The sequence below is a fragment of the Nicotiana tabacum genome, chromosome 9 (assembly GCF_000715075.1).
Source record: "Nicotiana tabacum cultivar K326 chromosome 9, ASM71507v2, whole genome shotgun sequence".
NCBI classification, from domain to species: domain Eukaryota; kingdom Viridiplantae; phylum Streptophyta; class Magnoliopsida; order Solanales; family Solanaceae; genus Nicotiana; species Nicotiana tabacum.
The window spans coordinates 23,811,661-23,883,749 of record NC_134088.1 but is presented as its reverse complement, the minus strand read 5'-3'; the positions used below and the strand labels follow the sequence as shown (position 1 = coordinate 23,883,749).

The window sequence follows — 72,089 nt, the reverse complement described above, 5'->3', positions numbered from 1 at the left end:
AAAAAAATGCCAATAACTATCCTTTAATTTTCATAACGGCAGCATGTTCATTAGATACCATGCCTATAGAATTATACTAGCTTATGCTCTACTGGTCCTCATCTAGATATCATGTCCATAGGTTCTTAATTGATTCATCAGCTACTGTTATATCTGTCGCTCGCCTAGAAAACATGCCTAGGACGAAGTGTTACATAATCATTTTTCAACTGCCAACTATTAGAACCTAGCTATAAAATACTGCTACTTGCTTAGAAAGCACGCCAATAGGATTAAACACGAGTAATTTTGAGTATTCCCAATGGTTTTCATTCCCCCAATTGCGTAAATCACTTAGAGACCATGTCTATAGGTTTTAATAACTTATAATATGTAATCTCAATAAACAACATAACAGTACCAGATACTCTTAAATTGAGTAGTTGTTTAGAAACCATGTCTTTAGAGCTTAATGACTTCAATTTGCCTCAATTCTGAAACTGTCTAGTACCTAACGTAGAAATATGTCTGTGTGCATTTGTTGTCTAAGTGTGGAGGCTAACTTGAGCCTTTAACTGTCCTTAAGTGAAGTCCTATTTGTTTTGAATGTCGCTTAGTTTTATCATTTTGAGCAGCCTAAGTAAAGTCTAGAACCACCCAAATAGATGTCCAACGCCTCTTGGACCATAGGCATGGGACGGGTAGTGCATGCATAAGACGCGACCTGGAATTGAATTAGAACGCTCTAAGTAAAAAATTTCAACATAGTAATCGGGTAGCAGGAGATGATAGTCTTTGTCCGCTGAATAAAATGAGCAACTCCTATCTAAAAGGAGTTGCGAAGTATTATTTATGTTGCACGGGGTGATCCTTTAGGCTAAAAAAATTTAGAACCCCCCTTTTTTCTCTTTATACACTTAGTCATCTAATATAGACCGTTATAGTTGTATCCTTGTAGTCCTTAAGATTTGTACCAATTCTCATTGTGTTATAACGAAACTCTTTGACCTTTTATTCTCTTTGTTTATTTAATCATCTTGCCTAATTATAATCCAAATAGTCTTAAGTTCGGCCGGGATCCACAGTTGTGGACCTCGAAGAGTGCCTAACACCTTCTCTTTAAGATAATTTGAGCCTTTACCCGATCTTTGGTGGCGTTGACTAGTCAAACAGAGTTATCTGCACAGTAGATGCCCTAACGCACCTTAAAAATCATTAGGTAGTGACTCTTCTTCTTTTAACACTCTATCTCCCATCCAAAAGAGTTGTTACACGTCGAAACCCGATTTCACGAGAAAAAGGAGGCGCGACAGTTATTTTCGGGTTCAGAATTTAGTCCTTTTAAGTTACTGAATTCTAAATAAATAATGTAAAATTTTAAAAACAAATACAATATTTGAACCAAAATTACTGGGCTCGACTGAACCCTAATCCATAGACTAGCTCTGCCCCTGGTTATTTTCCACACAAGATGGAAGCATAAGTAATTTTGTTCTTTGGTAGAGTATAAAAAGGGAGGAGGATATGGAAACTAAAATTTCTCATATGATATTCTGTACAAGACGGAAGCGTAAGTATCATAGACTCTTGCTGAGATTAATTGTTCCAAGAGCACTTTGCCACAAGAAAATAATAAGTAATTTGTTATGAAAATAATTATATTATGGATGTTCATTTATTACTCCGCTATAGATAATCTTTCTGAAGAAGATTATCCATTTAGTGCTCTGTTGAAGTTTATCTACAAGCAGCTGATGCAGGAAGGTTGCAAGCAGCTCAATGAAATGATTTGCAACAGCTTCTTATTAAACAGGCAGGTTGCAAGTAGCTCATGCAGACAGCTTACAAGCAGCTAAAGAAAAGCCTTGCAGCTGCTTCCTGAAAAGCCTCGCACTGCTTCCTTTCTTCTATAAATAGAGGAGTTTTCAGTTCATTTATGTACATAAGTTTGAAGTTTGAATAATATATCAGTTTCTCTCTATACTTATCTTTACTTTACAGTTCTTATTTTATAACACGTTATCAGCACGAGACTCTGCCATCTCGAGAAAATACTTTGAAAGTATCAGAGGTACGAACTTTCTTTTTCTAAATAATGTCAAATCTTTCTAAACTTGAGTTTGTAGCCCTTGATATATCGGGCAAAAGCTACATGTCTTGGGTGCTTGATGCCGAAATTCATCTTGATGCGATGGGTCTGGCAGCCACCATCAAAGATAAAAATCAGGCATCAAACCAAGACCGTTCCAAAGCAATGATATTCCTACGTCATCACCTTGATGAGGGCCTGAAAATGGAATATCTTACTGTTAAAGATCCAGTTATACTGTGGAATAATTTGAAAGATAGATATGACCACCTGAAGATGGTCGTTCTTCCACAAGCACGTTACGATTGGACTCATCTAAGGCTACAATATTTTAAATCTATCAGTGAGTATAATTCTGCTATGTTCAGAATTATTTCCCAATTGAAACTATGTGGTGATAATATTACTGATCATGATATGTTGGAGAAAACTTTCACCACTTTTCATGCCTCGAATATTCTCCTACAGCAGCAATATCGAGAGATGGGATTTAAAAAGTATTCTGAACTTATCTCACATCTTTTTGTTGCCGAGCAACATAATGGGCTATTAATGAAAAACCATGAAAGCCGACCTACTGGTTCTTGTCCATTCCTTGAAGTGAATGAAACGAACTTCCACCAAGCTAAGCGTGGAAGAGGACGTGGCCCCAGTCGTGGTCTTGGCCGTGGTCGGGGAGGAAACTCTAATCGTGGTAATAACAATGCACTAAAGAACCCTCATCACCACCAGCAGTGGAAAAGAAAGGAACAAAAGCATGAAGAGTGCAAGAAGCAAAGCCAGAAAATGCATGTTATAGATGTGGAGGAAAAGGGCACTGGTCACGTGCATGTCGCACGCCAAAGCACCTGGTTGAGCTGTATCAAGCCTCTCTGAAGAAGACAGAGAAAAATGCTAAAGCAAATTTTATTTCTGAAGATAATTTAGACTTCATGCATTTAGATGTAGCTGATTATTTTGCACTCCCAGAAGGAGAAACAAGTCATGTGATCGGTAGTGAATCTGTAGAAATGTAAATATTTTAATTTTTGTTGTTTGTAGTAGATAGTATGGTTATTTAATTGTTGTACATAAATAAATGTTATGCTTTAATAATAATGTTTACTATCATATTTATTTTGTTTATGTCATTTTGAAGAATATGGATAATCCTCAAATTATGTTTGGATCAAAGACCAATCATGAAGATATTTGTGTAATTGATAGTGGAACAACTCAAGCCATATTCAAAGATCAGAAATACTTTTCTTATTTGCATAAGGAAAAAGCAAATGTTTCTACAATTTCTGGTAATATAAGTTTGATTGAAGGCTCCGGAAGAGCTATTGTATTTCTGTCTAAGGGAACAAAACTTATTATAGACAATGCATTATTCTCCTCCAAGTCTCGAAGAAACTTGTTGAGTTTTATAGATATCCGCCGAAATGGGTATCATGTTGAGACAATAGATAAAATGAACGTGGAATATCTTTGTATTATAAAGAATATTTCTGGCCAGAAATGCATTGTAGAAAAGTTACCAACTTTATCTTCTGGCTTATACTATTTAAAGATTAGTACAGTTGAAGCACACTCTATCGTAAATCAGAAGTTTACTGATTCAAATACTTTTGTGCTTTGTCATGGCCGTTTGGGCCATCCTGGATCAATAATGATGAGACGAATTACTGAAAATTCGAGTGGGCATCCATTAAAGAACCTGAAGATTCTTACAAATGATGAATTTTCTTGTGATGCTTGTTATCAAGGCAAAATGATCACTAGACCATCACCAATGAAGGTTGGCATTGAGTCCCCTACCTTTTTAGAACGTATACATGGGGATATATGTGGATCTATTCACCCACCAAGTGGGTTGTTTAGATATTTTATGGTCCTAATAGATGCATCTTCAAGATGGTCTCATGTTTGCCTACTATCATCTCGCAACCTGGCATTTGCAAAGTTATTAACCCAAATAATTCGATTAAGGGCACAATTCCCAAATTATCCTATTAAGGCTATTTGCCTTGATAATGCTGGAGAATTCTCATCTCAAGCTTTTGATAATTACTGTCTATCAGTTGGAATAAAAGTTGAACATCCTGTAGCTTATGTTCATACTCAAAATGGCCTTGCAGAGTCATTTATTAAACAGCTGCAATTGATAGCAAGACCACTACTTATGAAAATAAAATTGCCCACTATTGTTTGGGGCCATGCTATCTTGCACGCAGCATCACTTATCCGTCTCAGACCAACACATTATAATAAATATTCTCCGTCACAATTAGTTTTTGGTCATGAACCAAATATTGCCCATCTACGAATTTTTGGATGTGCTGTATATGTGCCAGTAGCACCACCACAGCGCAGTAAGATAGGCCCCCAAAGAATGTTAGGAATATATATTGGGTTTGAATCACCCTCTATTATTCGCTATCTTGAACCATTGACAGGAGATTTATTTACTGCTCGATTTGCAGATTGTCGATTTGATGAAAAACAATTCCCACAATTAGGGGGAGAGAAAAAGGAAATCAAAAGAGAAATTATGTGGAAAGTTTCATCATTATCTCATTTTGATCCACATACCCCTATATGTAATCAGGAGGTCCGAAAGATCATCCATTTACAAAATATAGTAAATCAAATGCCAGACGCGTTTACTGATTTGAAAAGGATAACTAAGTCACATATCCCTGCAGAGAATGTGCCTATATGAATTGATGTCCCAGCACGACCATCTACTAGCATAAGAACTAGTGAACCTAAAGCACGCCTGAAGCGTGGTAGGCCTTTGGGTTCTAAGGATAGAAATCCTAGAAAACGAAAATCGACAAATGATCAAAATGATATTATGAAGGGATCTCCTGAAGAGACCCAAGATCTGATTAGTTCTGAGATTCCTGAAGAAATCAATGAACCCGAGACTCAAGTGAGTGAGGAACTTTTAATAAGTTCTACTGGTGATGGGATTAATTTAAATCGATCTGAAATAGTGGTGGATAATATTTTTGCATATAATGTTGCACTTAACATTATGCAAGATAGTGAGGATTGTGAACCGCGATTTGTCGAAGAATGTCAATAAAGATCTGATTGGCCAAAATGGCAAGGGGCAATTCAATCAGAATTGAACGCACTTGCTAAAAGAAAGGTCTTTGGACCAGTAGTTCAAACACCTGCTGGTGTAAAACCAATTGGTCATAAATGGGTTTTTGTGCGAAAAAGGAATGACCAAAATGAAGTTGAAAGATACAAGGCTCGCCTTGTCGCACAAGGATTCTCACAACGACCTCGAGTCGATTATGAAGAAACATATTCACCAGTTATGGATGCCATAACATTTCGATATCTTATCAGTTTTGCCTTACGTGAAAGACTTGAAATACATATGATGGATGTGGTTACAGCTTATCTGTACGGGTCACTTGATAATGAGATTTACATGAAAATCCCTGAAGGATTTAAAATGCCTGAAGCATATTCAAAATCTCAGAAAATGTATTCAATCAGATTACAAAGATCTTTGTACGGTTTAAAGCAATCTGGGCGCATGTGGTATAATCGCCTTCGTGAATATTTACTGAAAGAGGGTTACAAAAATGATGTTATTTGTCCATATATTTTTATGAGAAAATGACATCAGAATTTGTTATACTTGCTGTTTATGTTGATGACATAAATCTTGTTGGAATTCCATAAGAGCTCCAAAAGGCAATTGAATATCTTAAGAAAGAATTTGAGATGAAAGATCTTGGAAAAACAAAACTTTGTCTTGGATTGCAAATTGAACATTTAGCAAACGGGATCTTTATGCATCAATCTGCCTATAGAGAAAGGGTCTTAAAACGCTTTTACATGAACAAAGCGCACCCATTGAGTACACCAATGGTTGTTCGATCACTTGAAGTGAATAAGGACCCGTTCCGACCTCCAGAAGAGGATGAGGAACTCCTTGGTCCTGAAACACCCTATCTCAGTGCAATTGGTGTGCTTATGTATCTTGCTAATGCTACAAGGCCTGACATAGCATTTTCTGTTAATTTACTAGCAAGATATAGCTCTTCTTCTACTCGGAGACATTGGAATGGGATTAAGTATATTTTGCGATATTTAAAGGGAACTCTTGATATGGGTTTGTTTTATGCTAACAAAAGTAGTGCAGATCTTGTTGGTTATGCATATGCAGGTTATTTATCTGATCCCCATAAAGCTCGATCTCAAATCGGGTATGTGTTTACATGTGGAGGTACTGTCATATCATGGCGCTCCGCAAAGCAGTCAATTGTTGCTACTTCTCCAAATCATACTGAGATAATAGCTATTCATGAAGCAAGTAGGGAGTATGTATGGTTGAGATCAGTGATTCATTTTATTCAAGAAAAATGTGGTTTGGAGTGTGATAAAAGATCCACAATTTTATACGAAGACAATGTTGCATGCATAGCCCAATTGAAGGGAGGATTTATATAAGGAGATAGAACGAAGCACATTTTACCAAAATTATTCTACACACACGATCTTCAGAAAAATGGTGACATTGATGTGCAGCAAATTCGTTCAAGTGACAATCCGGCAGATTTATTCACTAAATCTTTGCCAACTTCAACTTTTGAGGAGATAGTATACAAGATTGGAATGCGAAGACTCAAATATTTGAAACAAGATTTTCATCAGGGGGGTAAAATATGCGATGTACTCTTTTTTTCCATACTAAGGTTTTTTTCCACAGGGTTTTTCTTATAAGGTTTTTAATGAGGCAACTAGAAATGCGTATTACTAAATATGTATACTCTTTTTCCTTCACTAGGATTTTTCACACTGGGTTTTTCCTCGTAAGGTTTTAACGAGGCACAATACCTTTTAATGAACATCCAAGGGGGAGTGTTATGAAAATAATTATATTGTGGATGTTCATTTATTACTCCGCTATAGATAATCTTCCTAAAGAAGATTATCCATTTAGTACTCTGTTGAAGTTTATCTACAAGCAGCTGATGCAGGCAGGTTGCAAGCAGCTCAATAAAATGATTTGCAGCAGCTTCTTATTAAACAGGCATGTTGCAAGCAGCTTCTTATTAAACAAGCATGTTGCAAGCAGCTCATGCAGACAGCTTACAAGCAGCTAAAGAAAAGCCTTGCAGCTACTTCGTGAAAAGTCTCGCAACTGCTTCCTTTCTTCTATAAATAGAGGAGTTTTCAGTTCATTATGTACATAAGTTTGAAGTTTGAATAATATATCAGTTTCTCTTTATAGTTGAAGTTTGAATAATATATCAGTTTCTCTTTATACTTTTCAGTTCATTATGTACATAAGTTTGAAGTTTGAATAATATATCAGTTTCTCTTTATACTTGTCTTTACTTTACAGTTCTTATTTTATAACATAATTGAAAATTTTCAATAATGGATAGCAATCTATATCAAATGTGAAAGACAAAGACTTCAAGTTCACCACCACCCACTAAGTTCATAATCCACTTATCCACACTAGAAAACAGTAAATTAAATAATAATTTCAATTATATTATAGATAGCAAAGTAGATCAAATGTGAAACCTGGTAACACCGCCCTTTAGTTCTCAAATACTAATCTCCACTAAAACAATTTGGATATATTTAATATAATAACCTTTGTGTTTTAATAGATTCAATCACCTTCAACGCATTATTTAATTGTTCGCTAACGCTAGGTTGCTCTAATGGTGAGCACCCTCCGCTTCCAACCAAGAGATGGTGAGTTCGAGTCACCCCAAGAGCAAGGTGGGAAGTTCTTGGAGGGAGGGAACCGAGGGTCTATCAGAAACAGCCTCTCTATCCCAGGGTAGGGGTAAGGTCTGCGTACACACTACCCTCCCCAGACCCCACTAATGAGATTATACTGGGTTGTTGTTGTTGTTGCTGCTAACGCTATTCATGAACATGTGCAGGGGTATATTACTTTTCTTGACCACAATCTATGATATATTCATGTCCAGATGGCGTGGTGATAACTTACTACTATGTTAAAACAAGATTTAGATTAAATGTAATGCTACAAGTTTGAGTTTAATAACTACAATTAATATGATTACAATATTCGGTGTCAGTTCAACAAAGTTGGTAGCCCAAAGCAAAATTTTAATAAGAAGCCTTAATTTCATATATTTTTTCATTTAAATTCTATTTATGTAGCTTATAATGAATTTTTTCTAATATCTTTTTCCAATTAACAATATAGCTAATCAACCATATGGCTAAATAGTTCTCTTTTATTTTTTTAAATAAAGATCTTGTAATTTTCACCTTAAAATATTGAATATTTTTTGAAAAAGATTTCCTTAGAACCTCAACGTACTATCAACAAAATATGGGGCTCCAAATTTTGAGGGCTTAAAGACTTTGCTTTAGTTGCTTTGGCCTTGAACCGGCACTGTCACTAGCGCTGACTCGATGTTATAAAAATATTTAATGTTATGAGTTTTCATGAGAAATAGAGCTTTGCTAAGAAGACAATATTTGGCTAAACATGTGAAGATGCAAAATCAGAAGAAGAAAAAATGTCACATTTATTAGCTGAAAAAACTTAATAGTCAAATATAATAACAATAAATGATTCCTTAGGCTATGGGTAAACCAAGTACTTATATATGGATTAGATTGATGAGCTTGAGTTAGAATTGAAAACCTAGAGATTAGAACCAAATGGATAGGAATTCATTGAGTTCTCCATGTTTAGATGAAATAATAGTTTGGTAACTTTGGAATTGATTTAATAATAGAAGAATATGGATACCCATGGACGACCTGAAATTGACGAATATAGAGGGGTAAGAAGTTTTAATTGGTTTTTATCCGATTTTCAGTAATCACATTAGAGCGATTAATCTGAATTTGCACTGAAAATTTGACTTTAGTTAAGAAAGAAACATATCTATCACTCCACCTCAACCTTTGTTCGCGGGAGAAAAATCTAACCTACAATAAACTTTACATTCGGAGTAATTCAACATAAGTACGTAAAATAACTTCTTCATAGATCTATTTTTAACTACAATATGTTTTGAAAATTATTTTTTTATTATACCAAATCCATTCCATTATATTTGATGTAGTTTGACTCGGTACAAAATTTAAATATGTCATAACATTTATGTAGCTATAAGAAATTATTAAGAAAAAAAAATATATAATTCATTTTAAAAGGGATTAATAAGAAAATGTATCAAATAAAATGGAACGTAGGGAGTACTATATGCTAAGAGGAAAGTTATTTCATATTTTACTGTATATACAATCACCTTCATGAATGCAAATTCTCCACATCAATATCATGTGTAAAAAACTAAGATAATTACATTAACAAAGTCATGAGATGATGTTTGTTCTGCTGTTGATCTTTGTTGTTTAAAAATAATGTACGGTAAGACCTCTCTATAACAGCATTCCTATATAACAACACTTCACTATAAAAGTCAAGTTTTTTCGGAACCAATTTTTATGTTATGTTATAAAATATGTTCTCTATAACAGCATTTTACTATAACATTCAAAATTATTCGAAATAAACGAGATTATTATAGAGATGTTTGACTGTATTAGTTTAGCTCAAGACTTTTTTATGTGTTGAAAAACTTATTTTGACCAAGATGTAATGTACTTATCCGCTTTTTGGGTATTTAATATAACTGTTATGTAGGCGCTTTTTGTGTATTTAATTCATTTGCTTGCAACACTCAGCATTTATACACCTTGGGGTTAGACTCCCTTCTTAGTTGCTTATAAATTAAGTGTTGCATATGTAAAATTCTATAGATATTTCAGAAGGTAATTATTTTTAACGGTTTAACAAAATATACGAGTTTACAAAATATATAAATTTATAAAATTTATATGTTTACAAAAGAAGAATCATTAAATAATAGTCGTCAATTTACCTCTAGTCACAATAAACTTCCTACGTGGTCTATATCCTAAATTTTGAACCTCAAAACCTCAACCCTGGATTAATAGACGTACTTCATAGTCGATTGTTAATTATCGATTGTGTACTCAACTTCTATACAAGCCAAGTAGAAACTATTGGTCGACTGTTGATATAATTAGTTATTAAACTTAATTTTTACCATGAAATTGATAAAATTATAACATTTACACATGTTATTAATCATGTTATGACATAAACATTTATGAGAAATGGACAAGTTCATACTACCACTAAGGATTTAGTCATTCTACAACATGCAATGACTTAGCAATGTATTATCATAGTAGATATTGCGAGTATAATAAAAGTATTGATTAATCATTTGAAAATGTAAGTTTATAAAATGGAACATATCAGAATACCTTTAAAGATTGATCAGAGATGGATAATTTCATATTACCCTAAGGATTTAGTCATTCTACATTACGCGATAACTTAACAATGTTTTATCAGAGTCAGATCACGCGGATTCAGGATTTAAATCCTATGGGTTTAGCTTTTGAAGCTTTTAGCATTGAATCTATTATATATTTAAAGTTATGGGTTCATATATATACTATTTTTACAATTTTAATGAATTTTTACTTATAAATTTTTACTTTGCGTCGAAAGTTAAGAGTTCATTTGAAACCGTCGATAATGTACTACATCCGCCCCTGATCAGAGTAGCATTAAAAGTATAATGAAGGGATTGACTAATCATTTGAAATAAAAATAAAATAATAAATTAGCTTATTTTAAATATTTTTCTCAATAATGAAGAAGCGGAAAACACATTTTATATCAAGCACGTGGAGACAAAAAGAAAAGGAAAAAGAAAAAGGAACACCGCGTCTATAGATCTGCTTCACAAGAGAAAAGTTGATACCAATTAAGTAAAAAAGAAGAAATCAGGAATAGTAAAAGGAAAAGAAAAGGCAAAACAAAGAATGAACTTACACAACTAAATTGACTATTCTTTTCACCTAATGAAAGTGAAAAACGTGTGATCTCGAAGAGTAATAAGACATATAAATCCTGCGTTGTAGCCAAGGTAGGATGAAGGGACAAGCGTATTCAGATTTAGTACATTAAACTCAATTCGAATTTTTGTCCTTTTTATAAGGCATAGTTGGGCGTGATCACAAGGATTAGTATATTGTAATTGCTTATGGTGATTAATAATGAAATTTTATGTGAGTAATAATATAGAAATTATTATATATGAATTATGTATACGGGTGAACTCGAGGTCAACACACGCCCCGAGTTCTAGGTGAGTCTGACGAAGTACGAATGTATGGGATAAAGACCGAGTCTTAGAACTCATCGGTTCGAGGGCGGAACGGGGTGCTCGCCACCGGGCCCGACAAGTCAACACCCCCCGAACCCAGAACGAGTACCAATACCTTGGAAGGCAGTACAAACGGTTGCACACGACTAACAGAGAGTCGTGATATCCGCATCCAATCGGATATCACGGCGCGGATCTCGCTCGATGCCGGTAGCGTATCAGTGATTGATGTACAAGGAGGATTTTTACCTTTTTTTAGAATTATACTAGGAATAAAGGGGGGTTCTTATTCAATGAACACATTATAGCACGCATATCAAGGTAATATAAACTTACTTCTTTGTTTTTAGTCATTGAAAGGTTCTTATTTTGTTCATAGTTCTCCATACACATTTGGCTTCCAATCGAAGACCCGGTCAAGGGTAAGACCACTGTTAAGCTAAAACCCGAGCCCGGACTCAACGTCACAACTGGTTTGATTATTGATTTCATCTTCAATTCGTTTATCTAACATTTTTAATTTCTTGTATTGAGTCTATCCACGTATCCTTAAAATCGCGTACAAGTGTAATTGTTATTCATTTTAAGGGTAAATAGTTTGGCGCCCACCGTGGGGCTAAGGATAATAGTGGTGGTTTGATACAAACCTCCATAACACACTCTATTTTATACTTGTTCTTTAAGGTCTCAATTTCATGTCAGCTTAAAAATGTCAAATTCTCAGTCCGCTCGCTTGAACGTTGAGAATGGGTCTGGCTATCTTGGCGAAAATAACAATCTGGTGCCTAGCAATGAGGTGCCCCCTGCTGATCCCAATGGGGTCATAGTCGTATACCCAGTCGATGCTAACTCACATGTGGCCATCAATGCCAACCTTCCTACCGCCCCGAGAATAGCATTCGCGGAGTAGCCCGACCAACGCCTCGAGGAGCGCTCGAAGGAGAAGGTGATGGGGTCAGTCTGCGATTGATCATCAAAATGTTGAAGGCTCAACAGGCGGCGATAGCGCAGCTACAAAATCAAAGACACGCCCCGAGCAGGGTGGAGCCCGAACCATCCCAGAAAAACACCCGAAGAAGTGAGCATATCACCGAAAGGCTGAGTGAAGCTGAGCCCGGTGTCAGCCCTGAAGTAATGAAAATGCTTGAAGCATTAACGAAACAAGTAAAATCAGGCGAAAAGAAAATTGAAGCAAACGACAAGTCTTCCAAAGTAGGCGTGTCCACGCCATCGAAGAAGGAGTGGAGAGGGTCGTCCACGTCGTGAACTCCTTCACTTGACTTTTCCTTTCCTGCTTGGGCCTCCTCAAGCATGGACTCGGTGTATGAGGGCGTCTCAATGATGTCTATTACACCGATTGCCTCCTTTGGAATAGAAGCAGCTTCTCGGGAGGTCTCAGCCCCCGTTTCAATCCCGGCCTCCCGAGTCGAGAAGAGATCGACCTCATGGATTTCTTCTTCGGCTATAACCTGCTCCCCGACAGGGGTCGATCTGTAAGAGACAAAGATGTCGTCTTCTTCAGACTCATCCCTAAGTCGGTGAAGTGAGTCAGAATCCGACACTTGGGAGTTGGTGCTCTTCTTGGGCTTGCGAACCCGAGTGGCCGCCCTCTTTTTTAACTTCACCTCGGGCCCCGGGCCCCTCCGAGCCCGAGGATTTCATTTTTCACTTCTTCTCCTCCGCAGCAACTAGGGGCGCCCCGTAACGGAGGGATCAACGGCTCGGGACGCATCTTCGTCCCCTTTCAACGGCCTAAGTTCGGTGGTCTTAGGCAAACCTGCGAAAGAAAGAGAAAGGGTCAGCGTTAAGTAAGTTTGGGGTGTAATAATAACTATTCTAAGAAGAGCCTTACCATGAGAACGGGCCTCACATCGGCCCTTCGATGCCGGTAGCGTATCAGTGATTGATGTACAAGGAGGATTTTTATCTTTTTTAGAAAAGTACTAGGGGTAATACTCCCTACTATATAAAGGGGAGGTTTCTTATTCAATGAACACATTGTAACACGTATATCAAGGCAATATAAACTTACTTCTCTACTTTCTAGTAATTGAAAGGTTTATTTTGTGCATAGCTCTCCATACACATTTGCTTCGAATCGAGGGCCCGGTCAAGGGTAAGACCAATGTTAAGCTAAAACCCGAGCCCGGACTCAACGTCACAACTAGTTTGATTATTGATTTCATCTTCAATTTGTTTATCTAACATTCTTGATTTCTTGTATTGAATCTATCCACATAGGGGTGGATCTACCTTATGAGGTAGGGGTGCCACGCCACCCGCTCGCTTCGCTAAAATTCTTACTATGTGCATAATATCTCTGTGAAAAAAGGTATATATCAACAGAGTGGCACCCAGAAGACACAAAGTGGACGTGGGTACCATTGGTTCAACGTCCCCTTTGAAGGCTTTCCTTGGCCTCATGAAAGCAAGTTTGATTCCCTGTTGGAGCATCTCCTTTGATTTTTCTCTTTTTCTACTTATTAAGATTTTCTTTATTTTCAGTTGGTCCCTAGGGCCTCACCTCTTTTCCTTCATTTTCGATTCTTTCCATCCTTTTCTTCCTTTTATTTGCTAATTCTCTCTTTTTTGTTTTTTTAACTTTAAGTCCTCATTTTATTTCTATCATTATACCTTACATTATGAGCAATTATTTTTGATAGGTAATTTCAATTGATTTTAATTAGCGTATAATTTCTTTCTTTTTAATGAAATGATATAAATTTATATATTAGAGTATAATTTGAACAATAATTTCTATTGAGTTTTGAAAAAAAATTAAATGGCTTGATTGATAGTCATTTTGAGTCGAATAGCATAGGTTAAATGTTGAAGGTTTTTCTTTGAAAATAATTGTCATAAAACTGAACAATTAAATGAAAAATAATTCAAAAGCAATACAAGTAAATAATCTAGTCAAACAAATAATATATAGTAGTTAAGCTATTCTTTAAACAAATTTTAATATTGGAGGTGCTCTTTCATGAAATATTATTTTTCTTTTGTATTTTTATTTTAGAATGTGTTTAAATTAAGTGTTAAAATTTGAACTAAAATCGAACTTATTTGCTTTGTGAATGAAAGGCCTATTCGAATTAACCAAAAACTAACCGAACCGACCCATTATTCCTAATCTGTCTTTGTAGCTAGTATATTGTATGCATAACATGTTGGCATTATTTACCCGTAAAACGGTACAGTTGAATTTATATATGATTTCTAAATAAGTGAACTAATTTGATCCTGAAATAATATAATAATCAAAGAAATATACAATATTTAGCCTTAGAATATAGATGAAATAGAAAAGATAGTGATTCTATGAACACGGTCTCTGAACACAGCAATGATGAAATTAAAAAGCAAGGAAGTGAAATTGTATAAAGCTTTGTATAGAATATAGTATATGGTCTTGCCAGAAAATTCGTGTCCTTTACAATGGTAACTGAGCTCACTATTTATAGTTATGCCTAGGGAAAAAAGGTCTTAGGATCATGCCCTCCTTTGATGCCAATTATGAGGGTCATTGATGAAGATGTAACATTAAGCATAAAAGCCAAATTCTCTGTAACGGACCGTCGCTCTTGATGTTGTAAAATATTCCTTAGTAAATGCTACCGGGCGCAGAGCATTTAATACACTTTTATGAACGTTATCCGTTTTGGTGACAAGCGCAGTGGCTGCGTTCGGTCCTCAGCCATCCCATCTTGGATTTCACATGTCCTCCTTTTAGTCAGTCACGTGTCATATCATATTTTACCCTATACAGATAGTCCATCTGCTTTACGGTGACATAACTTTGTGTTACCGGGAAGTTGGTAGAAATACCTTTTTGGCGGGAATTACTATAATCTCCTCTAAAGGTTTCTGACAGTTGATTAGACACACGTCTCTCCGCATTTAATGCCCCGAACACGCGTCATCCCATGATTCAGCACAACCTTTTGCCGATTATCGAGGTAATCATGGCTATGAATTTAGCCGCCAAAAGTTTAATTATAAGCAACTTTCTTTTCCTTTGTGTTTTACAACTACTTGAGCTTCTGATTTGCATCCTCGTTTTCCATCCTTTTTCTAATTTTCTTCAAACACAAACTCTTTACCTTCTTATTTTCTAATGGCTTCTTCCTACAAACGTGGTGGTTCTACAAAGAATAAGAATAAAACCAAGGATTTTGTTCCACCAATAGTGGATTCCATCATCCCAAGAAGGCTTAGTACTTCGAAGAATTTTGAAGAGAAATTTTCTACTGCTAACCCTCGTACATGGGTTGTTAGTAGGTACCATTCTTCCATTTGTCCTTACAATATTCCTATTGTAAAGGAGTACTGCCGCTGCAATGAGTTGGAAATTATCGTTCCTGATCTATCGGAGCGAGTGACCCTTCCCAAGGAAGGTTTTACATAATATTTCATGTACCTTTTTACTTTGGGTCTGTTTTCTTTGTGCGAAGAGCTAGATTCTGTGATTGCAGAGCTTTGCCTTCGCTACCAAGTATGTTTGGCACAGGTAAGTCCTTCAGTGTGGAGGACGATCGCCTGCCTCCGACGCTTGTGCCAAGAAACTGGAGAGGAGCTAACCTTAGCTCATGTGATAAATCTCTATTCCCCCAAAATCTTTCGCGGGGGAATGATAAACCTTTGCAAGCGTGGCCACCATGCTTTGTTGTCTAGCATGGATGATGACAACGATCATGATTGGATGGAATAGTTCGTTGCAGTTGCCACCAATGACATCATTCCGACAACGGCTTCATCCTTTCCAGTTGCTTGGAACCGCACTCGTAAGTTCTTTGTATAATATTCCTCTTACTAGATATTCTTCTACGGACGTATCATCTCTTCACCCTTCGTATATTTTAGCAACTCGATGGCCCCCACTTGTGGTTCAGAAGATCTTGGACGTCACAATGCCCGAAACTCATTCGTGAAAAGAACTGGCCCTTAAATACGGGTGGAAGGCCGAAAATCATGGTAACTCTAATTTACCTTGCTTCCATTTTTTTTATATGAAGAACTTGGTAGAACCCTTCTGACTTTATTCATGGAATTAGGTCTACCTGCGTACTCTGTTGCTTTCCCCGAGGAGGATGTTCTGGCTGATCATGCTGATGTAGCGAGGCTGCTTCAGGAAGCACTTACTCAAACATGTATCTCCGGGCCTGTTTCGGGTGCAAATATTTTTTTACGGAGTCCCCGATCGGAGGATAAACAAACAAAGAGAAGACGTTCCTCTGTGGCCGGAAAAAAGAATAAAAGGGCAAAGATTATTGCCCCCGAGTCATCTCTGGTGGCGATGATGACTGGTCCTTCTTCTGGGTCCTCTTTGTTGGAATGAGGTTGGTGAAAGAAAATTGGTGGGTCCTGATATTGTTCAACAAACTGAAGATAAGATAAAAATCATCAAGGATCGCTTAAAAATTTCCTCAGACAGACAAAAGTCTTATGCTGATCTTAAGAGGCGTGAAATTGAGTATAAAGCGGGTGATAAGGTATTTTTAAAGGTTTTTCCATGGAAGAAGATTATGAGATTTGGACAAAAAGGTAAACTTAGTCCACGATTTATTGGACCTTATGAAGTGCTTGAGAGAGTTGGAGCAGTTTCTTATAAACTAGCTCTTCCTCCAGAGTTAGACAAGATCCACAACGTCTTCCATGTTTCTATGCTTAGAAGATACCGCTCAGATCCATCTCATGTTCTTCCTATTGAATTTATAGAGGTCAATCCTGATTTGACATATGGAGAAGAACCAATCCAAATCTTAGCGCGCGAGTTAAAGGAGCTTAGAAACAAGAGCATCCCCTTAGTAAAAGTTCTTTGGAAAAATCATTCTGGCGAAGAAGCTACCTGGGAGCGAGAAGAGGATATGCGAATTCAATATCCAAATTTGTTTAGGGACTAGTACCAGGTAAATTTCGGGATGAAATTTATGTTGCTCCCATAAATGCTGTAACACCCCAAATTTTTACTAATATTTGCATTTTCGATTTAGCATCTTTATAATGAGGAAATATTTTTACTTCGCACTTCCTAAACGTAAAATTTACAATACATGAAAATTTCTTACTCTAGGTTGTGTTAATACGGACAAAGGAGTTCTATGGCAATTGCTATGCGTAACACTTATTATTATTTTGATGAATTATTATTAAATACATTAATTAAATTTTTGGACTGTCACTCTTTTGTATTTATCTAAGGATATTTAGTAGTTGGGCAGCCATTTATATTTCATATTTATCCAAAATTCTTAAAGACAACTTTGATTGACATAGTCTTCCATAAACTCCCCATTTTCATTCTTTCAAGAAAAATAAAAACACCCCTACCATCTCTCCTTATTATCACCTGAAAACTTCATGAAAACCACCATAAATTTCCACTAAACCAACCAACAAAATTCGTTCTTGGTGAAGCTCAAGTTGCTCCTCTCTTTTGTGGTAAGTTACTAAACCCGTTTTTACACTAGACAGCTATTAGTGTTTTCTTCATATCTTTTTGTATAGAGCTTTGTTTTAAGTGATCTAAAACTTTATGGAAAGCTATTTCATAGATCTATAACTCTTATGAAGGAACCAAAGCCTGATTTATCTTTTATTTACCCGAAAATAGGTAATGAAGTACAGGGCGGATGCTGCCCAGATTTTCTATTTTACAAACCCTCCCTGTACTATGGTTAGTAAGTTTAACATAACGTTTTGTACAAAATTAAAATGGGGGTAATTCAAAATGCTCTGAAACGCTAAGACACATATCTATAACTGTAAAGAAGACCGCACGGTCTATTTTGTCCTTTTTCATCTTCAAATCTGAGTCACAACACGAGGTAGTGATACTGTCCAGAATTTCTGTTTCAAACATTTTGGGTAATTTTCACCAATATCATATTTATTTTGACATGTTAAATCACTGAACTTATATAGATATTTTATTATGTATTTAAGGTTTATATATCATTGTAAAATCTAAGGGGAATTGTTTGAGGAAGTGGACGGATTTGGTTTGTCTAGAGCGTAGACGATTCGAACGTCCTCAAGTTGTGGTTGAACTATTTTGTGGTAAAACACCAAGGTTTGTGTATAAACTTTGTACTCTTTTTACTTGCTGGAATATTTTGAAATAACCTAATATTTTATTTTTTTGTCTTCAATTAATAGCATTGTATTCGTGTTATATCAAGTATTATAAGATATTTGCTAAATCGCCCACTCGTACGGATTATTTGATCATTTTGCATTCTTGTTGGGACTTTGTCCTTCTTGTGGCAGTGACTTTGTCACTCATCTTGGCATGCCTCTTGATTTGGATTTTTTGCCATCTTGACTTTGGATTTGTAGTTCGTCTTAAATTATGGAACTTGTCCGTGTTAAGTATGAACTGGGAAGCCATTTTTAATATGGTTCTTGATTCTCTTGACTATTGGGTTTTGACTCTACTTGATTTTGGGCTTCGGTCCATCTTGATATCTGATTTTGCTTAGTGTGATGGCATTACGTACATATTGGGCGAAAAATAGATATTTGACAAGCTTTCTTTGATTGATAGTATACGCTTTCTCAACTCTTGAATCTTGAACATAGTTATTGATAATTGGAAACACTTCAAGGGTTGATATTTGATACTTTTGATATATTTGTTCACTTGTTTTAAATTATATTTCATTTGAGCTACCTATGACTAAAAATGAGAATTGGAGAAGTTAATGGCTCCAAGCCCCCAAAGTTTATACGCCACTAAGCTTTATGCTTAGCGATAGTTGTTTTCTATCGTAGGTAATGTACAGGATGGAATTTGAAGACGGCCTTATGAAGTAGTCTTTTTGGGAGCACTTAAGGAGATCACATTTGCATATGCACCATGGTTTTGTATAGTTTTGGGACTTGTACATGATATATATGTCACACTTATGTATGTTATTTGGAGGCTTGGATATTAAGACCAAAATCTTGTAACTTGAATTTGGTAACTTATTTTGCTATTTTGAGGTGTGGTAATAACTCAAGTCTTGTAATATGTTAAATTTACATATATATATATACACACAAAGGAGAAAATTAGTTTTCCTTTTTATACCCGATAGTTTGAAATTTATGTACAATACAAACTTGCAGTGATGTCGAATGAAAGTATAATTTTGTTAGGAAGTTGCTTTAACGTGTTGATTATTCAAGAAGGGTTATATCACCTTATGTTGAAATTTTGACACTGTATTTTTCTTCTTTTTTTTTATAAAAAAAATAAAATTATGAGGAGTATTTTCGAAAATAAAAATATTGCACTTTGGACCTCATCGCATGGGCCTATTTCCGCTACTAAATTATTCTGAATATATTTTTAATTAATATCTTCTTAATGTTGTAAGTAATAAATTAGATTTGTTTAGTAAGTAGCACCCTCCCAAAGGGGTTGCTACATCGTCATCGTCATCGTCATCATCATCATCGGAGGCTAAGGCCCTAGCATCGGCTTCAAGCTCTCTTGCCTTCGTTATCTCTTCAGAGAGATTGAAGCTCCAAGCATGGATCTCCTCGAGGGTTTCCCTCAGAGATTGGAATTTGGCAAATTCGGTGATCCAATGTGCTCGAGTTCGAGCGGTCTCGGCCACCTCTCTCGCATGTGACTGAGCGGCTTCAGCATCAACCCGATAAACAGCCACAAATGCGTCTGCATCGGCCTTTGTTTTTTCAGCCTTGGCAAGTTCAGAAGCCAACCGAGCCTCAAGATCCTCCGTTTTCCTTGCTTGAACCAAGCTTTTCTCCTTCAGGCTTTGAAGTTGACTTTCGGCCGATGACATTTGGGCTCGAGCAACCTCTTTCTCTGCAGCAAAGCGGTCTATATTTCCTTTCCATTTCAAGGACTTCGCCTTTATCACATCGACCTCCTCATGGAGTTTCCCGATCAACTCAAGCTTCTGCTATAACTGTGAGACCGAAAGATTAGCCTTCGTTCCAGTATCGAGCCCATAGGCTTTTAATAGTATCATTACCTGCTCGGACAAATCGGTCTGATCTTGGTGATTTTTAGCCAACTCAGCTCGGAGGTCCTTGATTTCCTCCCCCTTTGCCCTAAGAGGAGTTTAAGGGCATTCTTCTCCTCCGTGACCCGTTAAAGATCGGCCTCGTATCGACGCAGCTCAGCTCGGGATCGAGAACATGCTTCTCGATGAGCTGCCACGGCCTACGAAGAAAGAAGAAACAAAGTAAGAAAAGAAAAACAGGCATAAGAGATAATACCAACAAAATAATTTAAGGCTTTACCTGATTCAAAGCCTGCTGCACTCCGTGAAAAAGATCTGATGTATCACTAGTGCCGACAGCATCCTCGACACCGGTAAATAGGTCACAAAAATGATCCTCTCCCTCATGAGGCCTGTCTAGTTCAAGGGCCCCCAAAGCTTGGGCTTCCCGAATCGCCCCTTCGGAAAAAGTAGGAAAGGTGGGCGAGTCTTCGATTGCTACTGCCCCAAGTGAGTCACTTGGGGCGTTCCCTTTGATTCGAAGAGATTCAGGGACAACCCCTTCAGACATATCCCCCATCTGTTGGCTTCGATAGGAAGCATCCTCGATCTCCAACGACTCGGGGACTCTGCCCGAATCTTCCTCCAATATATCCTCAGTTCGAGGCGGAGCCTTATAAACCACCATCGATCCAGCTGCCTGTGGAACATTGGTGGTCTTCTTCGATCGGGCCACCAGTACGGACCCGTCATCTTCTTCTTCCTCGTCTCCATCCCTTAGATGCTGAATCGATTCTAAGGTCAAAGGGATGGTATTCTTCCTAGGCTTGCAAGTCGACCTTGCCTTCGGTTTTGGATTTTCGGGAGTAGAGGCCCTTTTTCTCTTATTTCCCTTCGCCGATTTAGAAACCGGGTCCGAGGCTTCTTACTCACCGGGCAGGGACCTCAAAACTGCATCTCTGCCTAGGCCTACATACAAGAAAATCGGTTGAATATGTAGAAAATATTTCGTTCGAACTCTCAAAACATGAGAAATAGGCTTACCATGATTTTTGGCCTCCCATCGGCCCTTCGCCAAATCACACCACGAACGTTCGACTTATGTAGAGGTCGAAGCCAGGGCCCATACCCAGCTCTTAAGATCGGGAATGACATCGGGCATCCAAGTAACCGCTGCATCACAAAAGAGATATCAGCAAGAAAGAAACAAAGAGACAAGGCGATAGGGAATAAGCAGCAGAATTACACTTACGCTTCATATTCCATTCTTCGGGGAATGGCATCTTTTCGGCTGGGATCAGGTCCGAAGTCTTCATTCAAATGAACATGCTCATCCAACCTCGATCCTTGTCCTCATCTATGGTGGAGAACAATACCTTGGTAGCCCGGCGTTGAAGTTTTATTAATCCACCTCGAAATAGGCGGGGACTATATAATCTAATAAGATGATCGAGGGTGAAAGGCATCCCCTCGATCTTGTTTGCAAAGAAACGGATCAGGATAACGATCTGCCAAAAGGAAGGATAAATCTGACCTAGAGTTATTCGGTATTGGTGACAAAAATCGATGATAACAGGGTCGAAAGGTCCTAACGTAAAAGGGTAAGTATACACACTAAGGAACCCTTCTACGTGGGTGGTAATATCTTCATCGTGAGCCAGAATTACCACTTCCTTATTATCCCAGTTGCAATAAGTCTTTAACTGTGCAAGTTGCTTTTTGGTTATCGAGCACAAATACCTCGATACCGGCTCACACCGACCGGGAACCAACGAGTCCTTATCGACCTTAAAATCGGAGGTGAGAAGACACGTTCCGGGAACAAACTCCTCAGGTCATGGCTCCACCGGTGTTTTATCGGCAGCAGGTTGTGAATAAAAAGCCTCTTCTTTTGGGGGGATGGTTTTTGATGTTTTCACCATTTTTAAATTTAGAAGAAAGAAATAAAGAAGATGTGGTGTTTCAAAGAAAGATCTTGCAGTAAAAACCGCAGAAGGAAAATTCCACACTTAATTCAGAAGGTATGAGAAGATGCTTAGGAAATTTTGAGATAGAAGATGTAAAAGTGATTAATGGTGAAAGAAGGGGATGTTTATAGGCTGAGCAGTGGCGGTGCAATATCGGTAATGGCCGACCGCCGTCTGACACGCATTAAATACCTCGATAAACTGAACTGATGGGACAACTATCGTGTACGTCACGATCGGATTCGATGCACACGTCAGCATATATCTAATCAGATTCGATTAGTCCGTCGTACGGACTGGTCAGTATGATAATACTTTGATCAAAGAGCGGCTTCGTAATACCAGGTCGAGGTCCGAAGTCGGGTCATCAAGCTTCGAGTTCTAGGACCGATCAATGACAAGCTCGGTATCATTATCGGGCTCGTATCCAAATCGAGCTACGGGGCGAAGCAAAATTATCGTGCTTGAGATGCATAGACCGACCGACACCGACCCCGAATCAATATCAGACTCCGAGTAAGAATCGAGCTCGAGTCAAGATCGAGGGCTCGAGTCAATACCGAGCTCGAGCCAATATCGAGCTCACAGATAAGAGTCGTTATAACCGCATTAGGGGAGAGAATCCTGGCAGGAATTAGGAAAAAATTAGTTCCTCATGGGTTTCCCACTATATATTTTTTATTATATCTAAAGTAGGATCTTTCCACTATAAAAGGGATGATTGTTATTTCTGTGAAGGACATTCACACATTGTAACAAAAGATTGCTTCTCATATGGAAAGATCAATCCTTTGAGCTCTTTTACTTCATTTTATCTAGGTCATTCATTTTTCTCCTTTCCACCGTTTGTATCTTTCATCCTTATAAGTCAAGACTGTATATTTCTATTTCTTCTATTTCTTATTACGATTTTGTATCAAGTTATACCACATACCCTTAGAACTACGTATAAATTTAACTCTATCCGATTTTCTGATTTTCTGAATGAACAGAAGGATCTAAGAGAAGTTAAATGTTAAGAAACGAACCAAAGGGGTGGGGCTGTTTTGTATAGTACAGTAGGTACAACAACAAAGGGAAACAAATAATTGAAAACTATTATTATAGTTGTTGATTTTTTTCTTGCTAGTACAAATAATATTCTTTCTTTTCTTTTAGTTTTATATCTAGTTTTCTGCCTTTTAATCTAATTATTCCACCAAAGTTTTATTCCATTGTAATTTTAGAGAGCACAAAACGACATTAGTAAGCAACTATGTTGTACTCTCTATTGGCTTTTATAGAAGTTAGAACAGTATTATGTTCATCTGAATTTAGTGAATTCTACATAAAAAAACTACTACATACGTCAACAACTATTAAAATTTTAATCTGCTTATAAGGACTCTAGTACCCCACTAAGACATTATAATAAATGGAGATTTATTAAATCTAAACTACTTCTGCTGTCTTAATTGTATTTGGTAGATAGTCGGTTCACCACCCTTTAGTTTGAGGGAAACATAAATATATAATGATTGGTCTAAATTTTATTTCATTTCTGTTTTTTTCCCTGCGATCATGCATCAAGAACAGTCTTATGTCTTTAATTATTATTTTCTAGATCAGTCCTATGTTGGAATGAGACAAAGATGTCACTATACTTATGTTCTCAATACCCTGCCTACCCATAAAAATTTAGAAAAGAAACAACTACAATTAATGTGAGAGATTATTAAATAATGCCCAGTTAACCCTTTTTATATAAAAAATTTATACCAACACAAATGTTTATTATATAATGTTAAAGACCGTAAATTTTAAAAGTTTTATAACGACATAAATATTATGATATTTTTTAGATCACACATTTTTAAAAAATAATTATTTAAATTTCGTATCGAGTCAAACTATACCAAACAAAATGAAAAAAAAAAAGTAATATTAGTAAAATAATTTCAAAACATGCTATAGTTGAACATCGAACTATGAAAGACAATGAAAGAGTTATATTAAGTTCAATTATTTCGAATATAAAGTTTATTGGAGGTTAATAGTTCGTCCTTTTTCAAATTTTAGGGTCAAAAGATTACCAGTCTAGGTATTTAATAGTCAATTTCTTAATTGCCTAATTTGGTCAAATTGTGATCAACGCCCAAATATCTCTCCTCTTAGGGTATGTTATCTTACCCTAAATATTCGTCAATTTAGGGTTATCCATATCCTTTTTCTATCTAATCAATTTTAACTCACCAAACTATTATTTCATCTAAACACGGAGAATTCGATCAATTTCCACCATTCAGTTGACTTAGATTTTAATCCAGCAATTCTAACTCAATCTTATCAATTTAATCCATCAGTTGGTTTAGGTTTACCCATAGCCTAAGCATTTATTATTATTATTATTATTATTATTATTATTATTATTATTATTATTATTATTATTATTATTATTATTATTATTATTATTATTATTATTATTATTATTATATTTTAGAGTCCCAATAATCTTTTTTTTATCTCTTAAATTCACATGTTCAGCCAAATATATTATTTCTTAACGGAAATCTACGTCTAATGAAAACTCAAAATGTTAAATACTTCTATAATAGCGTTAGCAAACAAGTACGTAAATAATGTGTTGAAGGTGATTGAATTTATTAAAAACAAACATTATCACATTAATTAACATATCCAAAGTTCTGTAGTGGATATTAGTGTTTGAGAATTAAAGGGCGGTGTTACCAGGTTTCAAATTTGATTTTGTTTAATATCTATGATTGAAAATTATTATTAATTTTCATTGTTTTCTAGTAGTGAATAAAGTGGATTATGCACTTACTGGGTGGGATGAACTCATGAACTTGAAGTCTTTGTGTTTCACATATGATCTTGATTGCTAATCCAACATGATAAAAAATGATTTTAATAAGAAAATCTTGTCTTTAGTTTGGTAAAAAGCATGATTATATTTTTGCTTCGGAGGAATTGAAATTTGAAGTCTGTTACCAAGTTTCTCTTGAGTCAAAAGTGTCTTTTCTGTTTGTAAAAAGTATTTTTTTCCTAAAATTAAGGTGTTTAACCAAATTTTTGGAAAGAAAAAAAATACTTTTGTGGAGAAGCAGAAACAGTTTTTGAAAAGCAAAAAAGTACTCTCTCTCCAAAAATACGTGTATGAAAAACACTTTTGAGAAAAATACACTTAAAAGTTTTAAAAGTTTTGCCAAAGAGTCAAACACTAATTGCTAAAAAGTACTTTTAAGAAAAATACTTCTCAAAATAAGCTAATTTTAGAAACTTGGCCAAACAGGCTATAAGAATCATTTGTGCAATAACTATAAAATTTAGTTTATTATGCGTCCATCTTGTGTAGAAAAAATCCTACATGAAAGCATATTATATATAGTTTCTAAATAATGCTATAATCACAAAAATAGAAATAATAAAAGTCCGAGTATAATTCATACATATATTAGAGAATATACGCATGGATCTCAATTATCGAACAACTATAAGAGGGCGAAATATTAGTATAACAATAATTCAATCAAGTATCGCTTTAAATTAATATCATAATTTTTATTCTAAATTAAGTGAACTTGTTTTTTAATTGTGAAAGAGGAAAAAGAAAATAAAAAACAAAATGGAAAAAAGATTCTATATGAAGCTTATTAAACAAAAGTTGAGGAAAGTCACAGGCGATAAAATATGTGGAATAGGTCAGAGCTGACGTGTCATCTAGATCCTCAAAATAAAGTGACAGAATAGTTATCCCTTTTACTTTTTCTACTAGCATAGAATAATAGTTTTATCTACGACATAAACTCATAACAGATTAATTAACTGTGGGATCGTTTGATTGTATATTGGTAGAATTAATACCAGCATAAAATCTTGCCAAAATAATATAATTTTTATTGGCTGTATAAAAAAAATTCATCATCGCATAACTGACGCAATATTTGATTTCTGTAAATAATATTCATATTAAATTATGCAAACATCTATTATAGTTTTACGTGTATAACATGTGGGGATTAAATTATTTAAAGATAACAATCTATTTTTTAAGTAAGCAATTTGTTTACCCTTAAAATGGATAGCAATTACATTTGTACGCGTTTTTAAGGACTAGTATCTATGAACGTGCGTTGCACGTTAATAATGACTCGTGGTGATTTAAATATTTATTTATATGAAGGAACAATGAAATTTAATTAATAAGAGAAATTTTATGTATAATAATACAACAATCATCTAAATGCCAAAAAATATTACTCCCTCTGTTTGAATTTAGATGAACCCATTTGATTGAGTACGGAGTTTAAGAAAAGATAGAAGACTTTTGAACTTGTGGTATAAAATGAGGTGCATATATTTTGTGTGGTTATAAATCATTGCATAAAGGTAAATTGTTTAGCATAATACAGGAATTTAAAATAAAAGGATATCATCAAAACTTACACAAATGATCAATTTTGTCATGTTAGTTAGATAATTATGTATTATAGTTTAAAAGTATTTAATGTGGTGGTATCTTAACAAACACTTCTTTGTGGACAGTATTTTTTTATGTATGTTTCCTCCTAATGCTTTGGTTGCCCTGCCTTAACCAAAACTCTTGTTGTCGATCTTGATATCCCTCTTGAAAGTGCAACATACAGTTGTTCGTGCAAGCAAACATATTGCCGTAAATATAGTCCAATATTTAGGATGTTTGTCTCCTGAGACGATGGTCTATTGGAAATGACCTCTCTATCCTTACAAGGTAGGGGTAAGGTCTGCGTACACACTACCTTCTCCAGCCCCCACAGTGTGGGATAAGACTGGGTATGTTGTTGTTGTTGTTGTTGTGGACAATATTGTTTTGTGTATGTTTCCTCATAATGCTTTGGTTGCTCTGCCTTAACCAAAACTCTTGTTGTCGATCTTGATATCCCTCTTGAAAGTGCAACATACAGTTGTTCGTGCAAGCAAACATATTGCGGTAAATATAGTCCAATATTTAGGATGTTTGTCTCCTGAGACGATGGTCTATTGGAAATGACCTCTCTATCCTCATAAGGTAGGGGTAAGGTCTGCATACACACTACCCTCCCCAGCCCCCACATTGTGGGATAAGACTGGGTATGTTGTTGTTGTTGTTGACAATATTTTTTTTGTGTATGTTTCCTCCCAATGCTTTGGTTGCTCTGCCTTAACCAAAACTCTTGTTGTCGATCTTGATATCCCTCTTGAAAGTGCAACATACAATTGTTCGTGCAAGCAAACATATTGCGGTAAATATAGTCCAATATTTAGGATGTTTATCTCCTGAGACGATGGTCTATTGGAAATGACCTCTCTATCCTTACAAGGTAGGGGTAAGGTCTGCGTACACACGGTCTGCATACACACTACCCTCTCCAGCCCCCACAGTGTGGGATAAGACTGGGTATTATGTTGTTGTTGTTGTTGTTGTTCAGTGTCTTCTTGCTTTGTGTCGGAAACGAATAAGAGCATCCAATAAAAGATAATTTGGTTCTTCCTGAACACTTGGATGCTCTTATTCGTTTCCGACACAAAGCAAGAAGACACTAAATACTGGATCTGTTCTTACTTTACCTTTTTTGTCAGTTGAATCTTTTTCATTTGAGGCCAGAAGTATAACTTTGGCAAGCTACCTTTTACAGTCTCTGCTTTTGTCGATTTTGGAACTACTGGTAGTACTTGACATAAATTATCTCCCAAACTATTATTTTTTTACTAAACGGTTCATTAATATCCAATATATCTCTAGAACTCCGCTTGACACTTAGCCATAAGTGCTTCATCCCATATTATCAATTTTGCTTTCCTTATAAATTTAGCACCATTGCTCTGCTTTGATATGTTTGTGATGGTTATTTAAGTTATTTGAAGAGGTATATCAAATCTAAAGTGGGTGGCCTCACAATAAAATCGTTGTTGGTACACCACTTGCTATTATTGCTAACAGTATCATGCCTCTTGATATGATATTTGTAAGTAATGCATCACATAGAAATATTATTTCGATTCCGCCGGAGGCATCTGCAAAGAATAATCCCGTTATAGCAGAGTCAACTCTTTATAATATAGTCTTGAAAGTTTGTTCTTGTTTAATATTTAGCTTTGATTGTGCTTCCTCAGAGACTTGTATAGCATTTTGATTCTTAATAATATATTAGCCTTTTTATTTTGTGTTCTAACGCTCTTTTTATGGAATAAATTTATGTACCCTAAGATTTTTTTTAACTTGAATAAGAATTTTACTCATGTGATGAATCGAAAAAAATAATTGAATTGGATTCTCTTGCTAAATAATTAATTAAAAGATTTAATTATTTGATTTTAATATAAAAAATAATTTATTCTATGTTGATTTAGATCTTAATATTAGTTCATCTCTTGTTTTGAATATTTAGTCTTAATTATAATTTTATCCACAATAAATTTTATTTTCAAAGAGTAAAAGATTGATATGACATTTCACTTTTAGATCTTTATACCTGTAGAATCACCAGTGGTATTGACTCTTACTAATCATTTTTTCTCTTTCTCACACATTTATATTCTTAAATATTTTCTTAGTTGTAGTTTAATAACTGGGTATTGTTTTAATATTACATGAAAAATTGATAAAAAAAATATTATTTGAGTAGGAAAATAGTTCAAATATAATATAAAAATATATTATCATGGGGTATTTTTTTTTCCTCAATGTCAACTCTTTCTACAGTCCATTTAATATATTGTTTTTGGTATTGGACATTATGGAGTGGTAACATATTGCCAATACGGAGGAGTCTGATAAAATTAATTTTATTAAACCTTCCTACATATTTTTAATAAGAATTTAATAGATAAATTTTATTAATTTTAAAATATTAAATATTAAAAATTATCATAGATGGTATTGTAGTCCAAAAAATAAGTTATTGCGGTTATTCCCTTTCCCTATAGTTCTCCCGTTTAATATTTTTGGGCTATTCTGGTATATTAATATTGTATTTATACTTTTATAATAATATAGACTCTACTTTTTCTAAATGGATTTGGACATTATAATACATTCTCAAATTAAATTAGTAATAAGACATTATAATACGTTTTCAAATTAAATTAGTAATAAAAATTTTAAAAAGTATATCCTAAAAGTAATAGGATTACATGACTAAATATATTTACTTGTTCAATTTTATACGAATTAGACAACCGGAAAGTAATTATACTAATAGGATTCCTAAAGGTAATCATGTAGGATTCCTAACATGTAGTATTATGTCCTAAAACTAATAGGATTATAAGGCTAATATCTAGAATTCTGATTATGTCCTTTTATTATGAGTTATTATTATAAGGTTATTTTTATAAACCGACATTGTATTCATGCTTTTATAATAATATAGATATAGATATGTGAATACAGAGGCGAATCCGGGATTCGAAGGTTGCAGGTGCCTATATAGGGTAAAATATGATATGACACGTGGCTGACTAAAAGGAGAACACGTGGAATCCAAGATGGGATGGCTGAGGACCGAACGCAGCCACTGCCCTTGTCACCGGAACGGATAACGTTTATAAAAGTGTATTAAGTGCTCTGATCCCGATAGTATTTACTAAGGAATATTCTACAACATCAAGAGCGATGGTCCGTTACAGAGAATTTGGCATTTATGCTTAACGTTACATCTTCATCAATGACCCTCATAATTGGCATTAAAGGAGGGCATGATCCTGGACCTTTTTTCCCTAGGCATAGCTATAAATAGTGAGCTCAGTTACCATTGTAATTGACACGAATTTTATCGCAAGAACATATTCTATATTCTATACAAAGCTTTATATAATTTCGCTTCCTTGCTTTTTAATCTCATCATTGCTGTGTTCGGAGACCGTGTTCACGGAATCACCATCTTTGCTATTTCATCTACATTCTAAGGCTAAGTATTGTATATTTCTTCAATTATGATATTATTTCAGGATCAAATTAGTTCACTTGTCTAGAAATAACGTATAAATTTAACTGTACCGTTTTATGGGTAAACAGTTTGGCACCCACCGTGGGGCCCAGACAGTCGTGCAATTAAATTGATCCTTGTATTTTTTACTAACGTATTTTGATTATTTTGTCTTAGAAAAAATCACAAAAAATGGCAGATAACACTGTTAACGATGCACACAACCTTAAAATTCGGGGGGATCAGCCTCAAATCGAGGATTCAATCAGTGACACCAGCAATGAGGGGAATGACGCCACACCGGTGCATGATAGGCAGTACCCTCGACAGGTTCGGGAGACAACTCCCGATGATGCTGATGAGGAGCAAGTACCAGATGCTGTGAGGATCCTACAAGAGCAACATGCAATTATTCTAGGCCATCTCACGCGGCAGGATCGGGTTCTGATAGAATTGAAGCAAACTCTATCAGGTGCTTCGAATAATGAAAACAGGCACGATCCTATTCCTCCCGTTGTTCCTGCATACCAAACAACATAGAGAATCAACAACAACACTCCCAGGGGTGAAGTTGGCTCCGATGGGGCTGGGAGAGCAGATCAGGTCTTAACAAATAGAACGATTCATTCAAAGATGAGCATTTATAGTTCATGAGAAAAGTAAATGCCCGCATGGATCAAATCCCGGGCGCACCACCGGTATTGAAAGGCCCGAATTCGAAGAAGCATGTTCAATTACTGTACAAGCCAAGTGTGATGACCCAAAATGTCATCTTTAATTTAAACATTCATTTCTGTGTTCTACCTCGAATAGCACTATTCTTCATTCCTCGACTTGCGTGCGCAGTCCGTATAATTTTCTGAAAAGTTTTTATGTGAAAATGGATTAAAATATGAAATAGAGTTTTAAAACTCAACTGAGTTGACTTTGGTCAATATTTTAAGAAAACGAACTCGGATCAGTGTTTTGACAGTTCCGGTAGGTCCGTATAGTGATTTGGGACTTGGGCCTATGCTCGGAATTGGATTTGGAAATCCCTAGCTCAAATTATCACCATTTAACGGAAACTAGAAATATAAAGACTAAAGAGTTTCAAAGTTTGACCGCGGAGTTGACTTTATTGATATCAGACTCGGATTAAGATTCTAAAAATTTAAATAGCTCCGTTATGTCATTTATTACTTGTGTGCCAAATTTGAAGTCATTCCGAATTCATTTAGCATGTTTCGGCACGAGTTTTGTAAATTGAAAAGTTTGAAATTTATAAGTCTGAATCGAGGTGTAAATTGTGATTTCGACGTTATTTAACGTGATTTGAGACCCCGAGTAAGTCCGTATTATATTACGGGACTTGTTGGAATGTTTAAACAAGGTCCCGAGTGGCTTGGATAAGTTTCAGATGTGTTTCAGACCTGTCACGACCCAAATTCGCCTATAGGTCGTGATGGCGCCCAACACTACAGCTAGGCAAGCCAACTAATAAGTCAAACATACATTTGTTAAACTTTTATTCCAAGAAGATAATAAAATACCAATTTCTACTAATGTGTGTGCCAAGACCCAGTGTCACAAGTGCATGAGCATCTAGTAGATTATACAAAACTCCAAATACTGTCTGAAATAAAATAGACAGAATAGAAATATCAGAAGAGACACTGGTAGCTGCAGAACGGCTCAGAAAGGCAGCTCACCACTATGCCTCAGGATGACGTGGGTATGTGATGATAGGTCCTCCACTAGTACCTGTCTCAGATCCTGCACAAAAAGTGCAGCAAGTGTAGTATGAGTACGTAAACAACGTGTACCCAATAAGTATCAAGCCTAATCTCAAAGTGGTAGAGACGAGATGACCAACTTTGACACTCACTATAGGTCAATAATAATTGAAATAAAATTAAGATATTTAAATCAGCATGATTTACAGAATTTACAAATAATTTATTTACTCAGCGGAAATAATCAAATTCCTTCAAATGTAACAATTCTCAATATTTTAATTAACTTCCTCCAACTCAAATAATTTCCAATTTATCAATTAAATCTCATTTACAGGAGTAACAATTAATTCCTTAACAAGCAAGAATAATAATTTGTTAAATTTCATGGATTTTTCAATTTATTAATTAGCTTCCCGAGCTGAAATAATTTATTAAAGTATCATGTAATTATTATTATTAAGCACGATTTCTGCCGAGGACGTACGGCCCGATCCAGAGTGTCGTGTACACTGCCGAGGAACATGCGGCGCGCTCCATAGATGCATCTATCCTGCCGAGGCGTTCGGCCCGCTCCACAAGAAATGAGGACATTTTCTTATATGCCTCCGGAAGGACAGTATGTTTATTATATGAGAAATTTGGGAGGAGAACAATTTCGTTTGATAATTAATTGATTTAAATAGAAATCAAACCTATGAGATTTTCATCCTTTAATATCTTTATCAAACAATTCACAATATATTCATATATATATATTAATTAATATTAATTAATCAAAGAATACAATTTACACAAGTAATACATGCTTTGAGTCCTAAACTGCCCGGACTTTAGCATTAATAGTAGCTACGCACGGACTTTCGTCACCTCGTGCGTACGTAGCCCCCACAATTAGCAATAATTATTTAATCTTAATCACCTATGAGGTAATTTTCCTCTCACAAGATTAGACAAGAGACTTACCTCGTCTTGCTCATATTTAATCCACAATTTTGCCTTTTCCACGATTATCCAACTCTGTCTGGCTCGAATCTAGCCAAAATAATTCGATACAATCACTAAAAATTATAGAAAATAAATTCTATAAGGAAATGCTACATTTTTAATAAAAATCCCGAAATTAATTAAAAATTCGCCCGCGAGGCCCACATCTCGGAATCCGATGAAAGTTACGAAATCTGACAACCCATTCAATTACGAGTCCAACCATACAAGTTTCACTCAAATCCGACTCCGAATCGATACCGAAATCTCAAAATTTTGTTTCTATGAGATTTCTAGATTTTTCCAAATTTCAATCTCAAAACACTAATTAGATTGTGAAAACAATGATATACTTGTATATGTAGACCAAATCCGAGTTAGAATCACTTACCCCAATGTTTTTCCCTTGAAAATCTGCCAAAAGTCGTCTTTGCTCAAGCTCAAGTTCGTCAAAAATGGCAAATGGGACGAATGTCCTCTCTTTATAACACTGCCCAGCACTTCGGAACTGGGCCTCGAACAGGGCCTCGATCGCGGCATCGAACATGTGCCTTCGATCAGGGCATCGAGGGTTGGGCCTCGATCCTAGCCCTCGAGCCATACCTTCGATCATGCCATCGAGCCTTACCTTCGATCGTGACTTCGATCACAGGCTCGAGCCTGGACCTCGGTCATGGCCTCGATCAGGGTATCGAGGTTGGGCCTTCGATCATAACCTCAATCATGGCATCGAGCTTGAACCTTCGATAGTGACCCTCGATCTTGGGTCTCGATCCTGACCCTCAAGCCTTGCCTTCGATCATGGCCCTCGAGCTGGACCTTCGATTATGGCTTCGATCTCAAGCTCGAACCTGAGCCTCGTCAACCCTGGGCTCGATACCTGGGCTCGATATCTGGGCTCGATATCTGCCCAGAATATCCAACAGAAGAGGAAAAATTGCAGCAGCTTTTAAGTCCAACTTTTGATCCGTTAACCATCCGAAACTCACCCGAGGCCCTCGGGACCTCAACCAAATATACCAACAAGTCCTAAAACATCATACGAACTTAGTCGAACCTCTAAATCACATCAAACAATGCTAAAACCATGAATCATACCCCAATTCAAGCTTAATGAAACTAAGAGTTTTCAACTTCTACATTCAATGTCGGAACTTATCAAATCAACTCCGATTGACCTCAAATTTTACACACAAGTCATAAATTAAATAACGGAGCTATGAAAATTTTCAGAACTGGATTCCGACTCCGATATCAAAAAGTCAACTCCCCGGTCAAACTTTCAAACTTTAAATTCCTATTTTAGCCATTTCAAGCCTAATTTCACTACGGACTTCCAAATAAAATTCCGATCATGCTCCTAAGTCCAAAATCACCATACGGAGCTATTGGAATCATCAAAATTCTATTCCGTGGTCATTTTCTAAAAATGTTGACCGAAGTCAAACTTAGCACATTAAGGCCAACTTAAGAAACCAAGTGTTCCGGTTTCACCTCAAACACTTCCAAATCCCGAACCAACTATCCCTGCAAGTCATAAATCATTACAAGCACCTACAGGAAGTTTTATTTTAGGAAACGGGGTTATAAAAGTTAAAATGACCGGTTGGGTCATTACATTCTCCACCTCTTAAACAAACGTTCGTCCTCGAACGGGTTTAGAATTGTACCTGGAGTGCTGAATAAGTGTGGATATCTGCTCCGCATGTCTTCCTCGGCCTCCCAAGTCGCTTCCTTGACTGGTTGGCCCCTCCACTAGACTTTTACTGCAGAAATCCTCTTGGACCTCATCTGGCGAACCTGTTTATCAACAATGGCAATTGGTTCCTCTTCATAACCCAAGCTATTATCTAGCTGAACTGTGCTGTAGTCTAACACATGTGATAGGTCGGCATGATACTTCCGGAGCATAGATACGTGAAAAATCGGATGAACTCCCGATAGTCTGGGAGGCAAGGCAAGCTCATAAGCAGCCTCCCCAACTCGTTTCAACACCTCGAATGGGCCTATAAACCTTGGGCTCAATTTGCCCTTCTTCCCGAATCTCATAATTCCCTTCATCGGCGAAACCTTCAAGAGAACTTTTTCACCTACCATAAATGATATATCACGCGCTTTCTGATCCGCGTAACTCTTTTGTCTGGACTGTGCTGTACGAAGTCGCTCCTGAATCAACTTTACCTTTTCTAAGGCATCCCTTACCAAATCAGTACCATATAACTTAGCCTCACCTGGCTCAAACCATCCGATAGGTGAACGACATCGCCGACCATATAAAGCCTCAAATGGAGCCATCTCGATGCTAGATTGGTAACTGTTATTATAAGCAAACTCGACCAAAGGCAGGAAACGATCCCACTGACCTCCAAAGTCAATCACACATGCCCTGAGCATATCTTCTAAAATCTGAATTGTCCTCTCTGACTGCCCATTGGTCTGCGGATGAAAGGCTGTGCTGAGCTCTACACGGGTCCCCAACTCACTCTGTACTGCTCTCCAGAAATGCGAAGTAAACTGAGGACCTCTATCTGATATGATGGAAATTGGCACACCGTGCAACCGAACTATCTCCTGAATATAAATCTGGGCCAACCTCTCTGAAGTATACGTAGTCACAACAGGAATAAAATGTGCAGACTTGGTCAACCTGTCAACAATCACCCAAACTGCATCAAACTTCCTCAAGGTCCGCGGCAACCTAACTACAAAATCCATAGTAATTCGTTCCCATTTCCACTCTGGTATAGTCATCTGCTGAAGTAGGCCACCTGGCCTCTGATGCTCATATTTAACTTGCTGACAATTTAGACACCGAGCTACATACTCAACTATGTCCCTTTTCATTCGTCGCCACCAATAATTTTGCCTCAAGTCACGATACATCTTAGTAGCACCTGGATGAATAGAATATCGAGAACTGTGTGCCTCTTCCAGGATCTTTTTCCTCAGTCCATCCACATTAGGAACACATAGACGATCCTGGAGTCGCAGAACACCATCCGCTCTAATAGTAACTTCCTTGGCATCACCTCGTAGTACCGTTTCACGAAGAACCACCAGGTGTGGGTCATCATACTGGCGAGCCTTGATCTGCTCAAATAGTGAAGATTGGGCCACAACACATGCAAGAACTCGGCTGGGCTCTGAAATATCCAGTCTCACAAGTCTGTTAGCCAAAGTTTGAATATCTGAGGCTAATGGTCTTTCCTCTGCTGAAATGAAAGCCAAACTACCCATACTCTCCGCCTTTCTGCTCAAGGCATCTGCAACCACATTTGCTTTGTCCGGATGATACAAGATAGTAATATCATAATCTTTTAGTAACTCCATCCATCTGCGCTGTCTCAAATTTAGGTCCCTTTGCTTGAACAAATGCTGCAAACTGCGATGATCAGTGTAAACTTCACAAAACACCCCATAAAGATAATGCCTCCAAATCTTAAGAGCGTGAACAATCGCAGCTAACTCCAAATCATGTATCGGATAATTCTTTTCATGGGGCTTCAACTGACGTGAAGCATATGCAATAACTTGCACTTCCTGCATCAATACACAACCCAAGCCAACGCGCGAAGCGTCGCAATACACTGTATACATCCCCGAACCAGAAGGCAACACTAACACTGGTGCTGTAGTCAATGATGTCTTGAGCTTCTGAAAGCTCACCTCACAATCATCGGACCATCGGAATGGAGCACCCTTCTGGGTTAATTTGGTCAAAGGTGCTGCAATAGATGAAAAACCTTCCACGAACCGATGATAATAACCTGCCAAACCCAGAAAACTCCTGATCTCCGTCGCCGAAGTGGGACGATGCCAATTCTGAACTGCCTCAATCTTTTTGGGATCAACTTTAATACCTTCACCCGATACGATATGTCCCAAAAATGCTACAGACTCTAGCCAAAACTCACATTTAGAGAACTTAGCATATAGCTTTTGTTCCCGCAATGTCTGAAGCACTACTCCCATATGCTGCTCATGCTCCTCCTTACTACGTGAGTAGATCAAAATCTCATCAATGAAGACAATGACAAATGAGTCAATATATGGCCTGAATACCCTGTTCATCAGATCCATAAATGTTGTCGGGGCATTAGTTAAACCAAAAGACATTACCAGAAACTCATAATGACCATACCTAGTACGGAAAGCAGTCTTCGGAACATCTGAATCCTGAATCTTCAACTGATGGTACCCCGACCTCAAGTCGATCTTAGAGAATACCCTAGCACCCTGCAACTGGTCAAATAGATCATCAATACGCGGCAACGGGTACTTGTTCTTAATAGTGACTTTGTTCAATTGGCGATAATCAATACACATCCGCATTGTTCCATCCTTCTTTTTCACAAATAATACCGGTGCACCCCAAGGCGATACACTCGGTCTGACAAACCCTTTGGCTAGTAACTTTTCAAGCTGTTCTTTCAATTCTTTCAATTCTTTCGGAGCCATACGATACGGTGGGATAGATATAGGCTGGGTATCTGAAGCCAAGTCAATACAGAAATCAATATCACGATAAGGTGGCATACCTGGAAGATCTGACGGAAACACATCGGGGAACTCCCGAACTACAGGCACTGAATCAATAGCTGGAGTCTCTACAGTAGTATCCCGAACATAGGCTAGATAAGCCAAACAACCCTTCTCAACCATGTGTTGAGCCTTTATAAAAGAAATAACTCGATTAAATGAACTAACATGCGAACCCTTCCACTCCAGCTTAGGCAATGCTGGAATAGCCAAGGTAACAGTCTTGGCATGACAATCTAGAATAGCATGATATGGAGATAACCAGTCCATACCCAGAATAATTTCAAAATCGGTCATCTCAAGCAATAGGAGATCTGCTCTAGTTTCATAACCACAGAATATAATAATACAAGACCGGTAGATCCGGTTCACAACAACAGAATCACCCACAGGAGTGGACACATAAACAGGAGTACTCAAGGACTCACGAGAAACACCTAGGAATGGAGCAAATAGAGATGACACATATGAATACGTAGATCCTGGATCAAATAATACTGAGGCACCTTTGCCACAAATAGAAATAATACATGTGATCACGGCATCTGAGGCCTCTGCATCTCGTCTAGCCAAAAAAGCATAAAACCGAGCTGGAGCGCCAACTGGCTGGCCTCCGCCTGGCTGACCTCCACCTCTAGGACGGCCCCTACCCACCTGTCCTCCACCTCTGGGTGGTCGGACTACTGGTGGAGCAACTGGTCCGGTAAGCATAGGCTGCTGACCCTGCTGTACTGGTCTACCCCGAAGCCTGGGGAAAAACCTCCGCATGTGACTGGGATCCCCGCACTCGTAACAACTCTTCGGTGCGATGGGCTGCTGACTAAGTGTCTGGCCCTGGGGACCTGAATACCCACTGGGAGGACCCTGAATAGCTAGTGGGCGGTAAGAACTCTCTGGGATAGCATTGAGATAAGGTCGCACTGGAGCACCTCGAGGAGGTAGTGGTGCTGGATATGGGGGTCTGCTGGACTGTCCCCTCAAGAACTGACCTCTGCCCCCGGACGAAGCACCTCTGAACTCTCCAGAGTACCTGAACCGCTTATCTCTCATAATCTGCTCTCGGCTCCGCTGACGTACACCCTCAATCCTCCGGGCTATCTCCACAACTCGCTCATAAGAAGTACCCATCTCAACCTCTCGAGCCATAGTAGCCTGAATACCAGTATGTAAACCGGCTACAAACCTTCGCACTCTCTTCGCCTCGGAAGGGAGTATCATTAGTGCATGGTGAGATAATTCAGAAAACCTCGCCTCATAATCAGTCACTGACATCTGACCCTACTGGAGCTGCTCAAACTGAAACCGCAACTCTTCCCTCTGGGAGGGTGGAATATACCTGTCCAAGAAGATACAGGTGAACTTGTCCCAAGTCATGGGAGGAGAATCTGCTGGTCTGCCAAGAGCATAAGACTGCCACCATCTACGGGCTCTACCCTCTAGTTGAAAAGTAGCGAAATCAACCCCATGGGACTCCAATATCCTCATATTGTACAGTCTATCCTTGCAACAATCAATGAAATCCTGTGGATCCTCATGTCGCTCACCCCCGAAGACAGGAGGATGTAGCCTAGTCCATCTGTCCAATAGTTTCTGAGGATCCGCGGCTACAGCTGGCCTGGGCTCCGGTGTAGCTGCTGCCACTGGCTGGACTCCACCCACGGGTAGTGCACCCTGGGTCTGATATACAACAGCTGCTTGTCCATGAGCCTGCGCGGTAGGGGTCTGTGCTCCCCCGCCCGCCTGAGATGTGGCTGGGTCTACCGGAAATAAACCGGCCTGAGTCATATTATCCATGAATCACAGCATACGACCCAAGACATCCTGAAATCCCGGTGTAGATGTGAAGTTCACCGGAGCTGGCTCTGCCACAGGCACCTCACCCTGCTCCTCAATAATGGGATTCTCTGCTAGATCCACTGGCGGCATAAGCGGAATAGTCATGGGACGTCCTCGCCCTCTACCACGAGCTGGAGCCCTCTCTCGGCCTCTAGCAACTGGGGGAGTAACTCTTCCCTGGTCTGGAATCTCATTAGAGCGTGTTCTCACCATCTGTGAGAGAATAAGAGAAGGATATTTAGTACTACATCAATTGCACGATAGAATATGAAGAAAGTTAGTTTCCTAACACCATATAGCCTCTCGAAGATAAGTACAAACGTCTCCGTACCGATCCGCAAGACTCTATTAGGTCTGCTCATAACTTGTGAGACCTACGTGAACCTAGTGCTTTGATACTATGTTGTCACGACCCAAATTCGCCTATAGGTTGTGATGGCGCCCAACACTACAGCTAGGCAAGCCAACTAATAAGTCAAACATACATTGGTTAAACTTTTATTCCAAGAATATAATAAAATACCAATTTCTACTAATGTGTGTGCCAAGACCCGGTGTCACAAGTGCATGAGCATCTAGTAGATTATACAAAACTCCAAATACTGTCTGAAATAAAATAGACAGAATAGAAATATCAGAAGAGACACTGGTAGCTGCAGAACGGCTCAGAAAGGCAGCTCACCACTATGCCTCGGGATGACGTGGGTATGTGATGATAGGTCCTCCACTAGTACCTGTCTCAGATCCTGCACAAAAAGTGCAGCAAGTGTAGTATGAGTACGTAAACAACGTGTACCCAGTAAGTATCAAGCCTAATCTCAAAGTGGTAGAGACGAGATGGCCGACTTTGACACTCACTATAGGTCAATAATAATTGAAATAAAACTAAGATATTTAAATCATCATGATTTACAGAATTTACAAATAATTTATTTACTCAGCGAAAATAATCAAATTCCTTCAAATGTAACAATTTTTAATATTTTAATTAACTTCCTTCAACTCAAATAATTTCTAATTTATCAATTAAATCTCATTTACAGGAGTAACAATTAATTCCTTAACAAGCAAGAATAATAATTTATTACATTTCACGGATTATTCAATTTATTAATTAGCTTTCCGAGCTGAAATAATTTATTAAAGTATCGTGTAATTATTATTATTAAGCACAATTTCTGCCGAGGATGTACGGCCCGATCCAAAGTGTCGTGTACACTGCCGAGGGACGTGCGGCGCGCTCCATAGATGCATCTATCCTGCCGAGGCGTTCGGCCCGCTCCACAAGAAATGAGGACATTTTCTTATATGCCTCCGGAAGGACAGTATGTTTATTATATGATAAATTTGGGAGGAGAACAATTTCTTTTGACAATTAATTGATTTAAATAGAAATCAAGCCTATGAGATTTTTATCCTTTAATATCTTTATCAAACAATTCACAATATATATATTCATATATATCAATTAATACTAATTAATCAAAGAATATAATTTACACATATATATATATATCAATTAATATTAATTAATCAAAGAATACAATTTACACAAGTAATACATGCTTTGAGTCCTAAACTACCCGGACTTTAGCATTAATAGTAGCTACGCACGGACTCTCGTCACCTCGTGCGTACGTAGCCCCCACAATTAGCAATAATTATTTAATCTTAATCACCTATGAGGTAATTTCCCCCTCACAAGATTAGACAAGAGACTTACCTAGTCTTACTCCAATTTAATCCATAATTTTGCCTTTTCCATGATTATCCAACTCTGTCTGGCTCGAATCTAGCCAAAGTAATTCGATACAATCACTAAAAATTATAGGAAATAAATTCTATAAGGAAATACTATATTTTTAATAAAAAGTCTGAAATTAATTAAACATTCGCCCGCGGGGCCCACATCTCGGAATCCGACGAAAGTTACGAAATCCGACAACCCATTCAATTACGAGTCCAACCATACCAGTTTCACTCAAATCCGACTCTGAATCGATACCGAAATCTCAAAATTTCGTTTCTATGAGATTTCTAAACATTTCTAAATTTCAATCTCAAAACACTAATTAGATTGTGAAAACAATGATATACTTGTATATGTAGACCAAATCCGAGTTAGAATCACTTACCCTAATGTTTTTTCCTTGAAAATCTGCCAAAAGTCGTCTTTGCTCAAGCTCAAGTTCGTCAAAAATGGCAAATGGGACGAATGTCCTCTCTTTATAACACTGCCCAGCACTTCGGAACTGGGCCTCGAACATGGCCTCGATCGCGGCATCGAACATGTGCCTTCGATCAGGGCATCGAGGGTTGGGCCTCGATCCTAGCCCTCGAGCCATACCTTCGATCATGCCATCGAGCCTTACATTCGATCGCGACTTCGATCACAGGCTCGAGCCTGGACCTCGGTCATGGCCTCGATCAGGGTATCGAGGTTGGGCCTTCAATCATAACCTCAATCATGGCATCGAGCTTGAACCTTCGATAGTGACCCTCGATCTTGGGTCTCGATCCTGGCCCTCAAGCCTTGCCTTCGATCATGGCCCTCGAGCTGGACCTTCGATCATGGCTTCGATACACTAGTTCGAGCATGTACCTCGTCAACCCTGGGCTCGAGATCTGGCTCGATATCTGGGCTCGATCACAGCCCAGAATGTCCATCAGAAGAGGAAAAATTGCAGCAGCTTTTTAAGTCCAACTTTTGATCCGTTAACCATCCGAAACTCACCCGAGGCCCTCGGGACCTCAACCAAATATACCAACAAGTCCTAAAACATCATACGAACTTAGTCGAACCTCTAAATCATATCAAACAACGCTAAAACCATGAATCATACCCCAATTCAAGTTTAATGAAACTAAGAGTTTTCAACTTCTACATTCAATGTCGGAACTTATCAAATCAACTCCGATTGACCTCAAATTTTACACACAAGTCATAAATTAACTGACGGAGCTGTGAAAATTTTCAGAACTGGATTCCGACTTCGGTATCAAAAAGTCAACTCCCCGGTCAAACTTTCAAACTTTAAATTCCTATTTTAGCCATTTCAAGCCTAATTTCACTACGGACTTCCAAATAAAATTCAGATCATGCTCCTAAGTCCAAAATTACCATACGGAGCTGTTGGAATTATCAAAATTCTATTCCGGAGTCATTTTCTAAAAATGTTGACCGAAGTCAAACTTAGCACATTAAGGCCAACTTAAGGAATCAAGTGTTCCGGTTTCACCTCAAACACTTCCAAATCCCGAACCAACCATCCCCGCAAGTCATAAATCATTACAAGCACCTACATGAAGTTTTATTTTAGGGAACGGGATTATAAAAGTTAAAATGACCGGTTGGGTCATTACAAGACCATTTTTGTAAAAACTTGCACATCTGGTTCTGGTATTTCGCACTTGCGCAATTTTGGACGCAGGTGCGTGATCGCTTCTGCGGAGGCAGTGTCGCTTCTGCGACTTTGAGACCAGGGGAGAAGCTTCGCTTCTGCAAAGCTTGGGACGCAGGTGCGATGCCCGCTTTTGCGGTGCTATGATCACAGATGCAATCTTTCGTGCTTCTGCTGTTCCCTTCGCGTATCTGCGCCTTCACTTCTGCGACGTGAAGGTCCGCAGGTGCGGCCCTCTGCTTGGCTGCCATGTTCCGCAAATGCGAGCTTTGTCTCACAAATACGAGCTCGCAGATGCAAAAATTTAGTCCGCAGATTCTACACATAAAAATCGGCTGTTAGCCAATTTTACTCATTTTTGAGTTTTGAGTCTCGGATTTGGGCGATTCCAAAGAGGTTTTTCACGACTTTGACTTGGGTAAGTGTTCTATACCCGAAAGTGATTATATTTCATAAATCCTTGCTTATATTCATCATTTATTTCGGATTTAAATGGAAGAAATTTGAATTTTTTGTAAAACTTTTCAAAAATAAAATTTAAGATTTGAAGGTCCATTTGGCATCGGAATTTTATCATTTTTGTATGGTTGAACTCGTATCAGAATGGGTGTTTGAATTTCGTGATTTTTTTGGGATTTGAGACTTGGGTCCCACTGTCAACTTTTTAAATGAATTTCAGATTTTAATGTGAAAAATTAGTAAATTCATATGGAATTAATTCCTACGATTTGTGTTGAGTATATTGAATTGTTTGTGATTAGATTTGAAGCTTTCGGATACGAATTCGCGAGGCAAAGGTTTATTGGAATCTTGAATTTGGTTGCAAAGCGAGGTAAGTGTCGTGGTTAACCTTGACTTGAGGGAATAGAACCCTTGAATTATTTGTTATGTGAAATTCATATGAACAGCGTATAGGCGAGGTGACAAGTGACTATACGTCATCAAATTAATTGTTTGCATAATTATTTGAAAATCATAAATTATTTTAAATCATGAATCAATTTTTATATTAATTGTTTATCTCATATTCCTTGCTCATTATTATGCCTTGAATCCATGTTGTAATTGCTACATGCTTATTTGATTTATGTGACTTAATTGCTACTTGACATTTAGCATACTAATTATTAAATTGCCTATTTCCTCCTTAATTTCTACAATTAATTGCTACTTGCCATCACTTATTTCTAAATAAATCGTAATTATTATATGCTTGTTGTCTTATAATTTCATATTCATTGATGCATTAATTGGAGTAATTTATTTATAAGAATTGGTAAATTATATTGTTTGAGGAGCGGGTTGCACGCCGCAATAGAAATGACAGTGAATTTATTGGAGGAGTGGGTTGCACGCCACAACAGAGTTGATTGAAATGAATATATTGGAGGAGCGGGTTGCACGCTGCAACAGAATTGATTGAAAAGATATATTGAGGATCGGTTTGAACGCCGTAACGGAATTGAATATGAATATAATAAAGGATCAGGTTGCACATCGCAACGAAAATTAATTAAAATAATAATTGGTTGTGACTACCGAGTTGGCTTCAACTGTTAAAATGAGTTACCTGTTTTATTTCTATTATTGTTGTTATTATTATTATTATTGCGTACAGGTTAATGTAAGTGACCTGCCTTAGCCTCGTCACTACTTCGTCGAGGTTAGGCTCGGCACTTACTGGGTACATGGGGTCGGTTGTACTCATATTACGCTCTGCACTTCTTGTGCAGATACCGCAGTTGGTCCTAGCGGCGTACAATAAATTTGCTCGGATTTAGCTATTCGCATGAGACTTGAGGTATAACTGCATGGCGTTCGTAGTTCTGAAGTCCCCTTCCACTTTATCGTAGCTGTATATCTTTCAGACAGCTTCATTTTCATTCAGACCTTTATTTGTATTATTCTAGAAGCTCGTGCACTTGTGACACCAGTTCTGGGATGGTATTTAAATATCGCTATTATTATGGATTATTCACTTTATTTCAGAATTTATTTCCGCATTTATTTCTTTGTTATTAATTAATTTAAAATTGTTTAAAATGGCTAATATTATTCTAACGTTGGCTTGCCTAGCAAGTGAAATGTTAGTCTCCATCACGATCCCGAAGGTGGGAATTTCGGGTCGTGACAAGTTGGTATTAGAGCCCTAGGTTACTTAGGTCTCACGAGTCACGAGAAAGCTTAGTAGAGTCTGAAAGATCGGTACGGAGCCGTCTGTACTTATCTCTCAGAGTCTATGAAGTTTAGGAACAATATCACTTCTTTCTTATTCTGTCGTGCGTTTTTATTCTATCATCGATGATTGAACCATTCTACTCTTATTCTCTCACAGATGGTGAGAACACATAATACATCTACCGACGGACAGTGACCAGAGCCCTCAGTGGCAACTATGACCAGGGGTAGAAGCCGAGGCAGAGACGCAGCTCAGTCTAGAGCTCGAGCAGCAACACCTATTGTAGAACCTCAGGTGGATTTGGGAGCGGAGGCTACAACTCACACTGTACCTGTTGGGCCAGTTCAGGTCCCGGAAGGATTCATAGCTACTCCAGTACTTCAGGACGCACTAGTCCGTTTGGTGAGCCTAATGGAGGGTGTGGCCCAGAATGGTGCATTTCCAGTGGCACCAGCCGTCTCATAGGCTGGGGGAGGAGCACAGACTCCCACTACTCCCGCTCTGGGGCAGACAACTCCCCAGTATCAGGCTCCAGTAGCCCATCCAGTTGGGGTAGTTCAACCAGTTATTGCAGCACAGACCGATGATAGGCCTGCTTTATCTTCTGAGGCTTTGTTGAGGTTGGACAAGTTTACCAAGCTATTTCTAATCCATTTCAGTGGTACACCTTCTGAGGACCCACAAGATTTTCTTGACCGCTGCTACGAAGTATTGCAGAACATAGGGATAGTCGAAAGCAATGGGGTTGATTTTGCTGTGTTTCAGATGACTGGTTCCGCCAAGAAGTGGTGGAAAGATTATGTATTTACTAGACCAGTTGGTTCGCCTGCACTTACTTGAGAGCAGTTCTCATGGCTATTTCTAGAGAAGTTCCTCACTATCACATTGAGAGAGGATTACCGCAAGCAGTTTGAGCATCTCCAACAGGGCAGTATGTCAGACACTCAGTATGAGACCTGTTTTGTGGATCTAGCCCGCCATGCTCTTCTTCTTCTTCCTAGAGAGAGAGAGAGGGTGAGGAGTTTCATTGATGGAACCGTTCAACCTATCAAGCTACAGATGGCCAAGGAGACCGGGAGTGAGATTTCTTTTCAGACGACTGCTAATGTTGCCAGGCAAATCGAGATGGTTCTTTCACAGGAGAGAGGGCCAGTGTCAGATAAAAGGCCCCATTATTTCGGTAATTTCATAGGCACCTCATCTAGAGGTAGGGGTACTTATTGTAGGGGTCATCCTCCCAGGCCATTTTATTTAGCACTTCAAGCATCTCACGGTGCTTGAGGGAGTCATGGTCCTATTATGCCTTACTCTGGGCAGCCGACATTTAGTGCACTACCACTCCAGAGTCACTATGGCGGCTATCCGACCCGTTCGGGTCAGCTTCAGCTTCAGAAGCCATGACAGAAGGATGGGTGTTATGAGTGCGGGAACATTGGTCACATCAAGAGGTATTGCCCTAGGTTATCGAGCAACAGATCTCAGCAAGATTCTCGTGCCATCATACCGGCACCAGTTGCTCCACCGCTCGCCTGGCCAGGTAGGGGCAGGGGTCGGATAGCTAGAGGTGGAGGTCAGGTTGTTAGAGGTGGAGGTCAACAGTTAGAGGCCTTCCCAGAGATATAGCTCCGAGTGGTGGAGCCCAACCACAATTTTATGCTTTTCCAGCTAGGCCTGAGGCTGAGTCATCCGATGTCGTGATCATAGGTATTGTTCCAGTTTGCCATAGAGATGCTTCAGTTTCATTTGATCCAGGATCTACTTATTCCTATATGTCCTCCTACTTTGCTTCATATTTGGTTGTGCCTCTTGATTCTTTGAGTGCTTATGTGTATGTATCCACACCGGTGGGGGATTCTATCACTGCAGATTATGTCTATCGTTCGTGCGTGGTTACTATTGGGAGTCTTGAGACTAGTGTGGATCTTCTACTTCTCGACATGATAGATTTTGATATCATACTGGGTATAGATTGGCTATCACCTTATCATGCTATATTGGATTGTTATGCCAAGACGGTGACCCTAGCCATGCCGGGGTTACCTCGATTAGAGTGGAAAGGAACTTCTGGTTACCAGCAGGGTTATTTCTTATATGAAGGCTCGGCGTATGGTCGAGAAGAGGTGTCTAGCCTATTTGGCTTATATTCGCGATCCCGGTGCAGATGTTCCTTCTATGGACTCAGTACCAGTTATTCGTGAATTTCCAGAAGTATTTCCTGCAAATTTGTCGGGGATTGCCACTCGACAGAGATATTGACTTCTGTATTGATTTGGTTCCGGGCACTTAGCCCATTTCTATTCCACCATACCGTATGACCCCATTGGAGTTAAAAGAGTTGAAGGAGCAGTTACAAGACTTACTTGATCAGGGATTCATTAGACTTAGTGTCTCGCCCTGGAGTGCAACAGTGTTGTTTGTGAAGAAGAAAGATGGTTCAATGCAGATGTGTATAGATTACCGGCAATTGAACAAGGCTTCTATCAAGAACAAGTATCTGTTGCCAAGAATTAATGACTTATTCGATCAGCTTCAGGGTGCCAAGGTATTTTCGAAGATTGAATTGAGGTCTAGCTATCGTCAGTTGAAGATTAGGGCATCTAATGTCCCTAAGACAACTTTTTGGACTCGGTATGGGAATTATGAATTTCTAGTGATGCCATTTGGGCTGACAAATGCCCCAGCAGCATTTATGGATTTGATGAACCGGGTATTAAAGCCATATCTTGATTCCTTTGTGGTTGTATTAATTTATGACATCTTGATTTACTCCAGCAGTCAAGAGGAGCATGAGCAACATCTTCGGACTGTGCTTCAGACTTTGAAGAATAATCAGTTATATGCCAAATTTTCAACATGCGAATTTTGGTTAGACTCAGTTGCCTTTTGGGGGCATGTTGTATCGGCAGAAGGCATAAAAGTGGATCCTAAGAAGATTGAGGCAGTTCAGAATTATCCTAGCCTACTTCAGCTATAGAGATCCAGAGTTTCCTGGGTCTGGCAGGTTATTATCACCGGTTTGTGGAGGGATTTTCATCTATAGCATCTCCATTGACCAAATTGATCCAGAAGGGTGCCCCATTCAGATGGTCAGACGAGTGTGAGTTGAGATTTCAGAAGCTCAAGACAGCTTTGATTACCCACAGGTTCAGGATCTTATACGGTCTATTATGATGCATCTTGCATTGGACTTGGTGCAGTATTGATGCAAGATGGCAGGGTGATTGTATATGCATCGCGGCAGTTGAAAGTTCACGAGAAGACTTATCATGTTCATGACTTAGAATTGGCAGCCATTGTCCATGGGCTGAAGACTTGGAGGCATTACCTTTACGGTGTCTCGTGTGAGGTATTTACTAATCATCATAGCCTACAGTATCTGTACAAACAAAAAGATCTCAATTTGAGGCAGAGAAGATGGTTGGAGCTGTTGAGAGACTATGATATCACCATTTTGTATCACCCTGGAAAGGCTAATGTGGTGGCCGATGCTTTGAGTAGAAAGGCTGTGAGTATGGGCAGCCTTGCGTATATTCCGATTGGTGAGAGGCCATTAGCTGCCGATGTTCAGACTTTGGCCAATCAGTTTGTGAGGTTAGATATTTCAGAGTCGAGTCAGATTCTAGCTTGCACAGTCGCAGATGATCCTCATTTGCTTGTCCTTAAGGACATAGTGCAACACGGTGGTGCCAAGCAAGTTGATGTGGGATATGATGGAGTTCTGCGGATGTAGGGTCGTATATGTGTTCCTAATGTGGATGGGCTTCGTGAATTAATTCTTGAGGAAGCCCACAGTTCCCAATATTCTATTCATCCGGGTGTTACCAAAATGTATCAAGATTTGCGACAACATTATTGGTGGAGGAGAATGAGAAAGGATATAGTTGCATATGTATCTCGGTGTCTGAATTGTCAGCAAGTTAAGTATGAGCATCAGAGACCTGGTGGTTTTCTTCAGAAATTAGAAATTCCTGAGTGAAAGTGGGAGCGTATCACTATGGATTTTGCTGTTGGGCTCCCATAGACTCAGAGGAAGTTCGATGTAGTATGGGTCATTGTGGACAGGTTGACCAAGTCAATACATTTCATTCCAGTAGCAGTTACCTATTCCTCAGAGCGGTTAGCTGAGATTTACATCCGCGAGATTGTCTGCCTTCACGGTGTGCCCGTGTCTATCATTTCTGATAGAGGTAAACAGTTCACCTCGCACTTCTGGAGATCTGTACAGCGTGAGTTAGGCACGCGGGTTGAGTTGAGTACATCATTTCATCCACAGACAGACGGACAGTCAGAGCGCACTATTCAGATATTGGAAGATATGCTTCGCGCTTGTGTTATAGACTTTGGAGGTTCTTAGGATCAGTTCTTGCCACTTGTGGAGTTTACCTATAATAACAGTTACCACTCGAGCCTTCAGATGGCTCCATATGAAGCATTATACGGGAGGCGATGTCGTTCGCCAGTTGGCTAGTTTGAACCGGGAGAGGCTCGGTTGTTGGGTACCGATTTGGTACAGGATGCCTTGGATAAGGTCAAGATTATTCAGGATCGACTTTGCACAGCTCAGTCTAGGCAAAAGAGTTATGTCGATCGTAAAGTTCGTGATGTTTTATTCATGGTTGGAGAAAGAGTATTGCTCCAGGTTTCACCTATGAAAGGTGTAATGAAATTTGGAAAGAAGGGCAAGTTGAGCCCTAGGTATATCAGACCCTTTGAAATTCTTGAAAGGGTGGGTGAAGTAGCCTACAGGCTTGCACTATCACCTAGTTTATTAGCAGTTCATCCGGTGTTTCATGTATCCATGCTTCGGAAATATCATGGTGATGCGTCCCATGTGTTAGATTTCAGCTCGGTTCAATTGGACAAGGATTTGACTTATGAAGAGGAGCCGGTAGCTATTCTAGCCCGACAGGTTCGACAGTTGAGATCTAAGAGTTATCCTTCAGTTTGGGTGTAATGGAGAGGTCAGCCGGTAGAAGCATCTACCTGGGAGTCCGAGTCGGACATGCAGAGTAGATATCCACATCTTTTCACCATCTCAGGTACTTTTCCAATTCCGTTCGAGGTGGAGAATATGATGACCCAAAATGTCATCTTTAATTTTAAAATTCATTTATGTGTTCTATGACCTCGAATAGCACTATTATTCATTCCTTGACTTACGTGCGCAGTCCGTATAATTTTTCGAAAAATATTTATGTGAAAAATGGATTTAAATGTGAAATAAAGCTTTAAACTCAACTGTGTTGACTTTGATCAACAGTTTGAGCAAACGGACTCGGATCAGTGTTTTAACAGTTCCGGTAGGTCCGTATAGTTATTTGGGACTTGGGCATATGCCCAGAATTGGATTCGGAAGTCCCTAGCTCAAATTATCGCCATTTAACAGAAACTAGAAATCTAAAGCCTAAAGATTTCCAAAGTTTGACCGCGGAGTTGACTTTATTGATATCGGACTCGGATTGAGATTCCAAAAATTTGAATAGCTCCGTTATGTCATTTATGACTTGTGTGCCAAATTTGAAGTCCTTTCGGATTCATTAAACACATTTCGGCACGAGTTTTGTAAATTAAAAAGTTTGCAATTCATAAGTCCGAATCGAGGTATAAATTGTGATTTCGACGTTATTTGATGTGATTTGAGACCCCGAGTAAGTCCGTATTATGTTATGGGACTTGTTGGAATATTTGAACGAGGTCCCGAGTGGCTCGGGTGAGTTTCGGACGTGTTTCAAACCATTTTGGTAAAAACTTGCAGGTCTGGTTCTAGTATTTCGCACCTGCGCAATTTTGGTCGCAGGTGCATGATCGCTTCTACGGAGGCAGTGTCGCTTCTGTGACTTTGAGGCCAAGGGAGAAGCTTCGCTTCTGCGAATCTTGGGATGCAGGTGCGATGCCCGCTTCTGCGGTGCCATGATCGCAGGTGCGCTCGTTCGCGCTTCTGAGGTTCCCTTCGCGCATCTGCGCCTTTGCTTCTGCGACGTGAAGGTTCGCAGATGCGGTCCTCTGCTTGGATGCCCTATTCCACAAATGTGAGCTTTGTCTCGCAAATGCGAGTCCGCTGATGTGAAAATTTGTCCGCACATGCGAAAATGCTGGACAGAACACATAAAAATCAGGTGTTAGCCATTTTTACTCATTTTTGAGTTTTGAGTCTTGGATTTGGGCGATGCCAAAGGGGCTTTTCACGACTTTGACTTGGGTAAGTGTACTATATCCGAAAGTGATTATATTTCATAAATTCATGCTTATATTCATCGTTTATTTCAGATTTAGATGGAAGAAAATTGGAATTTTTGTAAAACTTTCCAAAAACAAAATTGAAGATTTGAAGGTCCATTTGGCATCGAAATTTGATAATTTTTATATGGTTGAACTAGTATCGGAACGGGTGTTGGGATTTCGTGAGTTTTTTCGGGATTAGAGACGTGGGTCCCACTGTCAATTTTTAAAATAATTTTGGATTTTAATTCGGAAAATTAGTAAATTCATATGGAATTAATTCCTATGATTAGTGTTGAGTATATTGAATTGTTTGTGATTAGATTTGAAGCTTTCAGACACGAATTCGTGAGGCAAAGATTTATTGAAATCTTGAATTTGGGTTCAAAGCGAGGTAAGTGTCGTGGTTAACCTTGACTTGAGGGAATAGAACCCTTGAATTATTTGTTATGTGAAATTCATGTGAACGACGTATAGGCGAGGTGACGAGTGTTTATACGTCATCAAATTAATTATTTTCATAATTATTTTAAAATCATAAATTATTTTAAATCATGAATCAATTTTTATTTTAATTGTTTCTCTCATATTCCTTGCTCATTATTATGCCTTGAATCCATGCTATAATTGCTACATGCTTATTTGATTTATGTGACTTAATTGCTACTTGACATTTAGCATACTAATTATTAAATTGCCTATTTCCTCCTTAATTTTCACAATTAATTGCTACTTGCCATCACTTATTTCTAAATAAATCATAATTATTGTATGCTTTTTGTCTTATAATTTCATATTAATTGATGCATTTATTGGAGTAATTTCTTTATAAGAATTGGTAAATTATATTATTTGAGGAGCGGGTTGCACGCCGCAACAGAAATGACAATGAATATATTTGAGGAGCGGGTTGCAGGCCGCAACAGAGTTGATTGACATGAATATATTGGAGTAGGGGTTGCACGCCGCAACAGAATTGATTGAAAAGATATATTGAGGATCGGGTTGCACACCGCAACAGAAATGAAAATAAATATATTGTGGGATTGGGTTGCACGCCGCAACGGAATTGAATATGAATATAATGTGGGATCGGGTTGCATGCCACAACGGAAATTAATTAAAATAATAATTAGTTATGAATGCCGAGTTGGCTTCAACTGTTGAAATGAGTTACGTTTTTTATTTCTACTATTGTTGTTGTTATTATTATTGCGTACAGGTTAATGTAAGTGACCTGCCTTAGCCTCGTCACTACTTTGTCGAGGTTAGGCTCGGTACTTACTGGGTACATAGGGTCGGTTGTACTCATACTACACTCTGCACTTCTTGTGCAAATATCGGAGTTGGTCCCAGCGGCATACAGTAGAGTTGCTCGGATTCATCTATTCGCAGGAAACTTGAGGTATAACTACATGGCGTTCGCAGTTCTGAAGTCCCCTTCCACTTTATCGTAGCAGTGTATTTCTTTCAGACAACTTCATTTTCATTCAGACCTTTATTTGTATTATTCTAGAAGCTCGTGCACTTGTGATACCAGTTCTGGGATGGTATTTAGACATCGCTATTATTATGTATTATTCACTTTATTTCAGACTTTATTTCCGCATTTTTTTATTTATTATTAATTAATTTAAAATTGTTTTAAAATGGCTAATATTATTCTAACGTTGGCTTGCCTAGCAAGTGAAACGTTACGCGACATCACGGTCCCGAAGGTGGGAAGTTCGGGTTGTGACACCTAGTGCGGCACCATAACTAATCCTGAAGTGTTTCAAAATGCCTGAAGTTCCAAAGTATGATGGAACTTTGGACCCACAGGAACATATTACCACCTACACAACAGTGGTGAAAGGAAATGATCTAGCTCCTCACGAAATTGAATATGTGTTGCTAAAGAAATTCGGCGAAACTCTCACGAGGGGAGCCCTAACGTGGTATTCATTACTGCCCGAGCATTCCATAGATTCCTTTGAGATGCTCGCGGATTCTTTCATTAAATCTCATGCCAGGGCCAGAAAGGTACAAGCCCGGAAGGCCGACATATTCATAATCACACAAGGAGAATATGAATTGTTATGAAAGTTTGTTACCCGATTCCAGAAAGAAAGAATGTTGCTCCCGGTCGTCCCGGATGAATGGGCAGCTGAAGCATTTGAATCCGAGAAGTTCAGACACTTCCCGGAAGCTGAAGGAGAGCCTGATTGAATTTCATGCAACAACCTGGGCAGATGTTCACAACCGGTATGAGTCAAAGATAAGGATCGAAGATGACCAGGTCAGTTCTACATCATCGGCCAAAGGACGGGAGAAGAACTGAGAAAAATCAAAGGATGCCTACGATGCAGATAGGCGGATTTCGAGGGGTCGGTTTTTGCCCTACGAGCGTACCAAAGGCCGTCGCAGAAATTTTCGAGCAGCAAACAAGTTCACCATTGATGGAGGGACTGATCGTGGTCGAAAAAATAGATTACTTCAAGATAAACAAACGTCGGGGCCTCGAGCTCTTTCTTACCCCATGCTGTCACAATATAACTTCAACATCAGTATAGTAGAACTAGTTTCAGCCATGAGGAACATTAAAGAAGCATGATTCCCGAGACCTATGAGGTTCGATTCTGGCCAGAGGATACCAATTTATGGTGTGAATACCACGGGACGAATGGTCACCAGACAAGGGACTGCCGACATCTTCGGGAGGAGGTAGCAACGCTATTGAAGAATGGTCATCTCCGAGAATTCTTGAGTTATCGAGCTAAGAACAATTACGGTCGCAATTGAGACAACGCAGAATCTTTGAAAGCAGGAGAAGAAGCCCCATGCCATATGATCAACATGATCTTTGGGGGGAACGAAATTAACGAGGTCACCTTTTCGGCGGCAAAGAAGACTAAAGTATCGATAACTCACAGCAAAAGACTCCGGGAGGATGATATCACTTTCGCGGAGGAAGACGCAGACAGATTGTTGTTACCACACAATGATACACTGGTAATCTCTTTAAATGTGTTAGATTTTAAAATTAAGCGTGTTCTAGTGGATCCATGAAGTTCGGCTAATATCATACAATGGAGAGTATTGGAACAAGCTAAACTCACCGGAAGCATTATTCCGGTAACAAAACTCCTCGTTGGATTCAACCTTACGAGCGTGATGACCCAAGGAGAAATCCTCCTACTCACCAACGCTGAAGAAGTAATGAAAACAACTCTCTTCGAAGTTGTGGATGGTGGCATGGGATACAACATCATTTTGGGAAGGCCATGGCTACATGAAATGAAAGTTGTACCTTGGACGTATCACCAATTGCTGAAGTTTCCAATGCCCGAAGGAATCAAGCAAATAAGAGGTGATCAACCGGCAGCAAGGGAGATGAATGCAATCTCAGTTTCCAGTAGCAAAGGGAAGGAGCGCACGACATAGCAATTCCAGGAACCGGTGCCTACTCCCGAGTTAGAAGAGATTATTCCAGGGGTAGAGTCGTCAGAACAGTATTAGGTGCCGAGATATTTCCAAGTTTCGGAAGAGACGGATGCAACAAAGTCCACGACAAAGGAACTAGAGCAAGTGGCATTGTTCGAAGAATTCTTAGAAAGAAAATTTTACTTGGGGACAGGACTGCATCCCAAGCTCGGGTCTGGTTTTATTGAATTACTTAAAATTACCGCTGATTGTTTGGCATGGTCGCACGAGGATATGACAAGTATCCCGACGGAAATAGCCGTGAACAAGATGAGCTTGGATCCCAACGTACCACCGGTATGACAGAAGAAGCGCTCTATTACCGAGACCAGGAATAAATTCGTCAAAGAAGAGGTAACCCGCTTGCTTAAAATCGGTTCGGTCAGAGAGGTAAGATATCCATACTGGCTAGCCAATGTAGTAGTAGTTCCTAATAAGAAAAATAAATTTTGTATGTGTGTAGACTACAAATATCTTAATAAGCGTGCCTGAAAGACTCATTTCCACTGCCAAATATCAATCAAACGATTGATGCCACGGCCGGGCACGAGTTAAAGAGTTTCCTTGATGCTTATTCCGGGTACAATCAAATTAAGATGAACCCGGAAGATTAGGAAAAAAAATTATTTATAACAAATTTCGGTACATATAGTTACAATGTAATGCCCTTCGGGTTGAAAAACGCCGGGGCCACTTATCAATGGCTCGTAAATAAGATGTTTGAAAAGCAAATAGGAAAGACCATGGAAGTTTATATAGACGATATTCTTGTTAAGTCTTTAAATGCAGGTGACCACCTTAAGCATTTGCAAGAAATATTCGATATCCTGAGGAAGCATAACATGAAACCTAACCTCGAAAAGTGCACGTTCGGGGTTAGCTCTGGTAAGTTCCTGGGGTTTCTGGTCTCACAAAGGGGAATTGAAGTAAACCCCGACAAAATCAAGGCCATAGATGATATCCCGGATCAATTATCAAACGTAAAGGAAGTCTAAAGACTCACAGGAAGGTTAGCAGCTTGGAGCAGGTTCATTTTCCGGTCGTTGGAGAAGTGTCATCGCTTCTTTATGTTGCTAAAAAAGAAGAACAATTTCGAATGGACGCCAGAGTGCTAGTAGGCTTTAAGGGACGTGAAGAAGTACTTATCGAGCTCTCTATTGCTCTCGAAACCAAATGAAGGCGAATAATTGCTAGTCTACCTCGCGGTTTTAGAAGTTGTGGTAAGTGTGGTTTTAGTCCGGGAGGTCAAAGGTACGCAGTTTCCTATTTATTACGTTAGCAAAATTTTAACGGGAGCAGAAACTTGCTACCCACATTTGGAAAAACTAGCCTTAGCTCTCATAGTCGCCGTTCGAAAGCTGAGGCCCTATTTTCAATGCCACCCAATAGCTATGGTGAGTACTTTCCCTTTGCTGAACATCCTTCATAAACCGGAGCTCTCGGGCAGATTGGCTAAACAGGCCGTCGAAAAGAGTGAATTCGACATAAAATATAAACCGAGGACTGCAATTAAGTCACAAGTCTTGGCTGACTTCGTGGCCGATTTTAGTCTGCGACTGCTGCCACTGGTAACCAATAAGGCAGTAATGGTTTCAGAATCGACATCGAGGATTTGGACCTTATTTACGGACGGATCCTCGAACGTAAAAGGGTCCGAGCTCAGAATAGTTTTAATCATGCCTTCGGGGGAAACCTTAAGGCAAGCCATCAACAATCCCTTTAACTAACAATGAAGCAGAGTATGAAACTTTGATTGCAAGGCTCGAATTGGCTCGGGGACTTGATCCGAGGTTATAAAAATCAAATGCGACTCACAGTTGGTGGTAAACCAGGTTTACGGGATCTTGGATACCAAAGAAGAACATATGCAATAATACGTGGTAAAGGTCCAGGCTCTTTTGGCACGATTTCATGAGTAGTCAATAACTCATATCCCGAGAGAGGATAATGCAGAAGCAGATTCATTAGCAAACTTAGGCTCATCAACCAAATTAAAGGGATCGGAGTCCAGAATGATGGTATAACTAATGAGCTCAGTCCTTGATACGGATGGTTACTACGAGATGAATTAGGCTAGTCTGGTCTGGGACTGGAGGAACAAAATAATTAACTACCTCGAGCACGAAAAGTTGCCCGACGATCCCAAAGCATCACGGGTGTTACGAACCAAAGCTGCACGTTATAGCATCAGGAAAGGCCAATTGTATAGAAAATATATCCAAGGCCCACTGGCCCAGTGTTTAGGAGCGTCAGAAGCTGACTATGTCATGAGAGAAATCCACGAAGGGATATGCAGTAATCACTCAGGCGCAGAGTCTTTGGTGCTGAAATTACGGGCAGGATATTAGTGGCCTCGCATGGAACAAGACGCCAAAGATTTCGTACAAAAATGTGATAAGTGCTAATGCTACGCATCACTAGTACATCAACCGGTAGAACCCTTACATTTGGGTCTATCCCCATGGCCGTCCATGAAATGGGGGATGCACATCGTCGGACCGCTGCCACCTGCTCCCGGAAAGGTAAGATTTCTTTTAATATTGAATGATTCTTTTTCTAAATGGGTGGAAGTAGGTTCTTATCAGAATATCGGAGAACGCGAAGTGGTCGATTTCCTATGGGAAAATATAATTTGCAGGTTCGGAATACCAAAAGAGATAGCATGCGACAATGGGCCACAGTTTATCGGTGCAAAAGTTACAAAGTTCCTCGAAGATTTGAAAATAAAGAGAATCACATCTTCGCCTTATCACCCAAGTGCAAATGGTCAAGCAAAGTCGACAAACAAAGTGATCATTCAAAACCTCAAGAAAAGGTTGGAAACAGCGAAAGGCAAATGGCCCGAAGAGTTGCTCGAAGTTCTATGGGCCTACCGAACAAAGGCCAAATCAAGTATAGGAGAAACTTCTTTTTCCCTCGTGTACGGTGCTGAAGCCCTAATCCCGGTTCAAGTGGGCGAACCCATTCTGAGATATTCACAGACAAACAAAGAATCGAACGATGAAGCAATGCTAATCAACTTGGAACTTCTCGAGGGACGCAGGGACATGGTGCATGTAAGAAAGGCAAATCAAAAGCAGAGGATGGAGCGATATTACAATCGGAGAGCCAACTTTCATTTTTCAAAGTAGGAAACTTGGTTATAAGAAAAGGAACACAAATACCCGGGAGCTTAACACGGGAAAGCTAGGTCCAACGTGTGAAGGCCCTTACCGGATTTCAGTTGTCACTGGGAAAGGTTCATACGAGTTGGAGAACCGGAATGGAGACAAGTTGGCCAGCAACTGGAACGTGTCACACCTCAAAAGATATTATTGCTGATGAACAACACTCAAACAGAAAGTATGTGCTGCATCCCTTCGTTCAGTTTTTGTCCCAATTGATTTTTTCTGGCTAGGTTTTTAAGGAGGCAACGACGGAAAACATACTACGAAGACAACAACAATAAGACCTTTGATAGCAAGGCAAACGAACAAGCTTCCAGTCGGGGACAATTAGGTAATCTTTGGTTCGATAGGAAATTCCCACCGGGAAGTTAAGTTTGCTACCGAACAGAGGTTACCCGACCGTTCACGGGCACAAACTGCCAGAGGACTGTTAGCTATTCTTTCGCTATATAGCATGGATTCCTAAGGGGAAACAAGATATGTTACCGAGTGAAGGATTACCGATCAATTCATTGGTGGGACCTTCGAAGATACAAGACTTCCAGTGTTCCAATTCGCATTCTTCGCATTCAAACACTGGGGGAGAATGATATGAGGATACGGAAACAATGACTACCACATCAATCGGGAACGAAAATTTAGAAATACGGCAACAATGACTACCACGTCAACCGAGAACGCAAATTTAAAAACAACATGCATCATCGGGACCGGGCACTGCGCAGCCATCCCCGTAGAAACAAGTTGTACAAGATAGCCACAAGTAATGGCAATTTCTTTTCTGCATAGCAAAATGCTTATGTAATTTCTTAAAATAGAAGGAATAAAATGAAATCCTTTTACTTTTATCTTGTTTCTTGTCTGAGCGATGAGCTGATTTTGTCATTTGAAAGTTAAACAATTACTTCAAATGTTAGTGCCGTAATGAACAAGAGACGTCCTCTTCAAGAGCATCGTAAACATAAGAGGGTCCTCTCTTATAAAAACTCTCACATTAAAGAGTTGGTTCCGGAAGAATCAATGCCCGAAATCCAAAATGCCATTGGGGAAAAATACACCCGATGTCGTATATGAAAAGAACGCAAAAAGCAAACTTGCACAAATATTCATAGAAACCCTCAAGAAAAAGGGAAACTTGCACAAATATTCATAGAAACCCCCACGTAAAAGGGATAATACTCGGAACCAAAATGCTTCGAAGAAAAGGCATCCCAGACTACACATAGTAAGGCGCGAATTGAACAATATGCGCAGAATGTTTGAGCAAATGCAAAAATTAAAAGTTTGCATGGATATTCAAACAGAAGTAAGACTCAAATGATATTTGAATAAAAAGTATGTCTTTATTCACAAGAACGGGCAAAAACATTACAAGTACAAAATGAGAAAAGAAAGGAAAAGCTAAACTACAGTGCCTCCGGAACCAGGAGGAAGAGAAGTATTTGCATTGCCGGGAAGCGTAGGGGGTTTTGCCGATGGCTCAACGCTTTCCCCAGTTTGGTCTTCGACCTCATCGCCTTCCTATCCTTCTTCAGCTTCCGAAAATTCGGAACCGGAATCAGAAAAACCTGGAGTATCAGACTGCACTGAGAGTCCATTATTTGCAGCCAACTCAAGCTCTCGGGCCTTAGCAATTTTGGCATCAACATCAATGATACCGGCTTTGGCCTCTTCCAAGGTTTTTCTCCTCATGCTATACATGGAATAAGGTTTTTCAATAATGAGGGAAGTTGCTCGGTGCTTAAGTTCTTCTTTAAGTTGAGTAACCTCGGCGGAAAGGTTTGCCCGAGTGGACCTAGCAGATTTGAGACTGACGTCGAGCTCACAGACAGTTGAACTAAAGAGCCTATTATGCTCGATAGTTTTTCTATACTTATCTTCTAGCTGGGCATGTTTCTCCTCCACGGCATCAAGCTCTTCACTTTTGGAGTTCAAGGCTGCCTCCAAGTTAATCACTCTTTCAGTGGAGGCATCCTCACGATTGGGTGCAGCAAGAACGGCGTTCTGGACTTCTGCCCATTTGGCCTTGGCCTCATCAAATTTAACCCTCAGCGGCCGAATTTCTTGGCGAAGGGTGACCACTTCTTGCTCACTTTACTGCAATCGAGCCTCCAAAACAACGACCTCAGTAGCTTTAGTTTTCAATTGTCCCAACTACCCTCAAACTCAATAATGCAGGCTCGAAGCATATCCTCCAAGATTTGTATTACTCTCTCAGACTGCCATCTGTTTGTGGATAGAAAGCGGTACTAAAATTCAACCTAGAACCCAAAGCTTCTTGCAAGCTAGACCAAAATCTTGATGTAAACCTTGGATCTCTATCAGATACAATAGAAACAGAGATTCCATACAGCCTCACAATCTCATTAATGTATAATTCTGCCAAACGTTCCAGTGGGTAGTCCATTTTGATTGCCAAGAAATTAGCACTCTTAGTTAGTCTATCCAAATTGTATCATGATTCCTTTGAGTACGTGAGAGTCCAGAAACAAAGTCCATCATTATCCTTTCTCATTTCCACTCAGGTATTGACAAGGGTTGTAGTAGACCAGCAGGGACTTGATGTTAAGCTTTTATTTGTTAACATACCAAGCATTTAGAAATGAACTCTGCAATGTCTTTCTTCATACCACTCCACCAGTAGTGCTCCTTGATGGTCCGGTACATTTTAGTACCTCCAGGATGCATTGCATAAGGCGAACTATGTGCTTCAATCAAGATATGCTTCCTCAATTCATCATCATTAGGAACACACAACCTATTTTTATAAAACAAGGTATCATCTTTCTTCAATGTAAAATCTAATTCTCTTCCATTTTGGACTTATTCAACCCATTTCACAAGCTTCTCATCTAACTTCTGCGCTTCTTGGACCTGCTCAAGTAAGACTGGCTTGACTTGCAAATTAGCAATGATAGAAACATTAGAATTAAATGAAAGACAAACATTCATGGCTCTTAATTCAAGAATCAAGGGCAAAGGACGTAGACTTAAACTTGCAAGGGAATTGCGACTCAACGCATCTGCAACTACATTAGCTTTACCAGGATGATAATCAATCGTGCAATCATAATCTTTGATGAGTTCAAGCCATCTATGTTGTCTCAAGTTTAACTCTTTTTGTGTACCCAAGTACTTCAAACTCTTGTGATTAGTAAATATGTGACATTTCTCCTCGTACAAGTAATGCCTCCAAATTTTTAAGGCAAAAACAATGGCAGCAAGTTCGAGATCATGAGTGGGATAATTCAACTCATGCGATTTCAACTTTCGAGAGGCATAAGCAATTACTTTCCCTTCTTGCATCAAAACATAACCCAAGCTACAGTGAGATGCATCACTGTATACCACATAATCTTTCCCTTCAACTGGCAAAGAAATTATTGGAGCTTGTGTCAACAAGGATTTGAGCTTTTCAAATCTCTCTTGACACTTGTCATCCCACACAAATTTGACGTCTTTCCCCAAAAGTTTGGTCAAAGGAGAAGCTATAATAGAGAAGCCCTTCACGAACCTCCTATAATATCCTGCTAAACCCAAGAAACTTCTTATCTCAGTTGGAGTTTTAGGAGGTTTCCAATCAACAATAGCTTGAATCTTACTAGGATCAACCTTCACACCTTCAGCTGATACAATATGCCCAAAAAATGCCACTTCACTCAGCCAAAATTCACATTTGGAAAGCTTCGCGTAGAGTTTCCTCTCTTTCAGAATTTTCATGACAATCCGGAGATGCTTATCATGATCTTCTCTATTCTTGGAATAGACTAAAATGTCATCAATAAACACCACCACAAATTGATCAAGATAAGGCTTAAATACACAGTTCATTAGATCCATAAATGCAGCATGAGCATTTGTCAAACCAAATGGCATTACCAAAAATTCATAATGTCCATACCTGGTCCTAAAAGCAGTTTTAGGAACAACTTGGTCCCTCACTCGCAATTGATAATAACCAGACCTCAAGTCAATTTTTTAAGAACAAGCTGGCACCTTTCAGTTGGTCAAACAAGTCATCGATTCTAGGCAATGTATATTTGTTCTTAATTGTTACCTTGTTCAGCTACCGGTAATCAATACAAAGCCTAAGAGTGCCATCTTTCTTTTTCACAAATAAAATAGGAGCTCCCCAAGGCAAAATACTAGGACGAATAAAACCTTTCTCAAAAAGTTCTTGCAATTGATCCTTCAACTCTTTTAATTCAGCTGGAGCCATTCTATAAGGAGCGATAGAAATAGGAGTAGTTCCAGGGACAAGCTCTATAGGAAATTCAATCTCCCTTTCTGGAGGCAACCCAGGAAGATCATCAGAAAATACAGCAGGAAAGTCGCACACTGTTGGTATGTCCTTAAGACTTGGACTCCCCAATCGTGTATCGACTATATGAGCAAGATAAGCATCACAACCTTGACAAATCATCTTCCTTGCCAAGACCGCAGAAATAATATTAGCTATCAATGATCTTTCTCCTTGAACTACTATGTGTGTGTATGTAGGAGTTCTAAAAGTCACTTGTTTCAACCTACAATCAACCAATGCATGGTGCCTATGGATCCAATCCATACCAACAATAATATCATAGTCTTGGAAGGGCATTTCAAGCAAGTCTGCAGGGAAGACCAGATTTTGAATCATGAATGGACAATCTCGGTAAATCTTATTAACAACAGCTTGATGACCTAATGGACTCGTGACCAGCACATCAAAGTCAAGTCTTACAGATTTAACAGTATTAAGAAATGCAAATGATGAGCAAACATAAGAGTGCGAAGATCCAGGATCAAATAATATAACAACAGATATGCCAAATAAGTGAAATTTACTAATAACCACGTCCGAGCCATCTTGGTTATTTTTCTGTCTCATAGAATAGACTCGTGCAGTAGATCTCGACCCACTAGCCTGATTAGCTCTACCCGAACCTGCCACTTGTATATTTCTAGGTCTTGCACCGTTATTAGCTTGAGAATGAGTAGTGATAGGCTTTTGAACTGAGCCCTCTGTATGCGTATAAGAAAGAGGATTAGGATTAGAACAATCCTTCACTTTATGATCCATACTTCCACAATTAAAACAAGCACCATAAGCTCTTCTGCAGACACCATAGTGATTCTTTCCGCACTGTGCACAAGTAGATGTATAAGTTTTGCCTTGGCCATAACTTGGAGTACTAGCAGTAGAGAAATTTGGCTTATTCTGCTTATGATATGATGACTTCTATGCACTTTCAGTCTTGGAATAGTCAAACTTTCCCTTCTTGGATGGACCGCCATAATCTGAATTACCCTTCCTAAACTTGTTTTCTCTCCTACTAGCTTCTTCCTTATCAATTCTTTCCCAAGTAAGAGCAGCTGAAATTAGCTTGGAAAAATCCTCAAGTTGCAAGATTGCCACAGATTTTCAAATGTAACCATTCAAACCTTCTTCAAATCTTCTGCACTTGTCTCTTTCACCATCAATAATACCTCCAGCATAGCGAGAAAGCCTGATAAAGTTTTGTTGATACTCTGCAATAGACATACTCCCTTGTCTTAAATTCGGAAACTCTTTTTTTCTTTGCATCACACTAGACAGGAGGGACATATTTCGCACGAAATGCTTTCACAAAATCATCCCAAGTCAGCACCGGAGGTTTTGCTTTTGCATTTGGCACACTTACCTACCAATCATAGGCATCTTTTTGTAAAAGAGAGATAGCATACTTAAATTTTGCAGCATTAGTACACTCTAGTTGTTCAAAGACCCTCTCCATGCGCTCGAGCCATTGTTCAGCTACCGTGGGATCAGTAGTGCCTTCAAATTCAACACCACCCATTTTCCTCATCTTCTCAAAATTTATTTCACTAGGTTCTGACATTGTCCCAGCCAAGTGACGAAAGAACTCAGCCATCTATTGAAATGGAGGAGTCATAATAGGAGTATTATGACCCATTGCTCCTGGATTATTGTCCACTTCATTTTCACTAACACGATGATAATTTAATTTAGGCAAGGGTACCTCATCTCCTTCTTGGAGGTGAGGTGGAGCATTATAATGGGCCTGACTTTCATCAACGGATTCGATAGCTCTATTTGAAGAAGAGGCCATATTAAATTCCTATACAAGATAAGATCACACTGCATTAGGGACATGTACATGATGCATATGCACAAGTAATACATCAAATTACATTAAACAAGTATGCAAAAATTTATAATCTCCAAGTCATTTTTAAGAAATTAAATAACAAAAAGATTAGGTACGATCACAACAAAAATCCTAGAATCGCAAACCTAGGCTCTGATACCAAAACTTGTAGCAACCCCTTTGGGAGGGTGCTACTTACGAAATAAATATAATTTACTACTTACAACATTAAGAAGATATTAATTAAAAAATATTCAGAATAATTTAGTAGCGGAAATAGGCCCATGAGATGAGGTCCAAAGTGCAATATTTTTAATTTTGAAAATGCTCTTCATAATTTTTTTTTCTTTAAAATTAAATACAATGTTAAAATTTCAACATAAGGTGATATAACCCTTCTTGAATAATCAACACGTTAAAGCAACTTCCTAACAAAATTATACTTTCATTCGACATCACTGCAAGTTTGTATTGTACATAAATTTCAAACTGTCGGGTATAAAAAGAAAAACTAGTTTTCTCCTTTGTACATATACAAGATTTCTCCTTTGTACATAAGACAAAGTCTAAATTAAACATATTACAAGATTTGAGTTATTAACACACCTTAAAACAGCAAAATAAGTTACCAAATTCAAGTTACAAGATTTTGGTCTTAATATCCAAGCCTCTAAATAACATACATAAGTGTGACATATATATCATGTACAAGTCCCAAAACTATACAAAACCATGGTGCATATGCAAATGTGATCTCCTTAAGTGCTCCCAAAAAGACTACTTCATAAGGTCGTCTTCAAATTACATCCCGTACATTACCTACGATAGAAAACAACTATCGCTAAGCATAAAGCTTAGTGGCGTATAAACTTTGGGGGCTTGGAGCCATTAACTTCTCCAATTCTCATTTTTAGTCATAGGTAGCTCAAATGAAATATAATTTAAAACAAGTGAACAAATATATCAAAATTATCAAATATCAACCCTTGAAGTGTTTCCAATAATCAATAACTATATTCAAGATTCAAGAGTTGAGAAAGCGTATACTATCAATCCAAGAAAGCTTGTCAAATATTTATTTTTCGCCCAATATGTACGTCATGTCATTACACTGAGCAAAATCAGATATCAAGATGGACCGAAGTCCAAAATCAAGTAGGGTCAAAACCCAATAGTCAAGAGAATCAAGAACAAAATTAAAAATGGCTTCCTAGTTCATACTTAACACGGACAAGTTCCATAATTTAAGACGAACTACAAATCCAAAGTCAAGATGGCAGAAGATCCAAATCAAGAGGCATGCCAAGATGAGTGACAAAGTCACTGCCACAAGAAGGAAAAAGTCCCAACAAGAATGCAAAATGATCAAACAATCCGTACGAGTGGGCGATTTAGCAAATATCTTATAATACTTGATATAACACGAATACAATGCTATTTATTGAAGACAAGGAAAATAAAATATCAGGTTATTTCAAAATATTCCAGCAAGTAAAAAGAGTACAAAGTTTATACACAAACCTTGGTGTTTTACCACAAAATAGTTCAACCATAACTTGAGGACGTTCGAATCATCTACGCCCTAGACAAACCAAATTCGTCCACTTCCTCAAACACTTCCCCTTAGATTTTACAAGGATATATATACCTTAAATACATAATAAAATATCTATATAAGTTCAGTGATTTAACATGTCAAACTAAACATGATATTGGTGAAAAGTATCCAAAATGTTAGAAACAGAAATTCTGGACAGTATCACTGCCTCGTGTTGTGACTCAGATTTGAAGATGAAAAAGGATAAAATAGACTGTGTGGTCTTCTTTACAATTGTAGATATGTGTCTTAGAGTTTTAGAACATTTTGAATCACCCCCATATCAATTTTGTACAAAACGTTATGCTAAACTTACTAACAGTAGTACAGGGAGGGTTTGTAAAACAGAAAATCTGGGCAGCACCCGTCCTGTGCTTCATCACCTATTTTCGGGTAAATAAAAGATAAACCAGGTTTTTGTTCCTTCATAAACATTATAGATCTATGAAATAGCTTTCCATAAAGTCTTAGATCACTTAACACAGAGCTCTATACAAAAAGATATGAAGAAAACACTAATAGTTGTCTAGTGTAAAAACGGGTTTAGTAACTTACCACAAAAGAGAGGAGCAACTTCAGCTTCACCAAGAACGAATTTTGCTGGTTGGTTTAGTGGAAATTTATGGTGGTTTTCATGAAGTTTTCAGGTGATAAGAAGGAGAGAGGGTAGGGGTGTTTTTCTTTTTCTTGAAAGAATGAAAATGGGGAGTTTATGGAAGACTAAGTCAATCAAAGTTGTCTTTAAGAATTTTGGATAAATATGAAATACAAATGGTTGCCCAACTACTAAATATCTTTAGATAAATACAAAAGAGTGACAGCCCAAAAATTTAATTAATGTATTTAATAATAATTCATCAAAATAATATTAAGTGTTATGCATAGCAACACCATGGAACTTCTTTGTCAGTATTAACACAACCTAGAGTAAGAAATTTTTATGTATTGTAAATTTCACGTTTAGGAAGTTGCGAAGTAAAAATATTTCCTCATTATAAAGATGCTCAATCGAAAATGTAAATATTAGTAAAACTTTGGGGTGTTACAGACGATGACGGTGACGGGAGCAAGAGTGGGTCTCAGAGTGGGGAGGAGCCCGATGGAGAAAAGACTGCTCCCGTAGATAATTAGGTTTTTTCTTTTTTGATCTTTTTGTGTAAGGCCCTGATCGAAGTTTTGTAAACATCATCATATATATAAAAGTCTTTTCTTTTCCCGACTTGTCTCTGTTTTCACTCTTCTGCCTAGTGAAGATTTTTGTTTTACTTGTGCCTTATGAAAATGTTCATAAGTTTGAGGCTTTAGGCAATTTTGATTGAATTTGGTCTTTGTAGCCTTTATAACCGAGTGAGTACTTGCTTGAAGTCGAAGTACGAGTGGCCCTTAGGCTATTATAGTTGAGTGAGCATTTGCTCAAACTTTAAGTAAAGTAACCCTTAGGCTTAATAGCCGAGTGGGCGATTGCTCGAACCCGAAGTAAGATAGCCCGTAGGCTTAATGGTCTAGTGAGTGATTACTCGAACTCGAAGTAAGATAGAGTGATTGCTCGAACTCGAAGTAAGATAGCCCGTATGCTTAATGGTCGAGTGAGTGATTGCTCGAGCTCGAAGTAAGATAGCTCGTAGGCTTAATGGTCGAGTGAGTGATTGCTCGAACTCGAAGTAAGATAGCCCGTAGGCTTAATGGTCAAGTGAGTGATTTCTCGAACTCAAAGTAAGATAGCCTGTAGGCTTGAAGTAAGATAGCCCGTAGGCTTAATGTTCTAGTGAGTGATTGCTCGAACTCGAAGTAAGATAGCCCGTAGGCTTAATGATCGAGTGAGTGATTGCTCGAACTCGAAGTAAGATAGCCCTTAGGCTTGTTTGAATCATGAAGTAGAACGAACTTTTCAAAATATGAGGTATCGGTAAAGAAGAAGTTTCCCTTTATACGTCATTATACATGTGCCCGGGCTCGAGCGAAACTATGCGGGCATGGTTCCTTTTGACCATTTGGCCCTTACACTTTTCCCCTATCGAGACCCTGCTTGACATTAATTTGATATAAAAAACTATCTTGTACTGAACTCGATTTATTTGACGGTAAAGCCCTCCAGTATTTGAGGTTGATCGTAAAGAAGCGTCGGATACTATTGAATTATCTTCAGGTAGCACATGGTTGTTGCCTCGTTAAAAACCTAACTGAAAAAACCCATTTGGGATAAAAGACGATCTAAGGGAAAAAGAGTGCAATACGTACTTTAAAACCTGAGGTCTCGATGTATTTGGTTGAACTCCTGCAATGAGTTAGCGTCGAATATGTATATATAGACGAAAGAAGGGAGAGAATCATACCTTAACAATAATATCGTTTGAGAAGTGATATGTTCCAGTTGTTCGATAATGGTTCGCCATCTATCATTCCGAGTTTTAAGACCCATTTTCGACTATATCGAGGACTTGGTAGGGTCCTTCCCAATTTGGGCCGAGCTTCCCTTCATTAGGATCTCGAGTGTTGATGGTGACCTTCCTTAGGACTAAGTTCCGGACCCTGAAGTGGCGGAGGTTGGTTCTTCTATTGTAGTACCTTTCGATTTGTTGCTTTTGTGCAGCCATTCGAACAAGTGCCGCTTCTCATTTTTCATCTAATAATCCGAGGCTAGTATTCATTGCCTCATAGTTTGATTCCACCGATGTATGTCGAAACCTTGCGCTGGGTTCTCCGACTGGAATTAAGGCTTCAGATCCATACACTAAGGAAAACAGAGTTGCTCCCATACTGGAGTTCGATGTTGTTCGATATGCCCAGAGGACTTCGGGCAGAATTTCTCTCCATTTCTCTTTGGCTTCGTTCAACCTTTTCTTCAGGTTTTGGATGATAGTCTTGTTTGTTGATTCGGCTTGTCCGTTACCACTGGGGTGATACGGTGTTGATAATATCCTTTCTATTTTATGGTCTTCGAGAAATTTTGTTACTTTACTGCCGATAAATTGCTTACCATTGTCGCATGTTATTTCTGCGAGTATCCCAAATCGACACACGATGTGATCCCAGATGAAATCTATAACCTCTTTTTCTCTCACTTTCTCGAACGCCTGTGCTTCAACCCATTTAGAGAAATAGTCAGTCATAAATAAAATGAACTTAGCTTTACCTGGGGACGATGGTAGAGGGCCGACGATATCCATCCCCTATTTCATGAATGGCTATGGGGATAGAACTGAATGAAGTTGTTCTCCGGGTTGATGGATCATCGGTGCAAACCTTTGACATTTATCACATCTTCGAACAAACTCCTTAGTATCCTTTTCCATGCTATCCTAGTAATATCCTACTCTGATAATTTTGTGAATCAGTGGTTCGGCGCCGGAGTGGTTCCCACAAGTGCCTTCATGGACCTCTCGTAAAATATAATCGGTGTCTCCTGGTCCCAAGCATACTGCCAATGGTCCATCGAACGTCCTCCTGTATAATGTTCCATCTTCAGCTAATGTGAATCGAGCAGCTTTGGTTCGTAGGGCCTTGGACTCTATAGGGTTCGATTGGAGTTTTCTGTTCTTCAAATATTCAATATACTTATTTCTCCAATCCCAGGTTAAGCTTGTGGAATTTATCTCGGCATGCCCCTCCTCGATCACAGATCTCGAGAGTTGAACAACAGTCCTTGAGAGTTGAACGACAGTCCCCGAGTCGATCTCACCTTCCTCGACTGATGACCCCAAATTTGCGAGTGCATCGGCCTCACTGTTTTGTTCTCGAGGCACATGTTGTAAAGTCCATTCCTTGAAACGGTACAAAGTTACCTGTAATTTGTCCAAATACCTTTGTATTATATCTTCTCGAACTTCGAAGGTTTTGTTTACTTGGTTCACCACTAGTAGAGAGTCACATTTGGCTTCAATGACTTCTACTCCCAAGCTTTTAGCCAGCTCGAGACCTGCAATCATGGCCTCATACTCGGCCTCATTGTTAGTCAACCTAGAGGTCTTGATATATTGCCTAATAATGCCACCCGTGGGGGGTTTCAACACGATGCCAAGCCCGGACCCCTTCACATTCGAAGTACCATCTGTGAAGAGGGTCCAAACACCCGACGATGTACTTGATTTTAACAAGAGCTCTTTTTCTACTTTGGGTACGAGGGTTGGCGTGAAATCGGCCATGAAGTCCGCTAAAATTTGAAACTTGATGGTCGTACGGGGTTGATATTCAATATCGTACCCGCTGACTTCGACGGCCCATTTGGCCAATTGGCCCGATAGTTCAGGTTTATGTAAAATATTACGAAGTGGGTAAGTGGTCAAAACGCATGTGGGGTGACATTGAAAGTATGGTCTTAACTTTCTAGACGCACTTATCAGTGCAAGCGCCAATTTCTCTAAGTGTAGATATCTAGTTTTTGCTTCTCATAAGGTTCAACTTACATAATAAACAGGAAATTACGTACCTTGCTCTTCTCGAACTAGGACGCCACTTACCGCGATTTCCGATACCTCCAAGTATAAGTAATGTTTCTCATCTGCCTTCGGCGTGTGAAGCAGTGGTGGGCTCGACAGGTATTTTTCAATTGTTCTACTGCTTGTTGGTATTTTGGGGTCCAGGCGAAATCGTTCTTCTTTTTAATAGAGAGAAGAATTTGTGGCTTCGATCCGACGACCTCGAAATGAATCAGCCTAAGGTAGCTATCTGTTCGGTTAGCTTCTCTACTACTTTTATATTATCCACGATGGTGATATCTTCGATGGCCTTGATTTTATCGGGGTTGATCTCGATTCCCCGATTCGATACCATGAAGCCAAGGAACTTGCCCGAACCAACCCTGAAAGCACATTTCTCGGGGTTGAGCTTCATGTTGTATTTCCTTAAAATCTCGAACGTCTCCTGCAACTGAGTCAAATGGTCATCTGCTCGCAGGGACTTAACTAGCATGTCATCAATATAAACTTCCATTGACTTACCTATTTATTCTTCGAACATTTTATTCACTAGGCGTTGGTAAGTAGCTCCTGCATTTTTTAGCCCGAAGGGCATTACATTATAGCAATATGTTCCATACTTAGTGATAAATGAAGTCTTTTCTCGGTCCTCCAGGTTCATCCGGATTTGATTGTACCCAGAATAGGCATCGAAAAAAGTAAGGATCTCGTGGCAGGCTGTGGCGTCGATCATGCGATGAATGTTAGGCAGTGGAAAAGAATCTTTGGGGCACGCCTTGTTTAGATCTTTATAATCTACACACATTCTAAGCTTGTTCCCTTTTTTAGGGACTACAACTACATTGGCTAACCATTCGGGATATTTTACTTCCCGAATCGACCCTATTTTGAGAAGTTTAATTACCTCGTTATTTACAAATGCATGCTTTTCACCGGTTTGAACCTAGAGTCCAAGCTCAGCCGGTGCATTGTTATCGACGGTGGGATTACTGCCATATCTAAATGGGACCAAGCAAAATAATCTATGTTATCAATAAGAAATTGAATAAGTTTTTTCCTGAGTTCGGGGGTCAATCCCGTTCCTAGGTATACTTTTTTTCTCGGGAAGATGCTCGATCAATATAACCTATTCCAGTTCTTCGATCGTTGACTTGGTGGCGTCAGAATCTTCGGGGATGATAAAAGTTCGAGGGGTCAGGAAATCCTCCTCCTCTTCTTCTATTTCCTGTTTCCCCGATTCGGTCGAGACTGGCGGCTGTGATTGCTATTTGACTCCTCGTTTACCTTTAATGCTTGATCTTTTCGAGGTTGATAGTGTTGATATCGGTGTTACCTCATCGACCGCAAACATTTCCTTCGCAGCATGTTGTTCCCCGTATACTATTTTCATGCCGTCCAACGTTAGGAATTTCATTACTTGGTGGAGAGTCGAAGGTACTGCCCTCATATTGTGGATCCAAGGCCTTCCAAGTAGGGCATTGTACCTCATGTCGCCCTCAATTACGTGGAACTTGGTATTTTGGATGGTCCCAGCCACGTTCACCGGTAGAATAATCTCCCCTTTAGTCGTTTCACTGGCCATATTGAAGCTGTTTAGGACCCGAGCTGCGGGCACGACTTGATTTTGCAGACCGAGTTGTTCTATGACCCTCGATCGGATGATGTTCGCAGAGCTACCTGGATCCACTAAAACACGCTTAACTTGAACATTATTTAATAGGATAGAAATTACCAGAGCATCGTTGTGGGCTGAGAAATGCCTTCTGCTTCTTCGTTATCGAATGATAAAGTGCCTTCGGGTACATAATCTTGGGTTCGTTTTACCCCAGTGGTTAGTACCTTAGTGCGTTTGGGTACAGGACCCTGTGGAGTATCGACCCCACCGATGATCATATGAATGATATGTTGAGGCTCCTCTTGTTCATTTTTTCTGTCGGCGTCCTTTTCTCTGATGTGATTCTTGGCTCGATCGTTGAGGAACCCTCGAAGGTGGCCCTCATTGAATAGACGGGATACCTCTTCCCTTAATTGCCTGCAATCCTCGGTCTTGTGGCCATGCGTACCATGATATTTGCGCATCGAATTTGGGTTTCTTTGGGAAGGATCGGTTTGCATGGGTCTGGGCCACCTAGTATCTTTGATTCTTCCGATTGCCGATATGATGCCCGATGCATCGATGCTGAAGTTATATTCCGATAACCGAGGTGCCTCTACAGGATCGGCATATTTTCCAAAACCACTCTTACTCATAAGTCCCCGAGAGCTTTGTCCTCGATCAC

General features: G+C 38.9%; 1 protein-coding gene, 2 long non-coding RNA genes and 1 pseudogene across 3 annotated transcripts; 1 reads left to right on the top strand and 3 right to left on the bottom strand.

Moving 5' to 3' along the window:
* Positions 1-17,559: 17,559 nt before the first annotated feature.
* Positions 17,560-19,363, top strand: LOC142164358 (uncharacterized). The gene is made up of 3 exons (XR_012695136.1): positions 17,560-17,733; positions 17,906-17,968; positions 19,066-19,363. It is a non-coding gene; the product is annotated as an uncharacterized LOC142164358 (long non-coding RNA).
* A 268-nt stretch (positions 19,364-19,631) lies between these two features.
* Positions 19,632-60,074, bottom strand: LOC142163826 (uncharacterized; annotated as a pseudogene).
* Positions 60,075-60,490: 416 nt separating this feature from the next.
* LOC142163825 (uncharacterized) lies at positions 60,491-62,729 on the bottom strand. Its single transcript, XM_075220970.1, has 2 exons — positions 61,926-62,729; positions 60,491-61,480 (listed from the first exon to the last, which is right to left on the bottom strand). The coding sequence occupies exons 1-2, from the start codon at positions 62,727-62,729 to the stop codon at positions 60,491-60,493; spliced, it is 1,794 nt and encodes a 597-aa protein (XP_075077071.1).
* Positions 62,730-64,246: 1,517 nt separating this feature from the next.
* LOC107793313 (uncharacterized) lies at positions 64,247-66,120 on the bottom strand. The gene is made up of 3 exons (XR_001649681.2): positions 65,951-66,120; positions 65,320-65,446; positions 64,247-64,617 (listed from the first exon to the last, which is right to left on the bottom strand). It is a non-coding gene; the product is annotated as an uncharacterized LOC107793313 (long non-coding RNA).
* Positions 66,121-72,089: the final 5,969 nt, after the last annotated feature.

What these genes read in the sequence shown, in the direction of transcription:
- LOC142163825 (XM_075220970.1), bottom strand. Translation starts at nt 62,729, where the DNA reads ATGGATCATAAAGTGAAGGATTGTTCTAATCCTAATCCTCTTTCTTAT. An exon ending in TTGAATTTCCTATAGAGCTT is followed by an intron (nt 61,481 to 61,925) that starts GTCCCTGGAACT and finishes TGTGTATTTAAG; the next exon opens with CCTTATCTTGATCAATTTGT.